This window comes from Plecotus auritus, assembly GCF_963455305.1.
Source record: "Plecotus auritus genome assembly, chromosome: 3".
Taxonomy (NCBI): Eukaryota; Metazoa; Chordata; class Mammalia; order Chiroptera; family Vespertilionidae; genus Plecotus; species Plecotus auritus.
Window position 1 is genome coordinate 209287978 of NC_137772.1, and position 72089 is coordinate 209360066.

Sequence of the window (72089 nt, forward strand, 5' to 3'; positions counted from 1 at the left end):
ATTATTATGATTTTTGTTCTCATTTTATAGATGTGGTTTTTAATTTCTAAGTTTTTTTTTAAATCACAATCATAATTGTGTAAGGTATGCTTTTGCCTACACAGCTTTGCCATTCCACCTTGAGCAAAGAAAAAAAATACTCTCTAACTCCACAGAACATATTTTTTACTTTTGCACATGTCCTTCCAGTCGAGGTCCAAGGATACTCAGCAGTTAATATATGTACAATTCTGTATTCTGATTTTTTTCATTCAGTATAGTCATAAGAAGTTGGTTTCTCAGTTACCTTCATTATCACATAATGACTGTATACGAGTAATTTCTATAATTTCTTTAATAATTTCCCTCACAAGGGACATTGGGTTGCTTCCATTTTCTCTTCTAGATGCTACTGCAATGAAAAAATTTGTGTACATAATTTATTTTATTCTCTTCGCATTTCCTAGGAGAAAGCCCCTTGTTCAGTCAAAGAGTAAAGACCTGTTTGACTCATTCTCTAACTTTCGGAGTTAGAATTATTTTCATGGGAGCAAATAGTGAGCATTATTGATATACTTATTTTGTAACCTTAAAGGAAACGTCTATTTTGAACCATTTTTAGTAATTACCTGTTTTTTAGTATTTTAATTGTATAATAAGAATGAATATATGCTAATTAATATATAGTAACCAACATAGGCCAAATGAGTGATGTTTTTGCATTATTTAATTTTATAAGTAGGTGAATTGGGCTTGGAGGAGGACGGTGTGTACAACGAAAGTATTCAATCATCAACAATATTTTTTGAGAAACTACTATGAGCCAGGCCCCATGATTGTCACCAAGTTGATGATGGTGAGTGTGAGGGCACAGCTCATTTCCCTACAGAGCATTACTAAACACTCACATCTAAGATGGTTTTGTCCTTGACCTTGTGCCACAGCACACTCTTGTCCTTGTAGCATTTCTGACTGCTTTCTTCTTTTGCTTTTATGGACTCTGACTCATTTCTTAATAGCAGTGCAAGACACAAAGTGTAAAGAATATCTTACTTCCAGATGTGTATATATATATGATATAAAATTTATATAAAATATATATAAAATTTCTAAGAATTCCTGAAACCATATTTTTCCCCTCCCATCTCTGTGTTGGTGGGATTTAAGAAACCTTTTTATTTTTCTAAGATGAAAGTATTTTGCTCTGTAGTTTGGGAATCCCTAAATTATCTTAACCCCATTGCGTATATCTTATATTGCATCTAAAACATTGATCTTTTTAGCCTTTTAGGCTAAATAAACCAAGTACAGGGACTTTGGACCCTTCATTACAGGAATATCCTCATGTGAAAATAAAATGTAAATTTAGGGTATGTACCATGGCTTACTAATACATTGCATTATAACTGCAAGTTTCACAAATAGCGATAACCATTTTGGTCCCTTTAGGGAGTCAAATATATAGAACTCCTATGTAAAATGCACTTTAGAATTGCATTTTAACTTTCCACCAAATTCTTCCATCCCAGAAAGACCTACTAATTTGCTGATGACTATAACTTTGTCATGCTGTATATTACTCCTTTTTTCAACTCTGCAGTGCACAATTTTTACTTTACTGGTGCTTAAAATTTCAATGGGGAAAAATATCCTTTAGTAGATATGATGTTGGTTTAATGGCTCACTATGCAGATTAAGCTTTCTCCTGATCAATTGAATGTTTCACTACCAGAAATGTTGTTATATCATTTTATAGGAATGTTATGCATGTTACCTAATATGCATTTAAATTTCAGTAAATTCATTATATGCATTTGGGTGTATAACTGCCTATTGATCTATTGATTGATAGAATTACACTTCTATATGATTCCAGTGGACTGACATTTTTCGAGGGAAAATTTATATTAGAGCGTAAAGATAAATGTCTACCTTTCAATCCAAAGTTGTATAAGTGATTCTTAGCTGAGATGCCCGAATTAATTTCTCACATTATTCTATATAAACATGACTTGAATTTATATGTGAGGATATGTTCCAGAAACTGAAATGTATAGAGTCCTGTTCTTGACGGAAAAGGGACAGGTGGAGGCAATAATGTCAGAATACCACTTGCATGGGTTGAAGTAAGGCTACTTAGCTATGAAGCTGGCTCCTCTGGGTAACCATCGATATTAGCAAGGTAGCACAGAGGTGGGAAAGAAAATACAAAGGCATCTGGAAAACGAACTCTGATAAATTTCTATAAAATTTTCCTTAAATTTCTAATATCCCATATCCTTAACACTGGGATTGAAGTCCTCCCTATTGTAACTTTGCACATACTGTTTGAACTTGATCCCTTGGAACTACATGTCTGAGAGCTGAATGTGTTCTTGGTCCCAAATCACTCTTGTCACTGCTTGGAAAGCAATGCAAGACAATAAGTAGTATTCACCTGATTGCTTTCCTGCTCCAAGACAGCTGGTGACACGTGTCTCCCTGATAACCAGGAGCTTCAGATCTAAGGCAGGGATAAGGGGAAGCTAGGAGCTCGAAGAATCTAAATTTGACAGCCGATGGCTGAGGAGAGGGTCAGCAGGGAAAGAATCTGTGACACGTCTGAGAAAGGAACAAAATTTATCTGCTCCGGTTGCAATGATTAGATGTCTCTTTGTCTGGCTTTCTTACAGCGGTTGACTGATTGTACCCACCAGCTGGCTAATATCATAATTAACAAAGTTGCTACTACGTTGGCAAAGTGTAATTGAAAAATTTGCCAGTGATATGATGGCATTGTCACAAAGATCACAAGGGACACGGAGCCGACTTCTGCTCAAGGTGGAACGGCAAAGCTGTGTACGCAAGCAGAGAAATCGCAAACTTGTTCAGCCAAAGGTCGGTTTCTTTCCTAATTCCACATCCTGGGAATTCTTATTAAGATTTTTTTTGTGTGATGGTTGGTGGGTTCTATATGCTTGCATGACCAAAATGATTTATAGAAAAGATCCATATGCTTCTTGAGTATGTAAAGCATATTTTCTGAGAGCTTTGGTGGTGTATTTGTCCCCAAATCTGGAAATTCAGAAATATAATGAAATAGCTTTTCGATGCTGAGAGTTTTGCTTGTTGTTGTATCTGGCTAATCTTTATCAGGTTTCAGAATGATTATTTGGTGACAAATGTCAATTGAACATTTATATTGCATAGCGTTGGATTTATTTTGTTCAACAATGTAAAAACCCTGCTCTGCTTCATTATATCGTGTCAACCTAGTTACAGGAGCAAAAAGAAAAGCAAGCATAGTTACGGAAGATGTAGAGTTTCTATTTTAGTTTCAAGAAATGCTCAGAGTGGGGGATGGAAGGGCTGCAATCTTGATTTTAATTAAACGAAGTAATTGGGGCTTTTTACATTTAGAGAGACCGGTATTTTTTGAAATGATGTGCTATTCCCCCAATGCCAGTCTGGCCATTGACTGTTTTACCTGTATTTTCTTTTTACTGTGATTTGCTCTGCTTGATTGAATATTCAAGCTCTGGGGAGTTTCCCAAATTATAGCCATCACATATTGCTGATGGATGAACATGAATACCGGTGAAGGGGGACATGTGCCTCTGTGTATATGCCTGCGCGCTGCTTCCGAGTACGGAGGCAGGAACGCATCTCAAAAAATATGCAGAAGGCAAAGTTTGCCTTATTTATGCTGTGTCACACCACTGCTGTAATACCAAGGCAACCCATTTGCTATATAACTGAAGGCATACATTAAGGTTCTTTTATTTTCCCTATGTGGTCATCCAGGCCACTATATAATGTCAAAACACACACACACACACACACACACACACAACAGTTCGGTTTTTGCCTGTTATTCTTTGTCTTTCGTGTTAATAGCAGTGTTCAAACATCATGAAATAACATTTTGGAAACAAATTAATTTATAGCATGTATGTTTTTAATCAGCCCAATTAAACTTACTCATGGTTTGATTCCTAATCATGGGAGACTAGAAGTTTGTGTATGGTTATTTTAAAATTGGACAATAAAATTTTATATTCTCAAATTTAAAAAGTGAATCATGTTATGATTATGAATTTGAGTTTTAAGCGTCCAGATATCTTCATAAAAGCCACTTAATGAAATTTTGCTGAACATTTGACTTATATTTTTAATCTTTTCTGAAACTGAATGACGTTAATAAAAAAAAAAAACTAAAAGTGAAGCTTTCAAGAAATATTTGATTATTTTCCAGACATCATTTTCAGAAGAGAATGTTATTCTCATAACAGAAACCCTCTTTTATTTTTCTTTGACTTTGCATCTCCCTCCTCCTAGTATTTGGTACATAATAGGCACACAATTTGTTTTTATTGAGTGAGTGAATTAATGAATTTAAGTCTTTCCGCTGCTATTCAAATATGGTTAACATTTGCTTCCTCCAAATCAATAATAACTTTTGTATGTGGTAAACATTGTAAACAGAAACAAGTAGATGAATGGTATAATCACAGACAATAAGGAGGATTAAGTTCCTAAAATAATATAATGTTGTTTTAACCTAAACCTCTATAGTGTTTTGGGTAATTGAGAATTGCTATTGTATCAACTCAGTTGGAGTAGCAGAGGTCTATGAGGATTAGAAAGGTCTAGGAAAGTGGTTCAGAGCTAATGCACCCGTTCCTTTAAACAGGATTATCTCCTGAGATGTGTAGAAATGAACTCTTGTCAGAGTTTCAAAGGAATTAATATTTTTGGTAAAATGTGCTAATGTAAAGAGTTAGAAGATTAGTGGTGCATAATGAAAGCAATGCATTCTTTCGCATGGAAATAGCAATGTAATAAATGTCCTGCAGGTGATTGGAGCTGCAGCAATTTTATTGAAGATTAAAGTTTGATTGACCTTTGTTAGGGTGATTAACCCTTCTGAAATTAAAAGCCAGCACTGAATTATTCTGGCCAATTTAAATGCAAACATTGAGCAGGTCGTATGTCATTCAAATAATAATAATAAAAAACCCTCCTATTTTAATTTTCAATTTTGCACGTCTCAATGGGATGCTGTTTGGAAGGGTCATAGCTCTGGCAAGAGCATCTGTGTGGTAGAGAATATAGAATAACGTATAGATAATTAGGAGCATATGGGAAGAGTCCCAGGCATCACTCCCTCCATTCAAAATATCAAAACCACCATCCCAACAAAAACAGGCAATCTGAAAGCAGACTGCACACACTGAAAATGCATGATCTCATTAGAAAACAATCTAAGAATATCCTGAAAAGGTTAGAAATAAATAACATTCTAATCCAATGCCAACCAACCCAAGCTGCATATTATATCCATGCTTAATCTATATGCTGTCTCCTAAAAGTGGGGGCTGTCTGATACGGTTGCTTATGAAGCTGTTCATAAGAGGGGATTGCTTCTGATGTCTGGAATTTCATTGCCCATGATCTCTGGTAGTCTATGGATATATTCAGTATTTCCATTAAGTCAAAAAATGTCATAGGAGGAGCAAATGCTAGTTATTTACAGAGCCATTTAATGGTTTGGTTTTATTTTTCTTCATTAAATTTTCTTGAAGCCTTTGAAAAGTTGCATATTCACATTGCTTCAAAAGACTGTTTCCATTTTTCATAACATATTGAATTTTCTTTATTGCTAAGTCAGTGAATATTTTTAGGTTTAGGTTCCCTTTTATGTGTCTGTGAACTATTAAAATGATAATAAAGGCTCTCTCTTCATTCATATGTAATTTATTTCTCTCTCTTTTCATCAAAGAATTCACTCTGAATGTGTTGAGGTAGAAAAGTCCAAGGTATTATAATATAAAAATTAAGAAGCCCCAGGTGCTACAGTTTATTTTGCACAAGCTTTTCATGTACTCTTTTAACATGCTTTTCAAAGACAGGTTTCTACTCCGGGCCTATGAAGAAAGTCAAAGATGAAAAACTTGTGATAGACTGATCTTATTCAGCCAGCCCAGTGAGTGGCATCCTCCAGAGAGCTGGATAATACCTTGCAGTACAGATTAATAATATGTTTAACTAATATCTGTTTGCTATAAGGATAATGTCCTCATTCTTAATCGTGGGGCTAGAATTTAACCTCAAATTGTCAACAGATACATCGTTCTGTACTTGCCTGATAAAAAGTATAGATTTTTCAGCTTTATCTTTGGTACATTGAATTGTCAAACTTAAAAAAAAAAATCCAGTTGTTCCATGATGATACTAGTTTTCTTATTAAAGATAATCTTCACTAAAAAGTAAACATGACTGCTAAATTAAATCTCTAAAATAAGCACTATTAATTCTTCAGATATAATTCAATAATCGTCTCTGATTTGATTATTCTTATTTTACCACTTACCAGAACTAAATGAAAATCATTTTGGGCATTAAACCATGTTTCAAACACAACATTCTCTACGCACAAAAAGCTAATGTGTTGAACTACTGACAACCGACATCCTTTCCTGGGTTTCTGTTAATTATCAGCAATCTTTTCCATAGGAGAAAATCATGGCTCGAGAAGGGGAAATTCATATTGTCTTAGTGTAGAAAAATGAATTGGTGAAAGAGCAAAGACAAATAAGATTATATTTTGTTAAATCCCAAATCCAATCATTTGTTTTGTTTTAGTGTGCTTGGAAGACATTTTTATTTCTTTATTGCCTTTGTTTCTGGCTATCTGTTCCCTCTGGTCCATGCAGTTCCAGATCTGATGTTTTCCCTTATAGCTGTGAAGTGACATTCTCTGGCATTAACAAGCCAAAATTAATCTGTTTGATATTTTTATGACCACATATTTTGGTTGGAGTCCTTCTGTTTAAAAAGCAGGCTGCTTTAAAAAAAAATGACTAGTAGTGTCATTTTAGTCATTGCATATTGTTTGTGAGTCAACAATTGAATTCCACTAAAACTTTAGAGTAAGCTGACCATAAGCAATTTTATTGTGTGGGGCTAAAGAGAGCTAATTGAGAAATTCAAAGATTTTCAGAGTTTCTCAAATCATTAACAGTCAGAAAGTAATCACGTGAACTTTTCAAGATAATATTTTCTTTAATTCTAGAATAAAATGGGTTGAGTAATTTTGGCTGAATAAATTATTTATTGTGATTTGTTTGCTAGAATAATAAAAGTACTCTAGAGACGATAAGTGTTCTGTTGTTATATTTCCAGCTAATTATTAAGGTTAGTTCCCTAGAATTAGTTTTCAAGTGAATTAGAAGCCTACCAAAGGTAGTGTAGTGATGCATGGCCTATTGGTGCATTCATGATATTTGTGTGAAAATGATCACATCACCTCTACATATTATTTTAGAACCCAGAGAACTGCTTAATAAGATAACTTTGACTAAAATGCCTTTAGCATGAGTATTTCTAAAGCCATCACTGACTGACCTTTATTCAGTTTCAACAGGTATTTATTGAGCACCTCCTATGTTCCAGGTATTCCCTCCAACCCAGTGAGGTGGGTGTCTGAGCCAAGTTTTATGGACCAGAAACTGAGACTCAGGACAGAGAGTGATCTGCCAGAAGTGAGACAGCCAGTCAGTGGCACAGCCTAGGCAGGAAGCTGGTCCTGTATTTCAAGACCTTCTTCACCAGGGCTATCATTGTGAGATTTATGGCATTCCACTGTGCTAAAACTTGGGGACTATGCGCACAGGATTCTTAGATGAATTAAAACACTTTCTCTAGATGAATAAATTTACTGAAATTAAGGAAATAAAATGAATTACCTCTCTCCTGATTGATGTCTGAGGAAGAAGGAGAGAAGTGGTTTAGAATGGGAAAGATTATTCACTGGCAGCTTCATCCAGTGAACTTTACTTAGATGGCTTATTTCATGGAGACCAGAAATTGTCCTCCCCAAATATTTATCATTTAGTTCATTAAAAAACAGTCATTAGAATCTTTTAAGATGTATGTGGTTATCTACCTTTCACTTAAGATTTATTGAATAATTTTGCTTAACAGCATCAAAGTCAGAGGTACCTTTGTCCCACCCCATATACTTCCATTGGCTGAGTAGTTTGACAATCCATTGATAAATGTGCCTCCACGTTTATAAGTCTGTTAGATTTCTGTCTTATAGGGAATTCTTTATAACAAATGTGTTTAACAGAATATGTGGGGAAAATGTTTTTAATTAATATAAATAATAAACATACAAGTTGTACAGGATTACAGCAATATGCAAAATAGATATCGTGCTAATTGGCAAAATAATTTTGGTTCTCATTTCTTGATTTTTATGAGAACAAAATAGTTAACCAGTGGACCAAAAAGTAAACCTCTACAAAATTAGCCTAGGGGGTCCCAAAAGTTTGGAATTGATAGATAAATTTTCACTTGGACACAAGGTCCACCTTTTGAAAGTTGATTTATTTAGTCTGTAAACTCTCTGAGCTTGGACCAGAGAAGTGTGATAGATCTAAATCCATCTCTGTATTTCTGTATTTACCCATAGAGCCTAGAAGAGTGTCTGATACATGGTGGGTACTGAAGCAATGTTTGTCAAGTTGTATTGAAAGGGACTATTACCATTAAAATAAAGTTAGAGAAACTGGACTCTACATTATAAAGGTCTGGTATTTGCATTAAGAAATAAATCTAAGCTTCAAAGTCGGAAAAGCTAAAGAAGTTGAGAAATACACATATACAGAAAAGTAGGTAGATGTAGTTATGGATATGGATATAGCTATAGATAATATTCCTATACATTCTTCAGAATGCTTTTTAAAATGGTCCCATTTTTTCTTTTACTCCAGGCCGGTCAGTCTCACCCAGAACTATTCATTAGTCACTAGTTAATCACAACTTACTAACAGTTAAACTAGTTTTTATGACTTGATTAGAATATTTAATCAAAATAATCTGATTGGTTTTTGTTTGGAGAAATACAGGGAAAATAATTCATAGTATTCATTTTGAAATGAATAAAAATGTAATTAAAAGTGTAGAATCAGGGAAGTTTAGAAGTATTTGCAGAAAAATAAGAAATTACTATTATGAGTATTATCTGAAAACAAGAGTCCTTTGCAGCAGAGAAAATTAGTATCTAATTAAAAAAAAAAAAAAAAAAAAAACAAGACACACCAAGAACATCTTCCCTAAGACTTGCTGAGCAAGATGGAAGAGCAAGTTTGACCATCTCTTCCCATGATATACATACTTTGGAATTCATTAATTGTTTGAGTCTTGCTTGATAATGATTAAATCCTTAGGCAGATGTGAATCAACTTTAGTATATGGAAACACTGAGGAAAACATTTATGAAAAAATACGATCCAATTCTGAAAATATAAACCAATTAAAGTTTGAAATTTAATTTAGGAATTTTCACTCAGTCTGCAGGATGTATATATTAATGATAATTTCTCTCCCCTCGTTCTTCTTCTTTATAAGCAAAAGGAGATTTTTACTTATTGGCATATTACTGAAAAATCTAGCTTTTCTCCAAAATTACACATTTTTTGGCATAAATGGGCCTAATTACCTGAATTCAGTTTTGATTAGCAGTGTTAATTGATGCAGCTGTGGATGGTATCTGTTTACCTAAATTACCATGTGCAAACAGCAATATGTCTGGAAGTGAATATGCTGAACTGAAAATACTAATTAGCTAAGACGGATTGTTATTCAAGTCACACTGTGGAGCTTTTTAATGAAAGTCCGGATGTGTCAGGGTTTTATGATATTCAGACAGAAATGTCTATATTACATATGATTTCTAAATTTAATTCATAAGAACAGATGGGATGTCAGCCAGGGTTCTTCTGCCTTATTCCAGTATAATGTGAATATTTTACTCAACTGGAGATATATTCATATGTGTTTTGTTTTTTTTGTAAGAAGGTTGTCACGCGCTTTGACAACATGCCAGCCCTGCACATTCAGACTCATCTATTTCTTGACCAATATATATCCCAGGTTATAGCCACCTCCTGTCCCAAAGATGAAGATAAACCACCCTGCCAGCTTAATCACATCAACTAGCTAATTTAATCAAATCCAATAGCAGGAAGGTTAGTTAAACAGACAGCTTACACTGAGTAGTATTTTATGGGTGTTTTCTTTTTGCATCCCAAATTAATAACAAAGTTTGATCATACAATTCTTAAGAATCAATGAACAACTCACAGGGCTGAAAGATTGCCTTCAGATCGTCTCATCTTTAACCATTTAAAAATAGATAGCAATGCAGTGCTTATTTTAAAGTACCCAGTTTTAAAGCTGTATAGTCTTTTTCTGTGTCTTTGGTTCCCATTAACTTTGTCCCGAAGCATGGCCTGCTTTGCTTAAGGTTTCTCTCCAAAGAAAGCATTAATCTTTTACCATCTGCTCTGGCACTCAGCACTCATTAACAGCAAAGTGACTTAGAGGCACCCAAAGATTATAGTAAAGATCTTTCACATCATATAGAAAAGAAATAATGGACCTATCTTCCCTTTCTCAAGAGGCTGAATAACTATGCTTAATGCATAATAAGTCTCTTCTTCCCAAAGGCTGTGAAAATAAGGCCTCTTGACTCAAACTTAAGAGTTTAAGATTCCTTATTGGATATTTTAAGATGCCATGAGCAAAATGGGGATAATTTCCATGATGCAAATTTTAACATAATTATAGTTTGGCATATTTAATTTAGGTTTAAGTGAGAATTATAATTACCAAAAATTGGATTATATCAATTATGCTAATTTCTATCCCCAAAGTTTCGTGTAATTTGGGATCCCTAAGATAGGTATAAATCCAGCAAAACTACAATAGAATCTAATACTAAAATTAAGAAATTTGATGAAAATGACTCTACATCTTGGCTGCAGAAATGCTCAACTACTGTTAACTCACCAGGAAAACATGAAGTGCTTGAGATAGCTTAAATCAAAATGTGTAAAAGGGACATTAAATCCTGCTTGGACCATTTGTGTTCTATTTTCTATATCTATACCAATTGTAGCATATTATTGCTATTTTCTGTCTATTCAATGAAGCTAGTCCCAGTTTTTTAAAATAAATTTTATGTTATAGTGCTGATTATTTAATAATATGATTTGAAAAGTCACCTTCAGAATTGTCTTTCCTTGATTATCATTTTAGCATTAGTCCTTTCAAATATGCTTACTGTAAAATTCCTTTATTCTTGTAATTTCTTTATTCTTGAAAACTTGAAAGGTTTTCTTTCCCAGTGGTAGTTTGCTGAATGCTCTGTGGACAGTCTAAGAGAGTTCACTGTTATAGAAATAAAATGTATGTGTGTGTGTGTGTGTGTTTGTGTGTACACATACATTCATAAAATCACCTAAGCAAGGATTTGAATTTAATTACTAGAGTCGGCCAATCAGTTTGATTGTTGACTGTGTTTACGTTCTGTGCTGCTGGATCCACTAAAACAACTGCTAAATAAATGTCAGTCTGTTTTCAGAGCATAGATAAAAGAAGACAAATCTCCACCATGAAGTTCAGCTATCTATTCCATTCAGAGTGACATCCGGGGCCCTCTTTTCTCATCACGAGATTCTCTAAATATTTTAGAGATTCTTTTATCTTCATGTGTAGATGTGAAATTGTTTTGTGTCACAATTTTTTTAATAATCTTTCTTGACACATGATCATTTCTACACAGTAAACCTTCAAATGGGAAAAGAGGTCAGTGATGTGAAATGTGAAATGGAGTTAAGGATTTTTATCAGACATTCCAATGAATTGTCTTCAGGCAAATCACTTAACTTTAGTGTGCAAATTAGTTAATTTTAAGAATAAATATAGCTATCTTTCTGATTTATAGAGGATTTATCGCTGTGCCCAAGGTTCATTGGATCTGTAAATGAAGTGTATGAATCTTTTCTTTGAACTCTAATTGGCATGTGAGCGAAGCGGGTCAGATTGAGTTAAAGGCTGAAGGACATAATCCTTTGAAAAATTTTTGATTTAGTTTTATTACTTCTAAGTACTGCTAATGTATTCTAAAATTAATTTGACTGTTTGACTTCTTCCTATATGCTGATTTCTTTCAAAAAGGTAGACTGTAGGCTCCCTGAGGGATATCTTTTATTTCTTTGTCAAATCTTCCCCTCTGCCTTCACCTAGATTCCTCTATGAGAAGTGGTGTGCACACAGTAGGAGCTCTCAAGATGATTCTTGATAAATAATCATGGCCATTAATGCCATTTATAACTCAGTAACCTACATTACAGGATACTGTGTGTTACCTGATCCAGGGGCTGTAAACCCTCTGAAGACATTTTTTAAAAATATAAAGCTCCTGGTTATGTTTAAAAAAGTTGTATATTTTTAATTACTTTATGTTCTGGTCAAAGGAACCCTAACATTTCACAAAGGATAGGATTCATTTGAACTTGCTTCCTAAACTGTGTAACATATGCTACTCGTGAATTAGTGCAAATTTCAAACAAACGTGATTTGAATTGGTAAGCAAAGCTTTGTAGACAGGCAGATGTAAATGCATATTTTGCCTCTGTTATTTGCAAGCAGTGTGACCTTAGGCATTTTCTTAATTCTTTTGGGCCTTAGTTTACCCATCTGCAAAAGAGAGTTAATAGTACCTACGTAGAGTGTTATTATGGTAATAAACTACGTAATGTATATAAACACCTTAACCGAATGCCTACTATCAAGTTGACACTTAATATACAGTATAATTGATATAATTACTGTATAAAATACAGTGGCTCTGCATAAAAAACCAATATAGGCAATTGGAGAATTTTTGAATATAGCATTTAACTTAAAATTTTATATAGTAAAGTGATTTGAATTTCCCACCAGTAAATAAATATAAGTCCATTTTCACCAAGCAACTATGTGTGTATGTGTGTACATGCATGTAAACATATCGTTTACATAAGAATGAAATTAAACACCTGCCTTCTCAAGATGTCTGTAGACATCTGGCTTTTTCTTTTCTAATAATTTATTACAGCTATGTAACATTCATAGCTCAAAAATAATTCTTTACACGTTATCATATGTAATCCTCGCAGTAACAAGATAGGGCAGGTGACATTCCATTTTTCTTTGCACTGAGGTTTGCAGAAATGTTAAGTGACTTACCTAATGTTTTACTACAGTGAGGGACAGGGAAGAAATGAAAGTAGGAGAATATACTCTGAATCTTTTTCTAGACTGTTTAGGAAAAAGAAGCTGATAGTGTTTCTCCATGCAATACAGGCAAAAAGTAACATCCTCGGTGACTAATACTGCATTTAAGTATAGAGCCCAGCAATGAGTATATTATGCGATCCAGGACATTATTCAGGTTTTCACAGGAGGAGTGGAATTTGTTTCTCCACAAAAAACATTTACGAGGATATTCTGACTCATTGCATTATTCTCAATAGTTACACATTGTCATTTTTACTATTATTACTAGAGCTTAGGTGGAAATGGGGTAGTCCATATTTGGAAAAGCTGGGACCAGGAACTTGGGTCTCTTTTAGGACTAGACAAAGGCTCAGAAGTCTAAACATGGGCACAAGTCTAGGGATTTCTTAAGAAATTAGCACCTAAAGCCAGATTTCAGAAACATCTAGTCTTTCAAATAAGGAGATAATCACAGGAGAGGGAAAATGACCCAAGGAAGCCATTGCATCCATTTATAATTTATTGAGTAAAAATATTGCACTGATTCATGCAGTATTATGAAAATTACTGTAGGTATATAGAAAGTATAAGATGTAATGCCTACAAGGATTTTAAATAACTATCCTTTTATAACAACAACACTATAGTTTAATTGGCAAATTATTCATCACTTAATTTTAAGGACATTAAGTATTGCATTTATTCATTTGTGTATTTATTCAACAAACCTTTCTTCTGCTCTGCACTGGGTAGTGGAATTCAAATGTGGTCTTTGAAATCAGATGATCTGGGTATAGGTCAGTGGTTGTCTACTAATTAAAGGCAGGACAAAGTATTTGAATCTTCAGCTTGCTTATCTAAAAAAGTATGTTTGATCATGATAAGAATGATATGGGGATTCACAATATTTGTAAGGCACTACAAGTGCTATTATTTCATGGAAATGAACACTCCTCCACTGAAGGGACATAAAAATAGACTGGAGACCCTAACCGGTTTGGCTCAGTGGCTAGAGCGTCGGCCTTGGGACTGAGGGGACCCAGGTTCGATTCTGGTCAAGGGCATGTACCTTGGTTGCGGGCACATCCTCAGTTAGGGGTGTGCAGGAGGCAGCTCATCGATGTTTCTCTCTCATCGATGTTTCTAACTCTCTATCCTTCTCCCTTCCTCTCTGTGAAAAATCAATAAAATGTATTTTAAAAAAAATAGACTGGAGATCCACATACCTAGAGCAACTAGGGAATTCTAGTATGGCATAAATAAGTACAATCTAAACTGTTTAGACTCCATAGGTGATGACAAAAATTAGATATAGGAAAAGTCTTAGAGAAAGGGAAAACAGTAGCAAAAATACTTTCCAAGCAGTGTGGTGTCTACATTCCAGCCATGCCTTTGTTCAGTATACGAAGCCTGATGAGCATCTCCGTGGAGACCACTGTTAATTTGGGAACCTACATCTGTGCAATTTAAATAGGACCAGTGCCCAAACCCAAAAACACACGGAACACGATTTTCTTATTCAGTATGATTGAATAGGGTAACATCCATCCCTGGGCTGTGATTCATGAACTACATGGACCTAATTGATGCAGGGTTATTGCTTTTTCAGATAGCACGCATGGAAGAGTTTCGGTGTATTTGGACTTGTTCAGGGTTCTTATGTCCAGAAATTCCAAATTAGATTTTTGTCATTAGCTTGTCAAGCTTGTCTTAAGCCCACTTAATGAGGTCTGCCGGTGGAATGCCTTTTATGTTTCGTGGCCTTTATGTTTAGTCTCAGCTACTCTCAACTGTGGCTGAGAAGTTAATGAAGTTACCACAGTGCTTTCTTGTCTGCAGCTTTTGAAACACACCTCGTATGTGTTTGGGTATTTAAATTCTGTTTTCCAGCTTTTAGGGTTTATATCCTCGTGGTGCATTCAAGTGCTATGGAAATAAGACCAGATGGATGTGACAACCAGCCATTCGGGAAATTACATACACATTACATTTCAGAAAACCAGAGTACATATGTCTATCTGGATGCACTCATATGCCGGATTATTTTTGCTGCATCCAAATGGTTGGGATTTCAGTGAAACCGTTACCTAGAATGTCAGCTAGAGAATTCCTTCCAGCGGAAAAGCATGGCCTGCAGTGAGCTGTTTTGTCAAATGCACTGAATATGGGGACAGAGAAAAGGTCACTGCTTTTCTCAACCTCCTTTAGTTTTCTCCATCATACTCATCACTACAGACATTACATTATACATTTGTTCAGTGTATCATTCCTCTAGAATGTAAACTCTATAAGGACAGGTGTTTTTGTTGCCTTATTTAATACTGCATAGTGCTTAGCACATAATAAGCATGCTGTGTGTGATAATGAATAAGCTGGATATGACTAGGTAAGGAAATGGTATTTAATTCCTCTTTGTGCTAAAAAAAAGCACAACATGGAGATTTTCTTTCATCTTTTAAATAATGAACACTTAATTGTTCATGATGATGATCATGCCTAATGTTTACTATGTGTCAGGCACTGTTCTGAGTATGCTCAAAAACCTTTGGTGTGGGGGTTATTATTCTCCCTATTTTATGGTTGGGAAATCCGAAGCACAATACTTGAACATAAGGGATCCAAAATTCAAAGCCACAAGCCTACGCTTCTACATCTCCCCTGTTATTATATAATGTGGCTTCCAGGGTTTGGAAATAGATAATCTCAGGGTTGTATCTACCTTTTCAATTAGCAAAAGTCATCACATAGCAATGATCCATGAATTCCATGCCATATTTTTAAATATGCTATTCAGTTCAACCTGGTGGTGCAAGGGCAGTTACTCCCATTTCACTCTGATAAGTAGGAATCTGAAGAGGCAATCACTTTTCCTATTTTCTGTTACTCTCTTCATTGATTAGTCTACCTACTTGCTCTTCTGTGGAAAAGGAAAAAGAAGACAGGCTATATGATAATAGCTAGCTAAAATGTTGTGTGAATACTACCCAAAGCATATTGTCAAGCTGGATGGAAAAATTGGTATTAGAGACTCTACCTTGGCTTTACTCATAGTTCCTCAGGTTTCATTCTTACTAACACACAGAGTGATAGAAGGTTTAAATTTAGATTTGAAGTAAAAACATATTATAGAACTTTGAGCCACAAATGTGCCTGCCCAATAGGGTCTGATTAAGCCCATATCAAAAATCAGTTTCTATACCTCAGAAGAGGCCTCTGTAGCAGTGTAGGCTTTGCCCCAGGTGAGTGCCAGAAGAAATAGAGAAGCCAAAATAAAACTGCAAATTGGTGAGAATCACCTCCAGATACACAGGTGTTCAGGGAGTAGACATACACAGAACGTAATGGATGGCTGATACATCTTCAGAAGAGTGGCACAGTTTCCAGGGACTCGTTTGTGTCCTGGGGAATGGTGTTCCATAGCCAGAGGTCCCATGTTATCACTAGAATTGGGAATTAGTTCATCACCTGAATGTTTTCCTGAAATCTTTCCTATTATTCATCCACACAACAGTATTATTTTACCAATTCATTTCTGTGATGTTTCCTCCTATCAGTTCAGGTGCCCAAATCAATCTTTCTGCATCCTTTCTTCTCCTGAATTTATCAGTTCCATAAAATCCCATTTTGAAATGAAATAGCTTTATTTTGGGCTCACATAATCCTATTGAATTCTTTTATATAATATGTATTTATATACAATGCACTCTTGATATTACTTAATACAGTAGGATATCAATTCTTTCACCTACTAACTGAATGAGATAACTCATGCAAAATGCTTAACGATACTAGTACATGGTAAACACACACTCTCACACACAAATCTCAATAAATGGCATCTATTATTAAGCATTGGTTACCTGTAAACATATTCAAATACATTGGGATAAAATTGGAGAAACCAATTTTTTACAAGACCTTTTAGATAAGACCATGATTATTCCCATTTGGGGTCAGATAAACAAAATTATATGTTTATATTAAATTATTCTTTTGGACTTTGTAATCATACTATCTCTAGTCTGTTTACCCATAACTTTCCTTTCATATATTATGAAATCAACTGGTTTACATCTAACAATCATTATCATCATCATTATGATAAGAGTATCTCCCAAAACCACTATCGATATTTACGGAGTACTTTATAGCTTATAAGGCATTTCCCTTACATTTTCTTCTTTCTCCAACCCTTCATAGTAGACATTGCAAGGAGAGAGGACACAAATCATGTTAATATAGGATGGATCTAAGATTAAGAGTCTGATTTTAGGTGGTACGTCTTAATGATAAATGTGCAATTATTAGTTCAGCAGAGTATTTTCAATAACACCTGCAGGTATGTCCCACCTTCAGAGAACAAATTTTGGAAAGGGCTTTCTTAAACTAATGTTATTAACCTGACCTGAATGAATGGAGACATTCTCTCCTGTGTCTGTTCCCCTTTTCCCCCTTAGTGACTTTGGAAAGGGTTCTCAGACATTGGCTTCCAGGTGCCCCAATTCTTCTAGCAGATGGAAAGGCAAGTAGGTAAACCAGAGTATGGGGCCAGGAATAACTGCTTTTTCATCAGGATTTTAATATTGCAAGGCCAGAGTATAGCTGATTATGAGAATTTTTTGGAGCAGCTTTTGAGATATCCCATGTACTCCCTGCCCTCACACATGCATAGCCTCTCCTGTTATCAACATCGCTCACCAGAATGGTACATTTATTACAAAGGATGAGCCTACATTGACACATCATAATCACCCATAGCTCATAATTTAGAAATTTGCAATAGAGTTCACTCTTGATATTGTACACTCTATAGGTTTGGACAAATATATAATGACATATATCCATCATTATAATTATACCATGCAGAACATTTTACTGCCCTAAAAATTATTGTGTTCTACCTATTCATCGCTCCCTGCCTCCCATCCCTAGTAACCACTGATTTTGTGTGCGTGTGTCCATAGTTTTGCATTTTCCAGAATGTCTTATAGTCAGAATCAAACAGTATGTAGACTTTTAAGATTAGCTTCTTTCACTTAGTAATATCTATTTGAGGTTCCTCTGTGGCTTTTCATGGTTTGATAGTGTATTTCTTTTCAGCACTGAATAATATTCTGTTGTCTGGATGTACCACAGTTTATTTATTCATTAACCTACTGACCTTGGTTGCTCAGGTCATGGAATTCGATGAGGAAAAAAAATCTAAGTATGAACAATCTGCTCATTAATGTTTCTAATACAGCAACGTTATTAGGATTCCACATAAATATGTTTCAACAATTTCAAGGCTGAAGAAGAGATAGATGGTGCATGGTTTTTACAAATTATTTGTGTCATTGGATAGGATGAGAAATGGGAATATACCTGTTTCTTATTTAAACAACAGTTCACCAGGTGACAAAACATTCCAGATACAGGAAAGGCTTATCTGTAAGTACCATGCTGAGGGCTTAGTCATTGCAGACACAAAAGGAAGTGGGAAATGGAAGAGGATGATTTATGTAAAACTGAAAGAGATGCCCCTCAATCATTATTATCAGTTAACTATTGTTATTTTTCCATCTGTGGGAGTCAAAAAAATAACTTTCTTCCCACCTCCTTAAGTTCTTCTGGCTGGGCTAATAATCATGTTAACATGATACAGATTAACAAGTGAAAATATCCAAAATTTATTGGGGATATACTTGTAGGGGTTCCATAAAATGTGAGACTGGAAGACACATTGGGCCGTTGAGGTTTCTATACCATTCAGGACAAAGAAGAGGGAGACAAGGGATTTCAAAGGCAAAGCAGGCAATTCACAGGTAGATGAGAAAAAGCAAACATGTGGACAACAAATTTTTGCTGGTACACCCAGAAACAATGCGACACAGAGGGGAATCCAGCAAGTAGCTTTGCTAGATTTTGCCCCATTTTTCACATTTAGTTTACATTTTGGTGATGTTCCCTTTCTTTAAAGTAGGTTTTTCTTCCTGAATTCCTCTAGGCAGGTAAGGGAAGTTGGGTCAAATGTTCTTTCTGAGTCTTTTGGTTCTTAATAACCAGTTTAAAATCAATATCCCAAAGGGCAAACTTGGGGGTAGCAAAACTTTGGTCCATATCACATCATATATACTGAATTTGGATGTCATCTTCCTCCTTGAAGAACTTTTATCTTAGGTAGATGAACATTGTTGTTTTTGTTGGCTTATTTTCTTAATCATTGAGAATATCTGAAAACTACTAATGTGTGTGCGTAGAGGAGATTTAATCTTTTACATCGATGTTTTTAGTCAAGGTAATGTTAGTGTCAAAGTAAATTTTTCTGACTTTGACTATTTTGTGGCAGTAGAAGTAAAGAATAATATATTTTGACCAGGTATAAAACAAATGTAAATTCTACCAACTGAATTTTAAAAATAACCAATGGAGGTTGACCTGAAAGGTTTATTTTTATCAAGTTCTAATAGACTTTAAGATCTGAAAGCAAAAACTTTGGGGAAATGATTTGGGAACATCGATGAAACAAAAATAAGATTTCAGAGTTTGTCCAGTGCCTGGCTACTCACCTTGAACAATTTTAACCTCTGAAAACATCTGGCCATCTTTAGCATTAGGAGACCTGTAAGAAGTCAGAATATTTTTACGGGAACAAATTAATAGGGCCTTAAATACTTTTTGGATTGTAGAAGAGAACCTGTTTTACCTTACCAGATGACCCATAGAGATTTGAGAATACCTGTTGTGTATATATATGTATTTATTTGTTTGTGAAACTAGTTCTTTCCCTCAAAGCCAGAAGGAGTCATTCTCAGATGGCATGCAGGCAATCAAAATATTTTTAAATCCCAGAAGCCAAAGAAACACTAGCTTTGGGTTTATTTACTGGTATGTGTCTTTGTAAACATTAAAAAACAAACAAAAATACACTGGTCTTAAAGGGCAATAAACTAGGCCTCTGTTAGGCCTAGCAGATAAAAGAGATGAGGATTAAAGTGCTTTCAGCAGGAATAACCTGCAAATAATGTCTATCTCAGAATGTATGGTCACTGAGTTAATTTTAAACAGAAAAGGTGAAACACAGGATAAATATTTTGTGTTCATGCAAAGCAGCCAGAACTTTCTCAGGAACAGGCTGATTACATACTTAAGTAGGTAGCATATTTGTCCAAAAACTTATATGTGAGGGTTTTTCTTTCTTAGTGCCCCCCACCCCGCCCCATCCCCAGTCTCATAACTCCGTGTCAGCAGTATGCTAAGTATTGATGAGATAATATAAACAGTCTAGAAATTGATGGGTATTATTTGCTGGACATGTAATTATTGACATAAAAGCAGGTATTAGGTACTAAAGAGTAGGTTCAAGACCTGTGTTTCACAGAAAGAGAATGAAGTGACATAAACCAAGTTGGAGTTTCAAATCTCTACAGAATTCAGTGTTTTGTAATGAATGTGTTCTTCCCCATTTTACGTGCCAAAAGACCAAAACACACAATGTTTGTGAAGTAACTAAGTGGCACCAAACAAAAGCTTGAAGTTGAAAACAACTTAAGAAAATCAAATGGTATTATTGACAAAGGACCTGTTCTTATTTGTTCCAAATGCTGTATTGATAGACATTAAAAATAACTAAATATTAAAAGAACCAAAGTAATGTGTATGGTGTCCAGATATTAGGACATTGATTGTGTTTTGACATTCCAAAATTGGTTCATTCAAGGAATTTACCTTTGTCAGATACTTTAAGCATGTCTGATAATCCCTACTTTCTTTGAATCATGTAAAATATTCACAGGTTTCTGTCAGTTGCCACAAAGTTAAAATTAAACCCCTGCTCTTGGCTTCATAAGACAAATATTTCCATAAGGATATTTATTTTCTTGACCTTATTATTTCCAGTGCAATTTATATTACCATCTTCATAATCCCATTCCACCAGGGATCCAGAACGAAACATCATGTTTTGTGCTATCTCTCCTTAATAAATGTCTTTGGGCCATATACTCATCCATGTACATGCAATGTAGAGGTAGAAAGTAGGCTTGCCAAATCCTAAAATCTCCAAATTATGGCATTTTCACTAACACCATTGAGGAATGTGAATTGATCTGCTTTTATTGAGCACCTACTAAATTTTAGGTAGTTTATATACAGGGTGGGGTAAAAATAGGTTTACACTTGTAAGTATGCAAAACACAGAGTTTATTCTTGTATTATTATTTATCATATTATTTTCCATACAAACAACACTAAACCTGCTTTTGCCCCACCCTGTATATAACTTCTAATTGTCACAACCCAGAAAAATAGAAACACTATCACTATTTTGTAGAAAAGAAAATTGAAATTAATTATGTTTAATGAACTTTTCCAGGGTTATACAGATCATATTTTTAAATGAGGGTTGACTCCAAAGACCATATTCTTCCAATCACACCACAGCATGCCAACTTACTACCTTGAGAGACTGTACCAATTTGAAATATAAAATGAATCAATCTTATTCATGGTCCATTTTTAACAAGCGCTAAGCCCACTTTTCAACTGAGACTCCTCAGTCCTCTCGGTAGTTGAATTACCAAGCCATCTAGGGAAAGATAGAAAGTTAGCTGAGGGAAGAAAAAGAGAATATTAGATCTGTTTACTTGGTGGTGGCTCTTAGAAGAAAAGAAAGGAAGATACTTGTTTTCCTGCTGATTTTTCTGTTTAATAGAGAACAGGGGTGTGTTGGGAGTGGGGAGGAGGTAAAGGGCATATAGAGAATGTTGATATGGTGGTAATGAGCAATGAAGAGTTGGTTTGGGGGGAGGGAGTAGTTCTCCATCTCCCTGGTCATTCCACCTTTCACTGAATGAGAATATTCTGTTTGGCTTTCAGGCTAGGGTTGTCATGCAAGAAGTGTACATTAATTTTATATTTTCTCATAACTTTCTTTTGGGGATAAGCATTTTGGTTTTCGGCTGTTTATTATTTCAGAGGCATCTATATGCTAATATGTTTATGCTAATTATTTTCATGTTTCCCCTCAGGTTATGCTTCATATCACCCATCAGGGAGGATCATCTCTCATGAAAACTTTTAAATTTGATTTTGAAAATTATTCAGAAAAATTTAAGCGATGCTTTCTTCCAATGTAGGAAAGAATATGCTCTGGAGATTCTTATAATTCAAAGAAAATGGATTGGTAGAGCATTTGGGTTCTCATGCTGCCAAAATCCTCTTGAGCAGGTACACAAAGCATTTACTAGTAACATTGTGACATCGAAATGTTGGAAGAATAATTAAAATAATAATCTAATAATAGGTTTTCAGAAATTGCTCAATTTCAATGTTTGATCCAGAGAGAAGAAAGGAAAGGCTATTTTCATTCTCCACAGCTTCTGAGGTGTGTTAATTGCTTCTATTGCTATGAATACTATGTATTAATTGTAAGTCATTGTTCCTTAGTGCCATTTCTAGAAAGTTAATTCCAATAATATTAATATCTGAATCTGATTTTTTGCTTACAGGATAAATGAGGTAAAAGAAGAACTTCATAATAAGCTAGCTTGATGCTTTCTTCCAGCTTTTTTATTACAGGGACATTTTTTATGAGATTGTAATTTGTTTTGAGAGTAGGTTGCAATAAAAAAAAAAACACACATAGAAGTTAGCTAATTACCCTGTCTTAAAACTATTTTTTCCAGGCATCTTCTTTGGAAGATAAGAAGATTAAAAAGCTGATTTTGCAACATGAGATATTAAAACTTAGATCACTTTGGGGGGGTTACATTTCTCCCTTTTGTTCCCAAGCATTTCAGGGGTGCAAAGAAAAGGCCCCATTTCATGCTCACCCCTATTATTCTTTGTCCTGCTTGGTGCTTAAGAAAATCAAGGAATCAGAAGGACTGGGGGATTCATACTCCAGACTTAAGTTCATCATGGGTTCTGGCCTCCTCCTTACCTCTTCCTCTCTCCACCTTTCAGTAGCTGAACCTAATCTCATTTCTATTTTTTAAATGCTCCCACTTTTCAAACTCAACAGTGCTTTACTCAGCAAGAAGTGCAGCCCAGATGATGCTATTTCCCCTCTCAGCTCATTGTAATGCCCCTTGAGTGCCAAGGCAGCTTTGACAGTTAGGAGAGTTAACATTCGGGGCTGGAAGAAAGGTCTTCTGAAAGAGTGCCTGACAAGGAAACAGGCTCTTCTAGCATAGACAGGTTCCTGGACAACACGTGCTGGAACTGGCAACCAGCACCTCAGCATTTACAGTCATCACCTCTCTCCAAACAGGAAGCATCATCGCTGTGGGTCCATTTGATAAGTTGGCTAGAATACACCATTGTCAATTAAAGGTAAAATAACATTTTGTTGAAACCTGGCTAGGTTTGGTACATTCTCTTCAAATAGTTGATGTGTTGAACTTTTGTGACCCAACATTATTTCCTTTCCATTCTACTTATTTGCCTGTGGCAATAACAAAATAGCTACACATTTTCCCTTTTAACATTGTGTTTGGAGAAGGATTCATTGAACATTGAACAGTTGATCTTAAGGCAATCCCAGCTAAGAAGAAACTTGCTCTTCTCTCAACATAATTTAAACATAATTCAAAAAGCAATTTGTGTACAATTACATCCAAATTTATTAGGTGTAGGTGAACCATGCAATCTGATTAATGAGGCTGCTATGACTATATTATTTTCTTCATGAACTAAATTCCATGAACACAGGAAATACATCCATAATCCACTGTTAGCTCAGAGCTCTAGAAGGGGCTATGTTTTGTGGATATTCAACAAACTTTTGGCATGCCTGACTCAATCCATATGAGTAGGGAAATTTGATTCAACACAACTCCAGAAATGCTGCATGATCTGAGAGAAGTAACACTCCTGGGTCTGGCAATGATCATGAACTTTGTTAAAGGTACATGGCTTTGAAATAATAGGAACTAGATTCAGAGGAGTTTGGATTTTGTCTCACATAACTTGTTTTCTGACCTAGATGAGTTTCGTGGCCTCCTTGAGCCTCAATCTCCTTGTGGAAAATATGAAAGAAAAAAAATCACATTTATTTTATTTAAATTGGCTGTGAGAATTAAATGAGATTATATAATTGTATGGTGCCTACACCAAGTAAATGCTGGACTAATGTCACTTCTATTATCATTATTATTTTTACTCATAATACTTTTAGGATTGTTATTATTGATATTAATGGTGTGTGAAAGGTTCAAAATATTTTTCTATGGAGAGCTTAGGTTGTGGAAATCAAAAGTTGACACATAAGATTCTTTTTCTGCTAGTAACAAAGGGCCTATGAAATGAAAATGTGGAAAAGCTTGAATTTTAAGTGTAATTCACTGAACCCTATACCATCATATTCATTAAACACCTTTTTTTTTTGTTATTGTTGAATCTAATATTCTACACAAGAAAGATAACAGTTTTAAATCCCACCAAATTTTTTGCTTGTATCTAACCAATGCCAAATATTCAAGATAGAAAAAGTCATTTACAAGTCAGATATTTTTACCTTCACTTTCAAGAATTCAAATGTCTATCTAATGAACTGGTTTTTTCACTTGTCTTGTGGGTAACTGATATTAGCAAAGCTATTTTGTAATTTGCTTCTTGTGTCGCTGGTAGTGGTGGCCTTGTTGATTACAGGGTATAATTTGAAATTCCCGAATTTTATGAAATGTGGGATTGCTTAGCAATTAGGCTTTCTATAGAAAAAGCCATCTTGTTTGAAAAGCCCTAGGAAACTGCCAGGCCATCTTTACGGAGCCAGAGCATCATATGAGAGCATACAGTTGGGTCCAAGGCCATTAACAAGTTTCAGTCTTGCTGCTAAACAAGGGAAGAATAAATAGGCTTGTGTTTGCCTCCAAAACTCATGGCTCCTCACAGACAGAAAAGTCAGGTGTTACTTAAACTTTTGCAGAGTTAGAATGGATCCTGCCATTCCATATTAAAGAGTCAGCTTTGACTTTTAATTGCATGCCAAAACAAAGACCCACAGATGCATTTGTCAACACAAAGGTTTTTATTACAGACAAGTCCTAGTAAAAAGATAATTTTTATTTGTATTTGGAATGGTTTTAATCACAATAGAGGCTTCATTAAGACACTATTTTGAGTATATAGTTATGTTTTAATTAATTTTTACTCTTTCTTATGTATTTCCCTCTACTATGAAGCCATCCCTCAAAGGAAATGCCAACAATAAATTAATATCCACACCCTGGTATTTCATTTTAAATATTCGCACTTAGGTGAAAGGGTAGCATCCTTTACCTTTCACAATGCCTAGCACATAGTAGAGGCTAAATAAATAGTAATTAAGAGAAAATGGCATTGTTAGAATTAGAGCAATACTTCCCTATATTTCATTTCTATTCTGCCATTCTTCAGTGAAGTTGGTGTAATTTCTTCTCCAATGGGCAAGATTTGGGACTTTTCACAGTCACAAGTGAAAGAGAGAACAAAATAAGAGAGATTTTCATTTATAAGATTGCCTTTCTCTTATCTATTGGTCTTGCTTCCCAGACTGTCTGTCTGTCTCTGGAAAGCAAAGTCAATAAAAAATGATTCGAGTTGGCGTATCACAAATGTACACCCTTAAACCATGAAGCAGTAATGCTGTGCAGGAAATATTTTTCTGACCTTTTCAAATTGCATCCAACTGTCTCGGGAATTTCTCAGTGACTAGAGGTAATAAGGTTCAATACGTTTTACTGGCTGGCTTCAAATTTAGTTCCTCCAAATCTCAAACTTATCTATTCTTGCATCTTGGCCCTGGCATCCATTCAGCACAGAAATCCATGCAACTAATCTTCTTTTCTCCTTCTCAGGCTTTGCTAAAGATTCATACTGTGCAATCTACAATCACTAACTGTCCCTTCCGAAACAAAATATTAGCATGGGAAGGTTAGTGGGTGTGATTTCTTTTGAGAGCCCTTACTGAATTTAATTAGCTTTTAGATTTCATCTCCGTCTGACGTCTCAGTTTTTACCTATATGATTTATGCCTCACTAATCTTCATTAGATAAAACTTTATCAACTTAATCTCCATGGGCACTCTGGAGAACGTTAAAGAGGCAAAAATATGTGAATTTCCTTCGTGTTAAATTGATTTTGGCTTTTCTTCTGTGAGTCCAAATGCGATGGACACACTCCCTGGGCAAGGACGGGAGTCAGCCAAGTGTGGCGTGCTAACAGGCAGCTGGGCGGCCCCATTCTTCACCGTGTTCTCTGAAGGGGAACAGAAAACAGAAGCTGGGGACACATTTCTTGACCTCACGAAAGTGCTGGATGTCTGGAAGCCTTGGCAAGGAGTTAAAAAGCTTGTCTTACTTTTCATATTTAGAGTGTCTCCATGCTCAATGTGATTCTGGGGAGATGCCTGTGTTTCCTCATTTGTAGGACACACACCACATTCCACACACACTCTGTTCTGTGGCTTCCATTCATTGTCTTTGTTCTGCCTTCTGCAGAGGTGATTAGATTCTTGGCCAGAAGTTCCTGTGGTCAGTGGAGCTTGGAGCCTCTTTCCAGAGCCTCTCTGTTCATGGGCAAACAGCTACCAGGAGGAGGAAATCTGTTTGAAGTTGCCCTCCTAAGAGTTTGTATGTGCTCAGACAATAATTGTCAAGTTGGATTGGCATAGATATTTGGCTTTATAAAAGTGAGATCATGTCAAACAACATGATTCAGACAATGAGTTTAGAAGGAAGAGGATGAAAAGCAGATATTTTAAAATTTACAGTAGTGTATTTTTTTCTTCAAAGAAACAGTACATTTGGCCCTCCCTATCCATGGTCCCACATCCATGAATTCAATCAAAAGCAGATTGAAAATATTTGGGGGAAGTGGTTAAACTGTTGCTGACCTGTACTATGTAGTTAGGCTTCTGATGGTTGCATCTGTACTGAAGACATACAGACTTTTGTTCCTTGTCATTATTTCCTAAACAATACACTATAACAACTATTTATGTAGTGTTTATATTTTATCAGGTGGTATAAGTGATCTAAAGGTGATTTAAAGTGTACAGGAGGATGTGCACAAGTTATAGGCAAATACTAAATCATTTTATGTAAGGGACTTGAACATCGTGAATTTTGGTATTCATGTGTATGTGTTGGGGGAGGGAGGTCCCAGAACCAATTCTCCATGGATACTGCAGGATGACTATAACCTTATGCCAAAGTTTAGCTTCATGATATAGCTTATCTTTTCCAACTTAAAAAACAAATACATTGGTGTTGATGAAAGTTAGAAGGGTACACAGAAAGTATGTTTAGCATAAAAGGTTTTTGTGAAGTTGCTATTTTGTTATTTAAAATTCGATTCATCTTGACCATAGAGTCACAACCCCAGTCGTTTATGTCTCCTTACAACTGGAATATAGTCAGCTGTTTTGTTGTTGTTGTTGTTTGTTTGTTTGTTTTAGTAGAGATGAGGCATTTTGGCAGTTTTGCATCATCAGATCTAGTCAATATTTGCAATGCGGGATAGTGTTTTTATGACCAGCTGGGGAAGGGTGAAGACTTTCATGTGAGGTAGCTAGAGCAGGCCTTTTCCTCAAATGGAGCTACAGGACACCTGCTAGGTCATTAATGCAAGTGTGTGTATGTTTGCATGAATGTTCTTTATTAGATATAACTGCTACTTACCGGTTTATCACAGGTAGCTCACAGTAACCTGACTTAATCTTCATTGGAACCTGATAAATGGGCTCACCTCTCCTCAATTTATAGTGGCAGAGAGGTTTACAACGGTTAAAACTGAGTTTGCTTGTAAATGGCAGGGGGATGGTGGGAAGAGAACTACTTTCTCGTGGAAAGGAAGAAAATAACTTATTTGCAGCACTCAATGGGTTTTTGACAATTCCTTCTCCTTTTTCTCTTCCTCCATCAACTCTTCTTTTCTTCTTGTGTTGCTTCTCCTCCTTCTTCTACTTTTTCTTTTCTGAAGGAGAAAGTGAATCGAGGCCAAGTCTTTAAAGAACTGTCCCACATGTATTCTTCATTGGGACAGCCACTTCTCTCCATCATCACAGAGCTGCTTTCAGTAGAGTGACTTATTTTATTTCTTTGAAAGTTTAATACGAACTAACAGTTTGAGCTGGAGGCTTATATTACCATTAGCATATAAGGTAATTTCATTGCCTTAAAATAATAATACAAGTGGCAGGAGATTATATGTTCTTTTATCAGCTAATGATTTACCAGGGTACAAGGTGGATTGAGGAAAACAGGTATTCAAAGGTATTTTTGTAGGTAGCCCAGGAAAGCCCATTTCCTTTTCCTTTCTCATTGAATATATTGGAGTGACATTGGTTAATAACATTACATAGGATTATGGTGTACAATTCTATAAGACATCACCTATATATTGTATTGTGTATTCACCACCCCAAGTCAAATCTCTATCACCATTTATCCCCCCTTTACCCTCTCCTACCTCGCCCAACCCCTTTTACCTCTGGTAATCGCCATACTGTTGTCTGTGTCTATGAATTTGTGGGATTTTTTTTTTTTTTTGCTTAATCCCTTCACCTTTTCCACACATTCTGAAATCCCCTTCCCCTCTGACAGCTGTCAGTCTGTTCTCTATAAATCAAAATATCTAGGAAATTCAATGCCTTCAAATATACAACTAAAATCTTCTTCTTCTTCTTCTCTTTGCCTCACATATCAATATTATAAAGATAAACATTCTTGATTGCCAAAACAGGCTTGTTACTGAGGCCTTAGCTCGGTGGAGATATGGATGCATAAGGATTCCACTTTTACTCTCTGGCGATGCCTGCTTCACTGCAATCTGCTCCTCGGCATTACTTATTGCGGGTAACTGGGCTTCTGGTGTTGCCACAACATCACTTGGTATCTGATGCGAGGCCAGCAAACTGATGGGGCCTCATTTGTTCCCAGGCATATCAGAAGACAGGAAATTGATTCAAATCTAAGCAGAGTGGTAGAATCTCAAAAGCTCTGTCACCACCGTTCCCTTCAAACATCTCTCTTCCTGGAGCCAGTGTTCTGAAAACCTGGAAGCATCTGACTTATAATAAATATTCCCCCTTAAACATTTCAAACAGATCCACAGGAAAGGCTTCAGATGGAAATAGAATGTCAAGTATATTCACTCTCTCTCTCTCTCTCTCTCTCTCTCTCTCTCTCTCTCATCCTCCCTTCTCCCCTCTCTTGAATATGCATGTGATCTCAGTACAGAGTTCTTCCTTTATGTTTGCACAAGGCCCCTTCGATTCCCACTATCCCTCTATTGGAAATAAACTTAAAACAATATAAACAAATTAAAAAAATCGCTCTGAAACTATCTGCCACACACAGTTCACCTTCAACACTTTGCTTTCCATTAGGGCTTCGGGAACGGACATGCAGCCTCGGCTTTCCATCTGCAGGTTTAGTAGTGGGCACCTGCCTGTAGCTCTGTGATATACTGGCAAACTCCACTTATAGTCAGAGCTGCAGCAATATTTATGTTTTCTTAATTGGGACCCCACTGATCCCCTGAGGGATTTCCGCCCCTTGACAAGGCGATATATCCATATGGACATAAAGCATAGCCACTGTGGCCTCTTGTAATGGTATGGTCAGAAATATCAACGTTGGTATCAAAATTAAAACAATACCTCAGCTAGTGGAGTTTCTAGGCTAGGCTTTTTGATATTATTAAGATCTCACCATTTTTCTCAGTGTTTATCTTTGGAGTTAAAGCGATGTCAGCAGAAATTCAAATTGAGTACCCTTCCTTCTTCACAGTGTTTCCTCTTCGGTTGTAATTCTTCATGGCGTTGCTTCCGAAAGTGAGGGTGACTGGTAGGAATACCAGCTACCACACATAATGAACAACTAAACAAACACAGAGGTTTGGGCACTCTATATAGAAATGTTATGGTTTTACCATATCCTTTTCAGCTGAATAAATATAAGATCAACTGTATCAAAATGCCTGGAAAACCTTAATTTTATTAAAACTAAATAAACTAATATGAAATTAACAAGTAAATGCCCTTTATATTCACTCTTCATGTCATTACCTCGGACATCCAAGGGCCACTGCCTTGTCTGTATTTATGGTTACAGCGTGTGTATTTGCTTCTCCCTTATGCTATTTTTATTTTTGTTACTGGAATTCATGAAGACTTAATCATCAGCCCTCTAATTTTCCGGAAAGAAAGAAAAATGTTGATTTATTGAGCTGGCTGCAAAAAAAAGAAGAAGAAGATGATCAATCTGACATTATAGGTTAATAGTAGGGAACAAAGCACATTCATAATTAGAAAAGAAAAGGACTTTCCTTGTTCATTCCAGTTTATAATAAAAAGCCTTTCGCCAAAGTGTCTTAGAAAATAATGCATTCAGACTGAGTCGAATTACCGCCTAGCAGATTCTATTTATCTGTAGCTTAAAAAGCAGCTGCGTTTTTGTAAAAGGCAATGAATGTGGCAGTCCTACTTAAAGGTAGAAGAAAAAGAACACCCCTTGTTTTGTAATAAGGGGATTTTCAATTTAAAAGAGAGAGCGAGCCTGTTGTGTGAAGTACGGTTATTACATTCACTGTATTCTATCTCACCCACCAGGAGGCTAATAATGAAGGGGCCAGGGAAGGAGGCCAGTGCTACGAGGGTTATCTCACAGCCTCAGATGCTGGATAAGTCGAACAAGGCAGAATCGCGTTTGGATGACATTCAGAAAGGCCGGAGTGATTATTTGGAAGAGAAAAGCCTGCCTATTCTTTTCCAAGGTAAACAGTTCATTTCATCTGTCAGCTGCATGTTGCAGTATAAAAATATGTTTATAGAAAGATATCTATTAAAGGTTGCATTTTAAAAAATCATTGTAGGTGTGTGAATATTCCCCTGGCCTGCCGGTCCAGCGATGAATTACTAGACAAAGGATGCACCCGGAGCCCCACCACACCTAATGCCATGCTTTGAAGAATCTGCCAAGCTCACGTTTAATCATGAGAAAGAAATTATCCACATGGAGTCAGCAGAAAATGAGAAAGTAGAGCTTGTGCTCTGAGCAATTCCAGCAAGTGCCAAGGGGCTAGTTGAGGAATGACTTCATGAGGTGAATATCTTTAGCTTGTACTTAGGGTTTTGGCTAGCATATAATAATTTTCTCTTTTAGAAACGATGACTTGCTTAAGTGTCTTCGCTAACTAAAGCGTGCTCGGAACATTTGTCAGGATGTTGACAGATTTCGTGTCAGTCTCGTCCTTGTTGTTATGTACTATGACTAATTTTACATTTGCAAATACGCAAAAATCAATCGAGGTGAAGAGGCTCCCGAGCCAATGCCTGTGAATAGCTGTCTGTATCTGTGTGTCTCGCTGTGAGTGCACCTCTCTGTGTACGTGATGTGCCCTTGTTCTTGTCTTCTCTCTGTTGTGCACGTCGGTTGGGAGGACTGGCCAGCCCATGGGTTCTCAGATGTGGTCCCAGGCTTTCATTTGATTTTTGGACCAGGAAGAAAAGAATGTGTCACATCATGATTAATGGTTAATCTGAATTTTCAATTCGTATGAAAGGAGAAGGGGGAGGAGGAGTTCAGCCCAGTGATGAGACTAACCTTTTCCCTTTGGGAAGAGCATGATTCAAATTAAACATCACTTTCAGTGTGAAATTAGTTTGAAGGCCTCTTTTTTGGGGGAGGGGTGGGGTGCCTGGTTTAACTCCTTGATGGCTGCTCTCACAGAGAATCGCTTCCATTCTGCCTCTGTGCCCCAGTCTGTTCCCAGTAGCCCAGAGTTCCCCTTCTTTTATTGTTCCAAAGATCAGGTTCAAGAAACCAATATAAAATATTGAATGTTTTACTATTTTTTAAAGTTTCATTATTCACAAGATTCTTATTTCTTAGTGTCCCAAACTAATGTTGCCTGTAAATGAGAGAGAGAGCGAGAGAGAGAGAGAGAGAGAGAGAGAGAGAGAGAGAGAGAGAGAGAAAGGAAGGAAGGAAGGAAGGAAGGAAGGAAGGAAGGAAGGAAGGAAGGAAGGAAGGAAGGAAGGAAATTCTTATTTTAAGGATAATTTTGAATTTTGCCAGGGAGGAGGGAGAGGAAAGCAAGGTGATCTTTCAAAGGACCTTTTGGGTACCCTCTGCTCTATGCTAGTTCCTGTTGGCAGAGTGAGCCACAGAGGAAGAACAGCAACCAAAACCCAGTTCTCTCAATTCCCTAGTTTCCCACATAACTAAGGCACAGGATTGTCATGCCAACCTGCAGCAACTTTGTCTCCAAGTGAGCATGGGCTGGGACACTTTAAAACTGCCCTTCCGTACTTACAGGACTCAGGCTTATAGAAAGAACCCCTGTCTCTGGAAATGCTAGCCTGTGTGCCTATGTGTGCATGTCCTTGATTCCACAGTTAGGCATCCTCAGGATTTGATGTGCAACTGATTTTCTGGAGTTTAGCAGCTTTGGGGAAAAGGGGAAATATTGAAAAAGCTAAGAGACAGGGTTATTCTCCCAGTGTATTTTCAAAATAAAAACATTAGGGCTTCTTAATTCCTTCCCTAAAGGATGGAGAGGTGTGGTGGGGAGGTGAGCCATCTGGGGTGGGCTGTAGTGGGGGAGGGGAGGCAGCTGGGAGTGGAGGTAGAGGTGGAGGGGGGAGGGGGAATATAGAGGCAGATGAGCAGCTGTGTTTATTTTAATACATATCATTTAACCCTCACCTAAAAACAAATTGGAGAGGTTTGGGAGTGCATTAATCTGGACCCAATTAACATGTCTTTCTCCTTCAAAAGTGCAACCTGAGATTAATGAATATAAACTAGAGTTTCAGAGGCAGTGCTTAAATCATTTGCATGTTTCATGCATGATAATTGAATTTATGTATGCACTTCCTTTCATTTAACTATTTCCAGTCCCCTCCCTGTGATTCACATAAATCAAGATTTCATTATAGTAACCTCTAGGTGGAAATTGCTGGCCTAGACCTTACTCCTAATGAGAAACTCAAGTTCTTGTTTCTTTTATTTGAATCTGCATAATACAATGTTTTTTTAGAAAGCAGAGGGCAACGCTCCATAGTCTGGGACACTGTTTCAGGAGCTGGTAATTAGACACTCCCAGTTTATTTTTGAAAGGCCATAAATCCATGCAACTTAAGGCATTGGGTCTTCAGTGGTCCTGGAGAATTGGATTTTGGTGTGGCCACTTACAAGTGTATTAATAATTCCACAAGCAATATCACTTTAATGCAGCATAAAGAATGTCCTTGGGCTCCAGACCTGAGTTATTTAGATCATGAGGGATTGATTTCATGCACTGTATTGTTTCTGGTAGAGTTAGATATTTCCTTCCATGTACAGGGGTGGGGGATGGTGTCAGCCTCCATGAAGGGCTGTAGGTAAGCAATTAGCACTTGTGGTCCCTTAGCATGCTGTAGAGTTTTTTCTCTCTTTTTTTCTTTTCTTTCTTTTTTGTTACTTAAGTGTAGAAGGCTTAATGCTTAGTGCAAGCAGATGCTCAAGTTTCTCCCTTCCCCACCTGCTCTAAAATGAAAAGGCTGAAAGCTGGCTGTGGGCATGGAAGAACGTTTCCCGGGGAAAAGAAGTTGAAACAAGAGGCTTGATATAAGTCCCCTAGTTTCAGTTTGTATCAGTGATTTGTCTGTCTTCTGTCTTTCCTCATGTGTTTCCAAGTCCAATGTCAAAGTGATGAACTTTTCTCCAGGAATTCTCCCCAGTGTCCTTTGTTTTTGGTGAATTCAATGGTTGTGTGCTGCTGAGTGTCTCCTGGTCTTGTTTCCTGGTCCTTGTAGCTAAGAGTGTTGCTGAAGGATGAAATCCTGTTAATTTGTGATGTCACAATTTAAGTGTGCTTCCTGTCACTTATGTGTAGTTTAAAATGTTCCTTAATGTAGCATGAAATGATTGGTTAGCTTGGAAATGGTTGTGAAGTCATGTGAAGAAAATAAGTTTTGCATCCGACCAAGATAAATTCACTCTAGTGCTTTATGGCTTTTTATTCCTATGTGATAGTAATAAAGTCTCATGTAGGGATGGAAGCCATGAAATACATTGTGAAAAATCATCACCTAAGAAGGGGCCATCAGGATAGAAAACGTTAGCCTGTGTGGCTGTGGACATGATGCAGAAATGATTTAGTGTATAGTTTTGCTACATGCTTGGTGTTTCTTTGAGTTTCTTTATTCTCAGATTTTGACAGCTAAGGAATCTGGGTTATAAGAGTTGATTCATCTTCATAATCACCAATTTACTTACACATTTGGGTTTGCACATTTCTGTTTATCATACATTTTCCCTCCATTTTCTATTAATGAACATGCTCTAGGAAAACTATTGATAGCCCACCAGACTGGTAGGCAGCACTCAGTCCTCCTATGCCTTCTTTCTCCTGGTGTGGTCTTTCTTCTGAAACAAAGAAGACATTGTCAAATCAGACTTACCCTCTTGGAAATGTGGTCCAGATTGCTCTACTCCCAAGCTCCAAAAAAAGGTATACATAGGTTGGGGTAAATAAAGACCTCCTCAGGTTCATAAATCTACTATGAGATGGTTTCCACTTGTGGGTATACTGTAGTCTACAAACACCTGATGTCAGAGGAAAGAAGGAGGGCTTTGGAGTGGAGTTGGGTTGTAATCTCTCTGCCACTCCAACTTTATGCCCTGGGCAAGTCATTTAAACTCTATGAGTCTCTTTATCTTTAAAATGGGGAGAAAATACAGCTTGCAAAATTGTTGTACGGATTAAGTGAAATAATGCATACAGTGTTTAACAATTATTTAGCATGTTTTTTAAAAAAAACAACCTCATGAAATATTGTTTTTTTCCCTTCCTCTCTCTCTTCTCTCTCCCATTACTTTCTCTCTCCTTCTCATGTCCTCTCCTACCTTGAGATGTTAATCTAACAATGAAGAATGTCTAGTTGCAAGTTCTTTCATATGTGCCTTAAATATCTCAGTTGGATTAATAGTTTAATTTTTTTTAATTGAACTGTTTTCATGTTGATGATTGACTGGTGGATACACTTACTATTTTCTGTATATATATATTTTTTTTTCCTTGAACTATTTTAATATTGACTTTTGACCTATACTCATTCTCTGGTTTTCTGTATTGTTTTTCAGTGAGAATTCTAATAAAAATTATTTCTGTTATCTTTTGCCTCTCCATTTCCTCCACACAATGGGATTTTAGCCTGTCTCCTGAAAATGTCTGGGCTTCCCCAGGAAGATAAAGGATGCCTTTTCCTTAGAAACTGCCCATTAAGAGAACTATATTCTCCCTGCCTTTATATAGCAATGTGCTTGTGGAAATTTGTCACTTTGGTTGTAACTTTGCTGCTAGTTTAATTTATAAACATACTAGAGGCCTGGTGCAGGAAATTCGTGCACTGGGTGGGGGCGGGCGGGGCATTCCCTTAGCCCAGCTTGTGCCCTCTCACTCTCCAGGACCCCTCGATCCTCACCGCCCACCTGCTCGCTGCTCCTTAGAGCTGCTGCAGAGGCGGGAGAGGCTCCCACCACCGCCACTGTGCTCACCAGCCATGAGCCCAGCTTCTGGCTGAGCAGTGCTCCCCCTGTGGAGCGTCCTGCATTGAGCATCTGTCCCCTGGTCATCAGTGTGCATCATAGCAACCAGTTGTTCTGGTCGTTCCACCATAATGGTTGCTTAGGCTTTTGTTATATAGAATATATTATCTATATTATAGATAGAGAGTATAATTTGATTTTATCACTGAAGTCCATGGAATAATTGTGGATAAGAAAAAGGATTAGGAAGTAAAAATGCTGAAACTTTTAAAAAGTATGAGATCTATTGCTATAAAAGTAGAATACAGTGAGCACCAGTGACACCATATTTCTATGAGATTCTTTTATTGTAACTGAGTTTGATTTTTAAGCCTCATGCTTACCCCTTTTGACCCAGATCCTAATAATGTCCCTGATACTTAGTAGGTATTTAAATATTTGTGAATAAATGGGGAGGGAAATAAAGAAGTACAAGGCTATATCATCATAAGAAATACTGGTATATGGTTAGGGAAGTAGGGCAAAAACACATACATAGTTAATGGTCTACTGTAAGAGAGAGGAGAGTTTAATTCTGTACTAGGCCATTCAAGATAAAATGTAATGAGTGACATACAGAATTACTATAGGGACTCAGGGATAGGAAAGGTCCTTAGAATCAGGGAAAGATCCATGTCAAGATTTAGACCATCAGCCAAATTTCCATAGGCAAGAGTCAAGGATTAAAAATGTACCCAGGAATTTATTAAAAGCTCAAGTGAGTGGGTGCTTCTTGCAAATTTTTCTTACCAAGTATTCTACACTGGAGAACGTCTTTATTTCTAAATATCTTCACAAATATCATTAGAAGCAGATCGTAGATTTTAATGGACACGCTTACTTAGATTAATTAATTACTGCTGGATCTCAGTGGGCTGCAATGAGCTATTACCTATGTGAGATAGGAGGAGTCTAAGCTGCCAGCATGCCTGTGATTTCAAGGATGGTCATGTGTTTGCCCACTTTGCCCCCTCCTTTATCCTTGTGTGGTTATATTTAAACTCCAATAATTGCTGTAACTATGAGGCAACTTGTGCAAAAGTGGTTGTCTTCAAGAAGGACTCAACCTCTCCTAACAGCTCTGGATATTGAATGTGTCACCAGACACTGGCCTTTCCAGGGTTATTGGTTGGCCATGAATCTCACATTCCTATGTAAAGTGCACACAAATGTGTTGGCCAGAAGAGGAGAATGTTGGAATAAACACTGATCTCACTCAGCAAGTGGATGAGTAAATCTCTATCTGGCCAGTGGTCATGGCATATGCTGGAAACACAGCATCAGAAAAGAGTAGGAGTGTGAATATGGGGCAAAACAGTCCTTCCCACTTTGTTTTCTTCCCATGTTGTTATCAGAGGCTTCACTTCATTAGAGGTCCATCAACAACATTACCTTAATCAGTGGAGGATAACATCATGGGATCTGGGTTCGGGCATTTGAAGAAAAGCCACACATTGTCCTACACGTTCAAACCCCAAATAACACTATGGAATTGTGAGATCTAAAAAGGTGGAATAAAGAGTTGAGAAGTCTTCTCTCATTTTTTAGATGGTCTCTGGCACTCTAAATCATGGCTCAAGTGGCAAAGACTAATCTTTTAGTCACAATTTGGACCTCACCAAGTAGGTATATACTCTGAGTTATCTTTGTCCCAGTGGAGATGGGCTCATGCTGGCCCACACTCTCACTTATGCACTTTTATCACCAAAGTCACTCACATCTGTATGTAAGGTGTGACCGAAGGGGAGGTTCCACCTAGGATCAGAGTGGGGTCTACACAGGACAGCAGAACTCAGAACCTCAGTGAGCCCCAAATAGCCTTCTTGCTCATGAACTTCAGATTTTCCATCTCCAAACTAATTATTGAAGGATCTGTCCCAGACCCTGTTCTTATAGATTAGAATATCCTTGGGCTTGAAATACTGATGATGGCCAAAGGATGAGTGGGATGAGGCTTGAGAAAAAATCTCTCATGATTCTACTAGATGGCTCTTCTCTCTGACCTTCCATAACAGAGGTTTCTAGACATAGGACAATCCAGAGATGGAGGCCACAGATGTCAGGCCTCCTTACCTTTCTTTTCACTGTTTGTCCTTATCAAGAGAAATGTAAAATAAACTAGAGGCCCGGTGCACGAAATTCGTGCACGGGGGGAGGGGGGCTGTCCCTCAGCCCAGCCTGCACCCTCTCCAATCTGGGACCCCTTGAGGGATGTCCACCTGCCCGTTTAATGTGCAGTCGGACATCCCTCTCACAATCCAGGACTGCTGGCTCCCAACCGCTCGCCTGCCTCTGCCCGATTGCACCTAACCGCTTCTGCCTACCAGCCTGATCACTCCCTAACCACTCCCCTGCCAGCCTGATTGATGCCTAACTGTTCTCCGGCCAGCCTGATTGCCCCTAACTGCCCTCCCCTGCTGGCCTGGTCACTCATAACTGCCCTCCCCTGCCAGTCTGGTTGCCCCTAACTGTCCTCCCCTGCAGGCATGGTCACCCCCAACTGCCCTCCCCTGCAGGCCTGGTCCCCTCAACTGCCCTCCCCTGCAGGCCTGGTCCCCTCCAAATGCCCCCCTGCTATCCTGGTTCCCCCAACTGCCCTCCCCTGCAGGCCTGGTCCCCCCCAACTGCCCTCCACTGCTGACCTGGTCTTCCTCAACTGCCCTCCTATGCTGGCCCGGTCACCCCTAACTGCCCTCCCTGCTTGCCTGATCGCCCACAACTGCCCTCCCCTGCAGGCCATCTTGTGGTGGCCATCTTGTGTCCACATGGGTGCAACAATCTTTGACCACATGGGGGTGGCCATCTTGTGTCTTGGAGTGATGGTCAATTTGCATATTACTCTTTTATTAGATAGGATCTTTTATTAGATAGGATCTTTTATTAGATAAGATTAGTTTAAGGTAATAATATTAGTCCTCACAATTCATTCATTCATTCATTCATTTTATTAGCTTTTTTCTCTGTCACAGGTTTAATTAGGCATTAAGAAATAAAAGAATTTCTAGGCAAGAGATAGAAAAATATTCTGGGAGTATGTTTTAGCAAGAAATATATAGCCAGTTATTGGTCACCCAATATTAGGTTACACAGTGAGGACTCAGTAAATATCAATGACTTAATTTCTGGTTTAAGTTCAGAGTCCTTGCATTGACCCTCATGGCCCCACATAGCCTGCATTCCCTCCTGTCCAAACTCATCTCCTGCCCTAGTTCATCCAGTCCAGACTCACTGACTTTGCAGTATTTCATGAATATATCAAGTGTGCTTCTGTTTTAGAGTGTCTGAAATTGTTTTGAAATTTCAGAGCCCTCTATCTAGAATACTCTTTCTGGGTATCTACAGTACATGTCTCATCCTCTGATTGCCTCAGGTCTCTACTCAAAAGACTCCTTATCAGTGAGAACTGCACTGACTATCCTCTATAAAATAATAAGTCCCCTCTTCCAGACTCCCATAACCTTACTCTGATTCATTTTTCTCAAGACATAACACTTTACATCATCTGATACACTACATATCTACCTGCTTTAAAAACAAAACAAAACTGATGATTGATTGATTGATTGCCTATCCTCACTGGAGCATCATAAGCTCCAGGAAGCCAGGAGATGAATCTGTCTCTTATTTACTGCTTTATCCTCAGAGCCTGGAATGGTGTCTTCACATAATAGACACTCAAATATTTACTGAATGAAGTAATACTTCTCTGACACTTCCTGGCACCTATGTGTCAGATACTGAAATTATTTATGATGACAACAAAGAATCACATATTTCTTACCATTTGAATTAACCATGCTTTAAGCATAATCTTTTTTTTTTTTTAATCCAAGTATACACACCCCAACCAGGGATGGAACCCGAACATAGATATGTGCCCTGACCTCCCGGGGATCGAACCCACCACCTTTTTGTGTATGGGACAGCGCTCCAACCAACTGAGCCACCCACCAGGCCAGAGCTAAGCATCATCTTCTTGTAACATACATAGTTTTGCTTTTCCAGTTTCCCCTATTACACAGAATACTGTGATGAGAAACTTTTGTCAGTCAACTTTTATCCAGTTCTTCCTTAGGATGAATTCTTAGTTGTGGAATTACTGAATCAGAAGTTATTGAGCATTTTTTGGCTCCTCATATATATTACCAAATGGCTTTTCCAGGCATGTTGTACCAAGCCATACTCCTATCAGGAAGTAAATGTCAGAAAAGTTTTGCTTGACCTTTTTTAAAAATCAGTATTATGCTGTTTCTACAAAGTTAACCAGAGTCCCTTGTTCCCTTGGTTCTTTTGCTTTATTCATCCTGAGGCTATCAAGTAGTGATATCTTTATTTACTTTGTAAAATTTGATTCTAGGTTTCTAAAATAAAATAGATTACTTTAGAAATGGAAGGAAGTCAGAAATTATATTTTCCAATTTTCCTTGTCTACATATGAGGGATCGAAGTTCTGAGATAATACTACTGGTTTCCAGCCGGGTGGGCCCGAGGGACTCAGGACTGCTGACTCTCAAATCAATACCTGGAAGTATTTAAAAACCATGTGTTAGCTAACAGGAATCAGAGTACATCATGCTAAGTCTTAGCTCGGTGTCTACCTGTTCCCCATTAAAATTAATGTCAAAATGTCCACACGAGTATCTCGATGTTGAGAGGTTAGATGTATTTATGGTGTGGAGGATATAACTTTTAAGTTGAACTACCTGTTCCACTTGCTGTGGTAACTTGTGTTAGAATTTGTTGTTTATCTTAGTCTCTCTTGCACAATCTGGCTCCTTCACATTTATCTTCTCCCTGGATTTTCTAAAATTACAAAACAAAGAAACTAGTAGCATTTGTTGCATTTCTTTAAATAGGAGTAAAGCAATTAGATAGCTGGTCTTTTTACCAAAGAAGAAGGTCTTATGTGTCTCTGGATCTAACACAAACTGTCATTTGGAGACTTTGTGGCAATGACTATTCAAACCAGCACACACATTTATAAAAAGCTATGCACATTATAGGATAGCTATCTTCACAGGTAAACACATAATCTCTCATTTTCTGTAGAGAAATGGACACTAATGAAAAACTTGGAATTATATTTTTCCATTTTCTCTCTCTCACATGTATATTGCTTTCTAAGATTTCTTTTCAGATAAGGTGTTCTTATCTTATTCATTAATTGAATTATTATAAGAATGCCATAGCTGAAATCAAACAGTGGTTAACCTCCATGATAAACAAAAAACAATTAACAGAGCCCTGCTGATTTTCAGATCTTGAGGGATGAATCATTTGATAGCTGAAAAAAGACTCAGGGTCCTCATAAAAACTATTAGTATATGAATACTTGTCATATCCTGGGTGCCTACTCTAAATGCAGGAAGTCTGAAATTCCAAATAAATTATAAAAAAATAAATTGTTATTTTATTAACACTGTTATTTACTGATAGGCATTAATGTCTCTAAAGAAAATGTAAGAGCCCAAGTTAAATAAATAGATAACTCAAATGGACAGGAGACCTCCAAAGGTAACTAGAATGAATGAATTTAAAAGTTGTTCACCATAGCTGTATGGGGTAGATGTGTACATGTAGGTGTATCTGTTACTTTCAGGAACACAAATTTATTTTAAATGCAGGGGCAGAAAATTGTGAAACTTACCTGAAAGAAACCAGGCTTTGCACACACAAATAATATACACATTTCTTGGTTATGGCCCCTTTTTATTTAGAATATAGAAAATAATTTTAGTTAATATTTTCCTCAGTTTTATCAAATCCAAATCTTTAAAGCCAGCTGAATCCCCACCATCTGTCAGCAGCTAAACCATCTCAAGTCTAGAAAATAACCTTCTCTTAAGATATTTATGACCTCATCTCCTCACTCCATTTCGATGGAAGATATCCTATATTATAAAAGTCTAATATGCATATTGTCCCCTCGACCAGGAGTTCGACCAGGAGTTCAACCACTCACTATGATGTGCACTGACCACCTGGGGTTGGCGCAGACTATGGTGGGCATCAGCGACGAGGCACTGGCAGCAGATGGCAGTGGAGGTGCTGCCAGCCCCAATGGGCTTCTGAGACCACAGGGGCTGGTCGGGTTCACGGTGGGTTCACGCAGAAGCTGGTCTGCCGAGGCCGGCTGGGAGAGAGTGCGTTGCCCGCCCGGCTTCCATAAGGTGCCTCTGGGTGACCCAGAAACCCATGCTGCACCCTGGCCCATGGTGTCTAGCCTTGCTTACCACAGTTCAGCATGGGGACTCAGGTGCCGTGACTCAGGCAGAGGGGGGAAAGTGGGGGCCTGGGGGCCCAGTTGCTGCCCATGGCCCAGAGGTCAGCTGGGACCTGCCCTTCCATGCCAGACACTCACGCTTCAATCGCCAGCCAGGACTAGGGACCATACCTGTGCACGAATTTTGTGCATTGGGCCTCTAGTTTATTTTATAACACTAAGAAAACTGTAAGCCACCATCAGCCTATTTCAGGCCATGATTTTTATAAACATCCTGATGGACCCTCTCAACAATCTCACCAGAAAGTTATTGTCCACATTTTTTTTTTTTTTTTTTGCAGATTTGCAAACAGGGCCTGAGGGGCTGTGATTCACCAGGCTGCTTTTCACAGTGTTCTCATTATATGCCCGAGGTCAGTCCTCAACTCCAGCGCATGACTCATGTGAGGTGTGCAGATTATTAAGATTATATCTCTCAGCTCCCAACCCACCTTCTACGTTTTGTATGTGGTTATACAATAGGATCCCTTCACTCTTATCCTCGGATGTCTGAGAACTGAGTGAATGCCCAACATCCCTCCCCCTCCACAAATACCCTTTTTCTTGTTTCCTCTAGTGGTTGAACCTGCCCAGGAAAGGGAGGACTTGTGACCCTCCAATCACTGTTCTCCCCCTACCCTAGCTGCTTCTTTATGGGCATTATTGCCAACTTTTCCCCATAATTCTTGCTAAAGGTCAGAATAATGCTAGAAAATACAGAGATGGACCTATCAGATCAGAAAGTCCTCTGAGTACCTGAGCAGCAAGCTTCCTGGACCCTCTGAGGGAAGCAATATGTCAGGGTCACTGGGCCCCTGTGGGAGACAGTCTCCAGGGGTCCTCAAACTTTTTAAACAGGGGGCCAATTCACTGTCCCTCAGACCGTTGGAGAGCCGGACTATAGTTTTAAAAAAAAAAACTATGAACAAATTCCTATGCGCACTGCAGGCCCGGGACGAGTTGGCTGCTAAGCAGGACAGGCAGCGGCACCCGGCGGGCCGGATAAATGTCCTCGGCGGGCCGCATGTGGCCCGTGGGCTGTAGTCTGAGGACGTCTGGTAGACCTTTTCCACTTCCTTGTGTGGACAGTACAGTTGGGAAGGTCTATATCCTAATTCTACTAGGGCAGGTGACATCAAGAATAAAGGAGAGCCCTGGATGGATAGCTCAGTCAGTTGGTGCCTCATACTGTACACCAAATAGGTTGTGAGTTTGATTCCTGGTCAGGATACAAACCTAGGTGATGGGTTTGATCCCTGGCCAGGCACTTATAGAAGGCAACAGATCTATATTTCTCTCTCACATTGATGTTTCTCTGCGCCCCCCCCACCCAGCCCCCTTTCCACTCTCTCTAAAATCAATAAAAAAAACATATCTTCAGGTGAGAATTTAAAAAAAAAAAGGATAAAGGAGAATGAAGGAGTAGATATTTCAGAGTGACTCAGCCACCCTTTTGCAATCCATGGAAACTTTGATAACAGAATACAGAGCCCATTAGTTGGCTGGTAAACATGGCAGTGGTATTACAGAAAGAGGGCCCAACTCTAAGCTGTATGTGTGACCATGAAGGTCACTTACTCTCTTGAAGCCCAAGTTTCTCATCTGTTATCTTGCATGATTTCCATCCTTCCTTCTCATTTCAGATTCTTTTAAGGCTCAGCTCAAGCAACACTTAGCAGAAATACTTCAATGAACTCTAAAAACTGTAATTTCTTTTGATAGAAGTTTAATGGAGATTTTTAATTCATTCACCCTTCCATGTGCCACGCTCTGTGCCAGAGCTGGGGATGTCGCCAAGAACAAGGCAGTCTCAGTCCTCAGTAGGGATGAATGGAATGGGGGCGGGGGAAGAGAGAGGAGGGTGATGTCACAGACTGAATAAGTGGTCAAAATAGAGTGTGATGAAAAGTGATGCCCAGGGTTCAGAAGATATAGGGAGAGGTTCCTTTGGGAGATCAGGGAAAGCATCGAGAAGTGACATTTAATTCTGGTTTCGGAGGTGGGCAGACACAACATCCTAAATATCATAAAACTAGAGAGCTGGTCCTCTTTCATTCTCTGATTTCCACCCCTTAAGTAAAGATTCAAAGTCATTCTTTCTACTATCACACAGATGTAAAAATAAAATTTAACTGAATTTTTAGGCAAAGGACAGTAACATTTTACACAAAGCATTTTCCATTGTGATCCTCCTTGGCTAGCAGAGCAGGGCTCAGCAGCTACTGAACCATGATTGGGAGATGCAAATCCATTTTTTTTTTCTGATACATATAAAACAGGAGCCATAGCTCCATATTTTTTGAGGGGCTAAAAATATATTTCCTTTTGTTATATAAAAAGGCCAAGGGCTTCTCTCTAAACATTAAGAACAAGTCAACTCTGCCCTAGACGGTTTGGCTCAGTGGATAGAGCATCAGCCTGTGGACTAAAGGTTCTGGGGTGAATTCCAGTCAAGGGCACATACCTAGGTTGGTCAGGGTTCCTGCAGGAGGCAACCAATCAATGTGTTTCCCTCACATCAATATTTCTCTCTGCCTTTCCCTCTCTCTCCACTCTCTTTAAAAATCAAGGGGAAAATATCCTTGGGTAAGTATTAAAAAAAAAAAAGAAGATGAAGAACAAGTCAACCCCTCCAGCAACTTTCCTAAATAAACCTCCTCTCTCCTTCATGTATAAAACTTTTTCAGAAAATGGTCATTGTGTGTGACCTTGGACAAGTTATCTAACCTCTCTGAAGGAAGAGTAAAATGACAGGATGTTCCTTTTATAAGGTTGTCGCAAGGGTTAAACCAGTTATGACTTAAAGTAGTGCCTAGAACACAGTAAATATTTTATAAGGGTAAGCAAATATTATTATAAGTATAACCATCATCTCCTTTTTCTTACCTCCTGTTTATTCTCAGTTCACTCTAATTTGCTTCTAACCCATGACTCATCCCACAAACAGCTCTACCTAAATCTAAGGACTATTTTCATCCTCATTACTGACTTCTCCATAGCAATCCACCATTTCTATCAGTGCCTTTTAAAAATATGTATTCTCTTCTGTTGTCATCTGTGACACAATAATTTCCTTTTCCTTTTGATCTCTCTGGCTACTACTCCATTTCTTTAACTGGCTTTTCCACCTTGGGCCAAACATTTAATATGAGTTACTCAAGACTGGGCCCATGTATTTTCCTCTTCTCTCCCTATGGCTTCAATAACTTCTTCCTGGATCTGAGTTCCAAATCCACATACATAACTGCCTTCTAGGCATCTCCATTAAGATATTTCAAACATATATCACTTGTAACACGTTTAACACAAATTAGTTATTTTCTGCCCTAAATCTGGGCCTCTCCACAGTTTCCTATATCAGCAAATTATGTCCACTGTATAAAATAGAAATCCAGGAAAAATCCTTCATACAGTTTTCACCCCATTTCTAATCTAATTTCAAGTTATATCTCCCTGTGTCTATTGAATACATCCACTTCTCTGTCTCCACTATCACTATGCAAGACCAATGTGCCTGAATGACTGCAATACCTAGAGCTTGGCATTTCTGTTTTTTTGTTTTTTTTTCTGCACCTTCTCTGGGCCTCAGTCTCACAGTGCAGCCAGACATAGCTCTGCAATTCAAGTCAAACATGTCAACTTTCTCACCTTAAAACCTTTTTAGGGTTTTCCAATGCTGTTAGAATAAAAGCCAAAGTCATCACCGTGCCCTCCAAGGTACTAATGGATCTGGACCTTGTCCACCACTCCCAGCTCTCTATCCCCATTGCTCTGTGTATTCCATTCAATTGAGTGCTCCTCAATCCTTCAACATGTTCATTCTTTCCCACCTGTTCCCACTCATGGCTGCCTCTATCTGGAAGGCTCTTCATACCTGCCACTCCACTTCCCTCTTTCTAGGGAGGGACATCTATTCAACCTTCAGATTCTCCTTCTCTGTCTGCCAGCTTTCCAATCTAGATCAAGTTCAACTGTCACATATTCCCACTACAGTGTGTTTCTTTGTTCCAGGAGATTTAACTCAGTTTGTAACTAAGGATTCATTATGTGATAAATTAATGTTCTTATTTCAAAATATAACAGTCTCCATGAAAGAAAGGACTGTTTCAAGTCTTGCCCCTATTTTTCTCCAGCATTTACCAGAGGGTCTGTTTCACAGAAGGAACTCAACATTGGTTAAATAATTGAATGAATAATTTTCCTTAATTATATTTATAACTAGAGGCCCAGTGCACAAAATTCGTGCGTGGATATGGTCCCCAGGCCTGGACTGCAATCAGGGCCATCTTCCCTGGCTGCTGGCAGCTGGCCCTGACCCCTGCCACCACCTCCGCCCCCCACAGTTCCTCCTTTGCCATCAGGAGATTGGAGCCTGCCGATGTCGGGGGAAGGACCAAGAGGTTGGCCATTCCCGCCTGCTCCCTGGCCCCACCCCCACCATGGGTTGCCCTCTATGTGTGGGGTGACCTGCGGGGCAGGGGCCTTGGCCTGGCACCACCTGCATTCCCCGCCACCCACCTCTGGTTCCCCATTCACCATTGGGCAAAGGGAGCCTGCTGGCCAGGGGAAGGGACTGAGAGGTGGTTAGTGTGCCTCATAGTGACTGGTTGAGAGGTCATTCTGGTCATTTTGCAATTAGGGTCAATTTGCATATTACCTTTTTATGATATAGAATTATATTTCCTTAATATAATTACCAGAATATTTCATGTTCTTTATCAAAACCCTCAAATCTCCTCCAAAGCTTGATCTTACCACATTCCAGAAAAGATTTAAAGATTATAATTTAATTTTTGGCTAAAACAGAGCCAGAGTTCCATTTTCATAGATGTAGTTTTCCTATAAAAAAGAGATTTACTAAGGTAGAAGTTGAAAGAATTTCAACATTCTCAAATCAAGTACACAAGATTCAAACAGGAGTGCAGCTGCAATTAATTTGAAACCTAAATTGTATTTCTACATCAACAAAGATAGAAATAGTGACTCATTAAGTAACTGCTATTGTGACATGAATTCATGCTATAGTTGAAGTACTTTGCACAGCTGTAATCTTAAACTAACTTGAGGTTTGTCACATTCTTTAATTTTCTGATTGATTAAATGGATTATTTGACATTTTGGCAGATCACAGAAATTGCTGGATAACAAAGATTCCTTTCATACCTCATTATTCGCTCTCTTTGTGCTTAATGCAAATTCTTTAGAAACAAAGGTGTGATATTTCCTTTTCTACAATTTTATTTTAGTGTTGTATTTTTACTGATGTGGTAGCAGTTCCTACACCAAAATTTCACATTGTTAACAGCATTATCTCTAATTAAAATATAATGCATAATGAGATATGAACACATCACATTCTGACTTTTATATTCTTGTCATTTAGAGGATTATGTACTTTTATAATCTTGTCATTAGAAAAAAAGATTTACCAAAAATAACGATCTCATAGATAATGAAAAATTTCTTCAGTTTTGGTTGTCAGTGCCTGCATCCTTTGGGAGACTAGGTATGTTCAGGTGGCTGGTTAAATGATGGTTTGGAGAGTGTTTACATTGATTAGACTGGCCAGAGGAGAGTGTTTTGGTTCCAAGCTCATGTTTTCTAGTCCATTCAGTTAGTATTGATTATATAAATATTGTCCCTCATCCACTGGCACAGCCATAGACCTTCGTTTACAACCTTCATCCAACTTCTGACCTATGTGAAGTTCCTTAGTGTAGCCTCTCTAATCAGATTCTCACGTCTCCTCAAAGGGAGAGGATATTTGTTGTAGGATGACTACTTAGATAGTCTACCCCGACAACCATTCACTGAGTTTGTTTTAAGTGATAGGACCTGAATGAGGCATTAGAAACAGACACTAAAAAGAAACTGACTTCTCTTTAGTCCAATATTCTCAGACTCAAGTAGGGAAAGTAATTATGATGTAGTATAATAACTGTTATATTGGAGGATTTAATCATCTCATACCCAGACTTAGCAAGCAGGGACAGCTTGTTAAGGAAGTAAAATCTTAGCTGAGTTGAAGAATAAGGAGGAAATCAAATGAAGAGAGGTGGAGGGGGAACTAGAGCATTCAAAATGAATCATTCAACAGGACAAGATTTAAGATAGGTAATCAATTCAGTACATCCCAGGCACAGGCTATAAAAAGGGTAGCTAAAGAGGGGATTCAAGTAGAGAGCTGAAAGGTGTGTCAAACCAGGAGCTCTATTTTATCTTTGTATGCAATAAGTATCCACTTAAGATTCGGAAACAAGGAAGATTATCATCAGCTTTGATTCTCAGGAAGTTCTCTGTTTGTAGGGTTGGAAGGTAAAGATAAGATGAAGGCAGGGAGACTCATTAAGAGGCTGAAGCAATAATCCAAGAGAGAATTTACCAGGATTTGAACTACTGTGGTAGCAATGGGGATGGAGACCACAGGGGACAGATTAGAAGCTATTTAGGGGGAATATTAGGCAGGACTTTGCAACCATTAAATGCAGGCAGGGGAGGAGAAGCTGAGTTGATGGCAATGCTTAGGCTTCCTTGGGCTCCTGGGTAGATCCTCTCATGTTAGAAAACATGTGCTTCCTATTGGCAGTGCTAATTAAAAATAGCTGGACATACTCCTGGATCCTTGGAACTTTATGTAGAAGGGATCCATAACACTCCTTAGCTGGAACCTTTTCCCTCTGTGCAAGAGATTTGAGACTGTGACCTTTTTTAAAAAAATATATATTTTATTGACTTTTTACAGAGAGGAAGGGAGAGGGATAGAGAGTTAGAAACATCAATGAGAGAGAAACATCGATCAGCTGCCTCCTGCACACCCCCCACTGGGGATGTGCCTGCAACCAAGGTACATGCCCTTGACTGGAATCGAACCTAGGACCTTTCAGTCCCCAGGCTGATGCTCCTTCCACTGAGCCAAACCGGTCAGGACTTGAGACTGTGACCTTTTTCCTCTATAGGGAGTCTTCAGTTGGGTGGTCCTGTATGTTCTCATGCCACCCTTCCCCCGGCTTTCTCTCTTTTCTAACACCTATGAGACTGTGCTGCAGTGGCCCCTTTGTGTAACTGTTATCCTCACTGGATGGTGAGCCCCTTTCAGGCAGGAGCTGTGTGTTATGAATCATTACTCAGACATTCCTATGCTCAATGTGCTCAACATTCATAGTGTCTACTATGTGTCAGGCACTAATTCATCGCATGCTCAGAACCTTGCATAGTGCCTGCCTGGCACACAGGAAACTCTCAATAAATGATGAGTTGAATTCAGCATATGATTTAGTTGGCTACCAATCAAAGATTTCCACTTTAATGTAAGGAATTCTCAGAGTGTAACTTTTTTTGCAGATAAATTGTCTAAACTAACCTTTCTACTCAAGTGGTCCAAGGATTAATAGCATTAGCATCACTTGGGAGGTTGTTAGAAATACAAAATCTCAGGCCCCAACCCGACCTAGTGAATGAGAAATTGTGTCATAACAAGAGCCCTGGAGATCTGTGTGCACGGAAAGGTTTGAGAAGTGTGTCTCTGGAGAGCCAGTCTGAATGGCTATACCCATGGGTAAGTAGTATACAAATGGTGACTCCCCTGTATTCCTTGATTACACCTCTGTGTGATCTATTCCAAGCTAAACTTCAGTCTCACGGCCACCACTAAACTCCAGTCCCAGAGGGGCTCATCTTCCTATCTTGTTTTATCAATCTCTTGCCCTCTGGTCAGGCTGCATTGTGGCAATACCCAATGTAGAGAGTAATAACAACTACTATTTTTTCAGGATATTACAGTAAATCTTCGATTTTGTAGACCTCGGTCCATATGTCATATGTGAAAATTAACACTCTATTAATTTTAAAATGCTTTTAACCAAGATTTGCTTATAATTCACTTATTTTTTGTTATAATTCACTGTTATTTTAAACAAATTTTAGTGAATAGGCTATATGTTGGAAAAAAACTGTAGTAAAATAATAAATATTACATACCTACAACCATAGTCTACACACTTAAATCCAAGAGTCACCGCTCATAAATAATTTTTCATGAATGATTAGCACGTGATCACACTGCATCTTGGGGTAATTGGTTTTGTTGTCACGTGACTTGACACTCTGCAGCAGTTTTAATGTGCAGGCCTATGTTCCCACTGGTGCTAAGTCACCACCCAGCCATGTACATTTGTTACTTGAGGTGACTGGTGAATGCACTTATTAGACCTATTCAGTATCAATTTAAAATTATAGTAATAATATAGAAAACTTCTGTGAAATTAAACTTTTCATATACACTTCATTTTAATTACACAAACGTGTCTACTTAAGTAAAAACAGGCAAACTAAGGAATTTGTCAATTTTTTGACATTCACATTCATCAGAAAACTTACTTTATTATATAACAGATTTTCAGCTTTCATGGACACCCCATCAATTAGTCCATTATATTGAGGTTTTACTATAGTGACTCACTGTTGGTGCTTTGCAATCAAATTGTAGTTCAAATCCCAACTCTGTCACTAATTAATTGATGTTACAGCTCCTTTATTTTCATTTGCATAGCATCCATTTCCTCATCACTAAAAGGAGGGTAATAATAGTATCTACATCTTAGGATGATGGTGACAAATAAATGAGGTACTGAGTGCCTAACTCAGTAATGAACACAGAACTCACTAAGTAATCTACAACAATTCCACCTATGGAAATCCTTTTAAACTTTCTAACATATATATATATATGATGACAGAAAAGACTGATGGACCGACCGGATGCTCAACACAGGAGCCCAGTGCGTAGCCCTCCCCCAGTGGCAGCAGCTGCTCAGAGGGTGGGTCCACAGCCGTTGGGCTGACCCCCACAGGCCGCCCCCACCAGTGCACGAATCACAGCACTAAAAGCTGGCAGTTACTAAGCACCGTCCTTGTGGTGGGCAAAGGCCATGTACTCTCCACAGAATCTCAGATGATCCCAGAACCCACCTCACAGGGTTGATGTAAGGGTTTCTATTCATAGCTTTCAGAATGGAATGAGATGATCAGCTTTTAAGTAGTTGAGGGAAAACACACAGTGCTCCTTTTTCATTCTCTTCCTCCCGCCTTCTTGCAAGAAAAGACCAATTGGCTCCCAAGGCCCCGCCTGGAGTGCTGTGGGGAGCTCACCGGCCCTCAGCTCCAAGTGAGTCTGCCTTCCAATGGCCTTTACACCTAACACCACTACCTGCGCATCTTACTCAACCCGTATCACTGACTCAGCACCTGCCCAGGCGATGCCTGGGTGCTCACAGAGCAGCAGGGAGCTAGCCGCCCTGTCCTACAGAATGTGCGTTCAGCCAGGAGAGGACAGGGATGCGAGGAGGAAACATTCTCAGACAGACATGAGGTGCAGCTGTTAGAGGGCACGGGCACCATGAAAACATGGGAATGAAGCCACATAGGGGCTCTGCGAGGGAGGGGCAAAGGGACCTCTAGTTTATTTTGTAACACTACTGAGGGAAACTGGACTGATGGAGGAGAGTCAGGCAGACGCCTGGAGAAGGGCATCGGGCAGAGGACACAGCCTATGGAGAGGCAGCAGGATGAACAAGAGGCCGAATGGAAGGGGGTCAAGGCTGGGTCAGGGGGCATATCCTGTAGGGATCAAGGGGTGAGGAGGCCCCATGCTCCGCTCTGCCCCTGGAAAGGGAGGGTCTCTAGCAGCTGCTGGCAGGGGGCTGTCTGTTTGAGGGTCTGACTATAAAACGCAGACCTTAGTTTGAGCTCCACACGAGGGACGTGGAATGTTCATGACCAGCCTCCCACGCTGAGGTCCAGGAGGAGGATCATTCCCACCAGGCCGCCCTAATCTCTCCACGGCTCCCCCGCCCCCCAAACTCTCTTCAGTGATGACAAGTACTTATTGGAAACAAGCAAATGGTTTTATTTTTGGTAGAAAAAACAACAAAACAGAATGTACACTATTATGGAAAGCAAATGTTGAAAACTAGGAAAATGAAGCCCCCTTTTGGACACACAGATAAGCTGTGCCCGGAACCGGATCACGGATAACACAAAAGGTCTCAGGGTCCAATGCAAAGGGCTTCCCCAGGTGGTCTGACTTCAATCCCCAACTCCAGTTTCCAGGACAGAGAGGATCCCATACCACAGAACAGAACTGTGGAGACCTGCCCCAAGTCCTGCAGCCTAAGGCAATGCTTTCAGTGCTTCTGGAGAAAGAAATGCTCCTGAGATGCTGAGACAGGGCAGTCAGCATCCAGATCACTGCCTCTAACTCCCACCCTGAGTCGGTAGTGCTCCCAGCTCTGCCCCTCCCTCCCCCTCCTACTCCCCTCCCAGGTGAATCACAGATGGCCCTTCCCATCCTCCACCTTCCTAAGCTCAGATGGCAGGTAGGGAAGGTGGGTGGTCATGAGAGGAATCTAAGGGCCTCGAGGAAGTGCCGCTTAAAGAGCCAGAGACAGTGTCTCATGAGTGCGTGTTTAGAACCGGCCCCCCTCCCTCCCTCCAAACTCTGTCACTGCAAAACTTTGCTGTTTTGGGCAAGTCGACCTCTGGAGTGTTAATTCTCTCTCCTTTAAAATAAGAACAAGAGCCCAGTGGGCATGGCTAAGTGGTTGAATATAGACCTATGACTCAGGAGGTCAAGGTTTGACTCCCAGTCAGGGCACATGCCCAGGTTGTGGTCCTGATCCCCAGTGTGGGGCGTGCAGGAGGCAGCCAATCCATGATTCTCTCTCATCATTGATGTTTCTCTCTCTCTCTCTCTCTCTCTCTCTCTCTCTCTCTCTCTCCCTCTCCCTTCCTCTCTGAAATCAATGGAAGATATCCTATATTATAAAAGCCTAATATGCATATTGTCCCCTCAACCAGAAGTTCGACCACTCGGTATGATGTGCACTGACCACCTGGGGTTGGCGCAGACTATGGTGGGCATCAGCAACAAGGCACTGGCAGCAGATGGCAGTGGAGGTGCTGCTGGCCCCAATGGGCTTCTGAGACCACAGGGGCCAGTAGGGCTCATGGTGGGTTCACGCAGGAGCTGGTCTGCCGAGGCCGGCTGGGAGAGAGTGCGTTGCCCACCCGGCTTCCATAAGGTGCCTCTGGGTGACCCAGAAGCCCATGCTGCACCATGGCCCATGGTGTCTAGTCTCGCTTACCACAGCTCAGCATGGGGACTCAGGCGCCGTGACTCAGGCAGAGGTGGGCAAGTGGGGGCTGGGGGCCCAGGTGCTGCCCTTGGCCCAGAGGTCATCTGGGACCTGCCCTTCCATGCCAGACACTCACGCTTCAATCGCCAGCCAGGCCTAGGGACCATACCTGTGCACGAATTTTGTGCATTGGGCCTCTAGTTTATTTTATAACACTACTGAAGATTTGTGATGTAGAAAGCTCTGTAGCATGGAGGATGCAAAGATGCAAACCTCAAGTCTAGCAAAGGAGATGAAATAACAGTAGACAAATTCTCATATTAAAAGGGAGCATTCCCTAAGTGACACACCTGTGGTCAGTGGTTCTCAGTGTGGCTTTTATAAAATATTGATGTCAGCCCCTACACTCATATATTTTAATTCAATTGGCCTGGGCATCTGGTATTTTTTAAGTGCAGCAGGTTTCAGACAGACATAAGGAATCCAATGAGGAAGAAACTATTTACACATGAGATTCATGAAAAAAGCTCCATAAAAAGGGTAATATTGAAGAAGAAATATAATAGTCTCTAAACTTAATGAGGCATTTTACTTTTTATTATAAAAAATTTAAATGGTAAAGACTATATTGAAAAAAAAATAAGCAAACCCACCCCAAATCCTATAATTCCTTTATTTCTGTACAGTTGTCTCCCCCTTTTTTCAATATGCATATATATTGTCATATTGAAGCAAAGCTAGTCAATAGACATATAATCTGAGCCACACATGCAAGCCATACATGTAATTTAAAATTTCCCAAGATCCATATTATAAAAATTAAATGATACAGGTAGAGATAATTATAGTAACATATTTTATGTAATCTAATACATACAACATGTAAGTCAATGTGAAGTCAATGAGATATAATACATTCTTTTTACATACAAAGTCTTCAAAAGCCAGTGTGTATTTTACAGTCAATGCAAATCCTAATTCAGACTAACCTCATTTCAAGTGCTCCATAGCCACATGTGGCTGGTGGCTACAATGTTGGACAGCGTAATTCTAGCAGGTATAATCTATATAAGACATAGAAGGGGTTCAGAACTATCAGAACTAGCAAATATATTTTAGCTGTTATTATTATTGTCTTTGTTTTTGTTGATTTAGAGATCTGGTACAAAACAAATCCCATTGAGTTACAGACCACAGTGTAGATTACATCAAATACTGACTTAAGGAATTTGAATTTTATTTAACAGCCACAAGAAAGCACTGGTGATTTTGAGTAAGAATATTAATTTAGGTGGGAGATGTGAGTTGAAATGAAAGAAAGGGCAACTGGAGGTGAGAAAACCAATTAGAAGTCCAATGGAGAGGTAATTATGGTGTGGACTCCAGCCAAGGCAGGGGAAATGGAAAGAAAGGAATAAATGGGATAAGGTTCACAAAGACATGATGATTGATTTCATTTGGGATTGAAGTAAAGAGACAATAATTGTCAAAGATGACTCCTTGGCAGATGGGAGAGTCAGCCAGGGGGAAGGGTTTGTCTAGGCAGATGGGAGTGATTCTGTTTAGGTTTAGTCATATTGAATATGAGGTCCAAGTAAGATGACTTCCTGATCCAAATGTCTAGCCAGCGATGGTGATTAGAATGTGGACTTGGAGCTTAGCTAGAGTGAGAGCTGAAACAGAACAAGAGAGTAGATAACACAATAGAGGAGAATGGTAGGGGACTATGATAGCTGTCTTTAAATACAGACTAATTACCATTTGGGAAAATGGACACAATTTACCAGTGCGGCTCTGCAAAGCAAAAGTAGCATGCCTCAGGAAAGTTAGAGAGAGGCAGAGTTTAGCTTCTTATGTAAATAAATTATCTAACACTTAGATAATTGTCCATACATAGAATAGGTGGCCTCAAAAGATAGTAGTAAATTCCTCAGACCTTTATTGAGCAAACGTTTAGAAATAAAAGCACATGTAAACACAAATCAGACAACTTCCTTCCTTTCAAGTAGACTGCATCATTCCTATAAGAGCTTATTTAAGCTCCAATTTTAAATACACAACCTCAGTAGAAGGTTAACCTCTATTAAACTTTTAGCACAAGTTTCTGGGCTTATGCCATACCCACTCATAGTTTAACCATTGGCAGACAGGTGTGATTAGCCTTGGATCGATCTGTCCCTGCTCTCTGAGTCCTTCCAACAGAATATTCTCTGAACTCAGTGGTTCCTCTGTTCTCCAGCCAGGTTAGATCTTCTCTTGGTAACTATTAAGAGGCCATTCTATGGAGAGTTGATTACTCCCTTTACTCCTCCTCCCTCTTCTAAGATTGAATTGTAATCAATAAAAAGAACATTTAGTCAGTTATAGTATTAAGTTGTGATATAATGTTGGTGTGAAGTGAAAGGAAGTAAAATCTGAACCTGCAAGAGGCTGCATTCTCTCTCTCTCTTTCTCTCTCTCTTTCTCCTCCACCCCCTCTTCCATCTTCTCCTCCCTTCTATTATCCCTCCCTTCTTTCCCTCTTCCTCCTTTCTCTTGAATATTTTGCTTATTTTGGGTTGACATTGGAAATACTAGTTGTTAGCAAGAAACCTCAGTCTTTCTCCCACTGAGGATAAGGAGATTTTCTATTCCACCCACATTGGTTTAGAAAACAAGCAGGATTCTGTGAAGATTTGGGACATGCCAAGTGGCACCCTGTGTTTTCTCTTTTTGTTTTAGGCCCAAATCCTCAAAGCAAAAAATGTTTTGTGGATTCACATGGCCCAGGCCATTAACTACATCTTCCTCTGTTAGAGAGAGGTGCAGTGTAGTAGATAAGAGCATGGGCTCTGCAGTCAGGCTGTCAGGCTCATTCCCTGCTCTGCACACACTAGCTGTGTCCTGGGTCAGCTGGTTTAACCTCTGGGTCTCTCCCAGTTTCTAACCTGTAAAACGGGGATGCATTATTTCTATAGTTATGTAGTTGGCACTGAGGAGAAAGCAATAACAAAATAGGTAATGATCCTGCTGTGATAGAGCTTACATTCTAGCAAAGAAGATAAAAAAAAAACACAACACAGTAAATATGTGATTTGTTTAGTGGGAAGAGCAAAGACAAGCAATACAAGATAAAGGGGTAGAGAATGATGGAAGGGATACTTATTCTTATGGGACATCATTAAAAAGAGTAATGTTTCAGCAAAGACTTGGTACATATCTGGGTGAAGCATATCTAGACTATGGAAACAGCAGGTGTAAGGCTCTTATGAGGGAAACCTCTTTAAGTGTTCAAGGAACAGCTGCATTCTCTCTCTGCTAGAGACTGCATTCTCTCTTTCTCTCTCTCTCTCTTTCTCTCTTTCTCCCCCACCCCTTCTTCCATTTTCTCATCCTTTCTATTATCCCTCTCTTCTTTCCCTCTTCCTCCTTTCTCTTGAATATTTTGCATAGGCGGGGGCTTCCAGTTCCCTCCAGCTAGAGAAGGCCAGCGGCACACTTAGCAGTAGGCGGGGCCTACTTTTCCCTCAATCCTGCTTTTCCCTCAATCTTCCCTCACCTAGTAAGAGCCTGGGGACCCAGGCTCTTACGGGGGAATCTGGACTGTCAGGTGGAAACTCAGGGGAGCTGCGAAAGGCAGAGGTCTGGAGGCACGCGCACAAGTGATCTGTTCAGTGTGCCTCTGGCCTTTTCTAGCTGGAGGGACCTAGAAGCCCCCACCTACACTGAGTGTGAACATAAGTGATCGGACAGATCACTTGTGGCCAATAAGCCATGGTACAGAGGTTGGATGGCATTGTGAGTGAAATGTAAAGACATTGGAGGCCATGGGTGGGTAGCTCAGTTGATTAGAATATACTCTTGATTCACCAAGGTTAGGGGTTTGATCCCTGGCCAGGTCACATATAAGAATTAACCAACGAATGCATCAATAAATGGAATAACAAAACACAGTCTCTCTCTCTCTCTCTCTCTCTCTCTCTCTCTCTCTCTCTCTCTCTCTCTCTCTCCTCTCCTCTTCTTCTTCTTCTTTTTCCTCTCTAAAAGCAATAAATAAACATTTAAAAAAAGAAAAGACATTGAAGTCAGAGATGACTGCAAAGTACTTTGCCAGCGCAATTAGAATTTTGTATGAAGTTCTCATTTACTAGGTGAGGGAAGATTGAGGGAAAGGCAGAATGGCAGACCAAGAGTTTGTAACCAGATACATTACACTGAAGAAGCTTATTACATTTTTAATTGGAAAAGTCAAGTAGGAATTTTAGTGCAGTCTATGCATTTGGAGTGCAAATGCTGCTGTGAGTTTATATGAGATGAGAACTGAGAATTGACCATTGAATTTGATAACAAAGAGGTCATTAGTGACCTGGACGGAGATATTTCAACATTTTAATATTTCAATAAGAGAATGAAAGCCTGACAGCAGGGAGTTAGAAAGGGACTGGGAAGATTCTGCTTCTGGCTCTGATGATTGAGCTGTATCAAACCAACTTCCTGCTGAAATAATAAGTAAAGCTGGATTTAAAAATCTTTTTGAAGATATCTGAGATATACTAAGACTGAAGATACTTGAAAAGCCACGTTACAGAAAGGATGTATGTAGAGAGAAGCTCAATATTTGATGCAGAATTTTTTCCCACTTAAGGCATTTGCTTATTCATAAGTGGTACCAGATATAAAGGCTGGGAGACTAAGCAGAATGTGATAGCCAAAGAATTAAAAAGCTGAGCAGACCTGTGCACAGTCTAATAGAGCTGTAAAGACAAACATTTAGAAGTAGGAGGGCTGGTACATAACAGCATTTCTTTTGGAAACTCTGAAGGGATTCACTCAGTTGAAATGGCCTATATCTTTCCCTTCTAATAAGGTAGCCACTATCCACATATGGCAATTGAGCATTTGAAACGTGACTAGCATGACTGAGAAAATAATTTAAAAGTTAATTTAATTTTAAATTATTTGATTTTAAGTAACCACATGTGCCTAGTTACTATTATACTGGACAGAAAAGCTCTGGAGGAATATACGATCTTACAGAGGCTCAAATTATCCTTATAATTTTTTAACATCTTGTCTACTTTCAATAAAAAAATTACCAGGCATGTCAGAATAGAATGGCAAATGACCAAAAGGCAAGAAAAAAAATATTAAAAAAGAGAATCAGAGAGAAACCAAGATGGCATCATAGGTAAGCACCTAAACTGCTGCCTTGCACAACAATTTCAAAACTACAACTAAAAGATAGAATGGACATCATCCAGAACCACAGGAAAGCTGGCTGAGTGGCAATTCTACAACTAGAAGGAAAGAGAAAAGCTCACAGAGAATCAGAGGAGCTAAAAAGGGCTGAGGTACGGAGACACGTGCACAGACAGGAAGGGCAGCTGAGTGCCTGGCTGGCTTTCTCTGGCAGGAGATAGAAGGAGGCTCCTGATTGCACTGAACCCCAGTTCCGACTGCACTGAACCCCAGTTCCAGGTGAGACCCTGTGGACCCAGGCTCTTACGGGGGGAATCTGGACTGTCAGGCAGAAACTCAGGGGAGCCGCGGAAGGTAGAGGTCTGGAGGCACATGCACAAGTGCGCACAGGGAGGACTGACTGCTAAGTATGCCACTGGCCTTCTCTAGATGGAGGGAACCGGAAGCCCCCACCTACGCTGAACTCCAGTTCCTGGCGAGAATCTGGGAATCCAGATTCATTGGGAGAGAAACTGGACTGTCTGGCAGCGGGCGAAACTCAAGGGCGGCTTTCTCTCAGAGGTGCTTGCAGCGATTACCGAGGGACACTGAGACCCAGGGGCCTCATAGGGCAGGGCTGACGGGAAGCCAAGGCTGTCTGCTCCACCCTGAGACTCCGCCCCATCCAAGCTGAGCACAGAGGCTTTTGCAATTTTGCAAGTCTTGTATCATAAGGCTGTCTCCAGCACCGAACTTCTCCTGATGTAGACACAGCTGATCCTCACAGCCAACTGGCCTGGAGGTCAATTTCTCCCAGTGATACCAACAACAATCAAGACTTAACTACAACAAGGCTGTACACACAGTCCACAAAGTGGTGCATCAAGAGTGTCCACCTCAGGTAACTGGGGAGGCTGACCCACTGGGCTATATAGGAAACCTAGCACACAAAGCTACCCTACCAACTCAGGGAAGCAGCGAGAAAGTGGAGACAAAGAAACAGATCACAAATGAAAAAAATGGAGGAAAACAAACGACTGGATATAGAGTTCAAAACCATAGTTATAAGGTTTTTCAAGAATTTCCTAGAAAAGGCCAATAAATTTAATGAGACCCTCGAGGATATGAAAAAGGACCAACTAGAAATTAAACATACACTGACTGAAATAAAAAATATTATACAGAGACCCAACAGCAGACTAGAGGAACGCAAGAATCAAGTCAAAGATTTGAAATACAAAGAAGCAAAAACACTCAACCAGAAAAGCAAAAAGAAAAAAGAATCCAAAAATTTGAAGATAGTGTAAGAAGCCTCTGGGACAACTTCAAGCATACCAACATCAGAATTATGGGGGTGCCAGAAGAAGAGAGAGCGCAAGATACTGAAAACCTATTTGAAGAAATAATGACTGAAAACTTCCCCCACCTGGTGAAAGAAATAGACTTACAAGTCCAGGAAGCGCACAGAACCCCAAACAAAAGGAATCCAAAGAGGACCACACCAAGACACATCATAATTAAAATGCCAAGAGCAAAAGACAAAGAGAGAATATTAAAAGCAGCAAGAGAAAAACAGTTAATTACCTACAAGGGAACACCCATACAATTTTCAGCTGAATTCTCAACAGAAACTATGCAGGCCAGACGGAAGTGGCAAGAAATATTCAAAATGATGAATAGCAAGAACCTACAACCAAGATTACTCTACCCAGCAAAGTTATCATTCAAAATTGAAGGTCAGGTAAAGAGCTTCACAGATAGAAAAAGCTAAAGGAGTTCATCACCACCAAACCAGTATTATATGAAATGCTGAAAGGTATTCTTTAAGAAGAGGAAGAAGAAGAAAAAAGTAAAGATAAAAATTATGAACAACAAATACATATCTATCAACAAGTGAATCTAAAAATCAAGTGAATTAAAAATCTGATGAACAGAATAAACTGGTGAATATAATAGAATCAGGGGCATAGAAAGGGAGTGGACTGATAATTCTCAGGGGGAAAGGGGTTTGGGGGGTGCGGGAAGAGACTGGACAAAAATCGTACACCTATGGATGAGGACAGTGAAGGGAGGTAAGGGCAGAGGGTGGGGTGGGAACCGGGTGGAGGGGAGCTATGGGGGGAAAAAGGAGAAACAATTGTAATAGTCTGAACAATAAAGATTTATTAAATTAAAAAAATAAAAAGTAAAAAAATAAATAAAAAAGAAAGAGAATCATAGATGATGCAAAGGCATTAACTATGATTAATGTATATTTTTAAAATTTAATGAAAAGATGGGGAATTTCAGAAGAACACTGCTACTAGAAAAATAGATATAAATGGAAATTCTAGAAGAAGATCTATAAAAACTCAGATAAGTTTAATCATAGGTTAGAAGCAACTGATGAGAAGATTAGTGAACTGAAACATGGGTTAGTAGAAAATGTCTGGCTTGAAGTACAGAGAAAGAACGGAAAATATTGAAAAGCACCTACAAGACATATGAAATAGAGTGAAAAGGTCTATCATACATGCAGTTAAAATACCAGAAATAGAAGAAAGAGAAAGGGGTGTACACAATCATTCAAGACTTAAGAATTTTCAAAACTGATGAAAGGCTTTACTACACTTAGGAGGGTTGAGCTGTGACGGTATACATTTCAGGGTCCTGGACTCAGACCTGTCCCATAAATCCCTTTCATATATCTGTATAAGTTTCTGGCCTAAATGAATCAAAGCACTGTACCAATAGAAGCTGGCATAAATCTATGTACAATGCTGGATTGATTATCAGGTTACCCACATAAACCCAAATAGTTGACCTTATTAGAACAACCATGGTTTGAAAAATTAAACACAACAGAACAATGCATCAAAGAAAACATAAATGAAAGCAAATAATTATTTTGTGTTGAACACCTGCCTGCCCTCCTTACCAGACTGCAAACTGCTGGCATAAAAAGGATGTGCTGATTCTGAATGATTTATTCACCTCCATTTTGTTTAAGACAATAGACCATGGACCATAAACTTCAAAGAAATCTGCTCTTCTCCATATTAATCAGAACTACTCCATTTCTTTGAACTTTTGTTTTAGGGGATGGGTATAGAGAATGGAAACACTGACAATAACCTGGACACATGAAATGGCAAGTTTGCACAGAAGTAAAATAAAGGAACTAGAAAGAACTTAAAAGTATATATAAGTCTGGAGATTTGGAAGAGAGATGGTCTAGATTGGGGGCGGGGGAGGGGGGCACCAAAAGGTCAACAGGGGCTCTTCTGATTTCCTCCTTTAGCCAGAACTGTCCTGAGTGTTCAATTATGATTTTCTTGGAAGGAATGTTTCCACTGATTATATAAAGGGGAAAAGACACTTTGCAAATGAAATGGTAGGTCACTAGTCTAAGATAAGAACACAGCAAAGTTTTAATTTATAATTTTGTGGAACTTCAAAGCCAGGATTTTTTGTTTTGTTTTGGGTTTTTGTTGTTGTTGTCGTCGTCGCAAATAAATAAATAAATAAATAAATAAATAAATAAATAAATAAAATCCCCCAAACTTTATCCAGTAACAGTGCTCACGTGTGAAGCCTTATATTAGTCTGGTTAAGAAAATTACCTGGTTAATTTTACTGGTGAAGAAATCAGTAATCTGAAATGACTTAGCATGGGACTAATGACACTTTATATAATTTTAAGAACAGTAAAAGTTCTTAATTACAGACACTCTAGAGCAGTGGTCGGCAAACTGCGGCTTGCGAGCCACATGCAGCTCTTTGGCCCCTTGAGTGTGGCTCTTCCACAAAATACCACAGCCTGGGCGAGTCTATTTTGAAGAAATGGTGTTAAAAGCAGTTTAAGTTTAAAAAATTTGGCTCTCAAAAGAAATTTCAATCGTTGCACTGTTGATATTTGGCTCTGTTGACTAATGAGTTTGCTGACCACTGCTCTAGAGACTTGGAAAAAATGGCTAATAGCACATCATTAATTCTAAGGAAACACACCCGCTAGATCCATGCGATTGCCAGGTTAATATGGACCATTAGAAATGAATAGTTTCCTTATTCTTAAGCCACAGTGAACTGAAATCTCTACCTGGCTGCACTGGTGTCCACAGTGATTCATTTGAATATTTTATGCTCCCACTTCACAACCTTCAGAGGTTAAGAAAATTCAGTACGCATTTTGAGAGTTGGACATAGACTAAGTAGAAGCTGAGTCCTCAAAGCTGCACATTCTAAAAATAAATCTTTTAAGAGAAGTAATGTGTATTCAGTGCAAAATTATAGGAAAGAAAATAAAATATGGCACTTCTTATATTACTTTTACTTTCAACTAGAAAAGTTGAGCAAACAGTAATGCACTTCTTTTTATGACTTTATATGTGTCTGATGGGCTGAGAAACACATTTATGTTTATTTTCTTTAGCCTTGATCAAATTATCCTTTAGCGTTAGCTATGAAAGCCTTCGGGTCTTCTGGTTCTTAGAATTCAGGCAGAATTTTGCCTTTACTAGCCACACGTACCACACAACTGTGAGAAGGAAATTGCAGCCACCCAACGCATCCATGCTCTTTAATATCAGGATGGTTTCAATAACACTTATTGAGCACCAACGGCATGCTTGGTCATGTGCTTTACATTATTATACCAGTATCATCCAGCCAACAACCCTAAGAACACAGTAATTATATATGTTTTATAAAGTCAGACACTTAAGTTCAGGAAAAGAAATTGTCCAATGTTACTGAGTTCATAGGATCTTAGTTGGGCCTAGAACTCCCCTTCTTACTTCAAATGTAGTCATGCCTGAATGACTACAGTATTTAACTCTGCTCACAATACTGTGGCCAGGAAAAATATTATATCATATCTGAACAATAATGCTTTGTATTTACAAGTCCTTTGTATCACTTTTCATATTTGATCCACCAAACTTTCTAGTGAGGCAGGATGATGGGGAACCTAAGACAAAAATATAGATTACCTTCATCTTCAATCTGTGAAGCTAAAATTATATATCCTACCAAATTATCCTACAAGAATAAAAGTGAAGTATGTACCTGTCCAGGAAATGATAGTTAAATGAATTCACAGTTGCCCCAGAAAAACCAAGAATCTACAAATGTATTTTTTACCTTTAAGGAATTTATACACTGCTAGAGAAGATGATGTGTCCATTTTCTCAATTATTTTCACTAACTTATTATTTTATACTATGTTTATTAGTACAAATCCTTCTCCACATTGTTCTCTGATTAACTACATAAAATCAACCTTGATCATACTCTTTTATTAAAAAATTTTCAGAGATTGGCTATCTAATATTATCTAAATCAGAAGTCAGCAAACTATTTTTGTAAATATTCTGTAAATGTTTTAGGCATGTAGATCACATATAGTCTTCTCTATTGTTTTCTAAATCTCTTTTAAAATATCACAACCATCTTTATCTCATGTGCTGTACAAAAACAGGCTCTGGACAGACTTGCCTGGGTTGGATTTGCTGACCCCCTATCTAACTCTCAACTTGTTATTCAATGACGTCTACTCTCTCTGCAGGTTTTCTTCTTAATGCTAACCAGCAGAGACACTCTGATGTATTTAACAGAATAAAATATATTTACTATAAGCAATAGCAAAGGATCATATATTGTCATTCTGCTATAGGTTGACCTGGTCAAGGGACTGTGTTGGCCAGTGATATTCAAAAATGTTCTTCTTTAAGAAGGTTATGATTTAAAAGCGAAGCTGTCAACTGGAGGCTTTATCAGTTCATACTTATCTTTGGAATTATGTTAGATATACTAGACTACAAAAAATAATTGGGGTCTCATCTGAAATGTGAATGATTCAGTTTAACCTTTGCATTTTATGAATGCCCTGAGCAGATCAAGCACTGGCCTAATTGCTGGGTCACAAAGATGCATTTAACAGTTATTTCTTTGGAGGACCTTTGAATGTACAAAGAAGAGAATTTAAGTGAACTAGTCAAAGAATAACAGTTTAGTTCATGATCATCAGTTTCAAACTATTGTCTATGAAGAGGACATTGCTGGCAAAGTCTAGAGATTAATCTTAAACACTTACCTAAGTCACTTAAAAAACAACAACGAAAAGGAAGCTTCGGCCAGACAGAAAAAAATGCCTGGTTATATCATGATTGTTTTTTTTTTGTCTATAATTTACACATTTAAAATATATCTGTTATTTCCTCAGTTTCTTATTTGTTCAGATATATCCTTGTACTCTCTGTATCATCACTGAATTCAGGGAGGGCATCGATTAAAGACTGTTCTAATCAGTCATGCTTTCTATTCAAAAGGTGGCTGTTGTATGTGGGGTGTGTGTGTATGTGTGTGTGTGTGTGTGTGTGTTTCAGGTGTCGGGGGAATGTATACTGTTGTTGGTAATGAATAGGAAGGTCTCCCTTAACCAACAGGGAAACTGCTTTGCTTTCTTGGTTTCTTAAACAGCTGAAAAACCCCTGTGAATTCTGTTCTGCTCCCAGTCATCAATTACATCACTCATTCAAAACCCCAGAGCAATCACCTCCAGCTCCCCACATAGCTAATTCTCCACAGCATAACCCCAGCCGTCTCAGTGCTGAAGCCACAGCATTAACGGAATGTATCAAGTTGTTTGTGATGCTTCATTCACAGTAATCAGAAAAAGAAGTCAAGCGGGCACATTTATCACGGTGACCGTGGAGTTGGTAGGTGAGACGCTTGGAAGGGAGAAGATACCTTTGATTAAGTTAAGACAAACTATAATGGATGAGGGTTCTGCTCAAGTCCAATAAATCACTGGAGCCTTTCTGGGCTAGCAGGAATAGGAATCATTGGTAAATTAAAGCTTGCTGCATTGGCTATGCTGATGCTTTTAGTGTGGATTCTGCTCAGACACCTCTGCAGAGAAAGGCTGAGCAGAGGAACTTTCAATAGTATTGAGAGAATATTTGTGACTCAAGACCATGAAATGTATTGGCCATTGGACTTATTCAGGGCTATGCTTTAATAAACCTTGGTTCCTTTTAACTGTGGGGGATGTGGTGAAAGGTCACTGGGCTCAATCTCAGCAATCAAATTGGCAGGCTGAAATAGCAATGATGTTGGGACCACTGTGTACGTGGGTCAGTGTCTCCTCTGAGCAACGGAGAGTCAAAAGGTGTCATTTGAAATTAGAAAGTGTGAGCCTTTTTGTTTTTGGTTTCTCTGTGTCTATAAATTTTTGAATTTTTTTTTTCCTGGGATCCTGAGACCATGAATAAAATATGAGTATGTCCTATTTCTTTTTCCTTAATGAGGGATTGCCTTGGATGGTAAGCCATTCCCCGACAAAGAAAGCCACACGCTGGATTTATTAACTCTTAGCAAATGCTTGTTCGATGCTGAGTAATGAGAAGGTTTGCCAGTGTGGCAAGATAAAAGGCTTCCCCACTTTGTGTTTATCCTCTGGGTAATGAAAAAACAAATTGGCGATTTTGTATTTTTCCTGATGGAAATTCATAAGGTCACCGGGGGAAAGCAGAGAAGGTTAACTGCCATGAACACTTGCCTGTAAGCATGATGTCAGGCGAGAAAGGTCACAAATGGATGAAATACCCCAAACCAAAGCAGCACCACTGCAAATGCAAGGCCCAAAGAAAAGGAAATTACCTTCAATGAAAGCAGAGCCTTGGGAATTGCACTGGCTGGCATGCAACCAATCCTGTGTTTTCAGCATGCGTATGTAAAAAAAACACCCTTTGTAAAGCCAATAGAATAATATTTCCCTTTTAAAGTCCTTCACTTTTTGCCACCTTCCATTATTTCCCACTCTGTCAGCGTTTTTTTCCCCATTTTCTGCTTTTATATTCTGTTCCTCTACTCTTTTTCCCTTTTCATCTATCATTGAGGAGAAATGCTACTTGCTAAGGGTCAAAGGGAGGCAGGAGGAGAGAGTTGAGGTCATTGATACCTACACAGAGTTCAGAGCATTCAGACCAGCCTTAAGTTTCAGTTGATAACTTTTCTTAACATGGAGAAAAACTGGCTCTTTCTTTTCTTTGTTAGATACCGACTTATGAGAAACCAGAGAAATAGGATTTCCTGCAAGTTTGCAGAGTATTTCAGTGAGATATTTCACTGCAAAGTTACACCAGTTGATCGTTCCCTCTGGATGAATAAAACTGTTTGGTTAAGGATTCTATTAAGTTAGAGGGCAAAGGCCTTGGTCATTACCTGCCAGCAATCTTATTTCTCAAGCCTGGAAAAAATTTTGCCTTTTTCCATCCTTTTATGAACCCCTGTTCTGCTCCAAACAATCTAGATTGAGTTAAACTTGGAAGAAACCTCTTCTGATCAATGGCTTTCCCAGACTGCAAATTAGTCCCCATCCCCAGTGGGGAGGCAGGTGATGCTTGTTAACAGGACAAGAAAACTGAAAGAAGGAAGAGGGAAAGAAGTGAGGAGGTGGAAGGAGAAGAGGGGGGAAATGGAAAGAGAAATGGAAGGATGGAAGCAGGAAAGAGCAAACTGTGGAAAAGGAGAAAAATGTAGAAAGAGCAAGAGATTGGAAAAACCAAACTGGCAAGTAAAGTCAATAAAAGCTATAGGGTATGAGGGTAGCTGGAAAGAAGTTCATTTAGAGCAGTGGTTCTCAACCTTTCTAATCCCGCGACCCTTTAATACAGTTCCTCATGTGGTGGTGACCCCCAACCATAAAATTATTTTTGTTGCTACTTCATAACTGTAATTTTGCTACTGTTATGAATCGTAATGTAAATATCTGTGTTTTCCGATGGTCTTAGGTGACCCTGCTAGCGGTTCTCAACCTGTGGGTCATGATGTACAACCTGTGGGTAGTGGTGTATGAAATTCATGCACTTGGGGGGGAGGTCCCTCAGCCTGGCCTGCACCCTCTCCCAGTCCAGAAGCCCATGGGCAGCGGGCCTAATCCGTCAGTTGGACATCCTTAGCACTGCCACAGAGGCGGGAGAGGCTCCCACCACCGCCACTGCGCTTGTCAGTATTATCCAAGGTAATGTGAGAAACATCAAAGTCCACATTGTTGGAGGGGCTTAACCAAAACTGAGAGTTTGTTGCAGTGATGCAGTTGGGAATTGGACCCAGATTTTCTGCCTCTTTGTCATGTGACTCCAAGTCTGCTGCTAGAGCTGACCATTTATTTCTCATTGCAGACGCCTGGTTCCTGACAGAGCACTGGCCCCTCACAGCCTGACACTAGAAACAATAGGGGGCTATGAAAGGTTCCCAAGCTGGGAGTGATGTACTTACACTGGGTTGGCAGAGGATCATTCTAGTAGCTGAGTGTGGTAGGCAGAGGGAGGATAAGGAAATCACAATGCCATAAAGCACTGATGAAGTACCTGCATGACCTTGACCATACTGTTAATCCCTGAACTCAATCTCCTCCATCTCAAATGATGACATTGGATGGTCCCATGCATTCTAAGTTTTAGGATTCTGAACTGCCCCTCTCTGTGGTTGTGACAGTTCATGTTACTTAATTGCAGCATCTGACAGGCTATGACATGGGTGTCATTTATTTTCCTCAGTGTTGGCCACATAAGCCCTGAGGTAAATTGGCCCCAAACAAATCCCTGAAAAATGGCAACTCAAGTATCTTGCCCGAGGCTGGACCATGGGATCCAAATGTGGAAAAGACAGGAGTACACAAATGTTTAACTTTTCTCATTTGATTAATGAGTATTATCCAAGGCAATAGCCATAAAATACCAAGAATTTACACAGCAAGAGACTCTACACTAGCTTCCCCAACCCCAACCAGCTAATAGGAATAGAGTCCCAGGGGTTCTGGCTGAAACAGCTGAGAAATAATTGAAGGCAAAGAAATAGCAGTCAGCTAATTCTGTCACTGATAACATTGTCATTATAAAGAAAACCCAACTCCTTAATTGTTTCAAAATAATTGCTCTCTTAGTTTTAAAAGGTGTCATTTAAAAGAAAACTCTGTCTCTTGGCAGAACTTACCCTTTAGAATATAGTTGATAATAGTCCATTATATGGAGAAGGGTCAATAATGAGAATCTGGAAAAATAGTTAGCTCTTGTCACATATGAAGATAGAAGAATCCTCCAAAAGAGAAAAATGTTATGGAGAGAGTATTATTTCTCCAAAAGAGAAACACGTTACGGAGTGAATATTTTCCCAATATTTTCAGAAATGTTGTTTGGGTTGTTCATAAAGCAGTCTCTGAGGTTGCAAATGCTAAATTAACAAACAGTTTTGGGGTATTTATTACCAACTAGAGGTCCAGTATACGAAATTCATGCACTTGGCGGTGGGGGGGGGGGTGGCGGTTCCTCAGCCTGGCCTGCACCCTCTCGAAGTCCAGAGCCCATGGGGAGCGGGCCTAATCCATCAGTTGGACATCCTTAGTACTGCTACAGAGGCGGGAGAGGCTCCCGCCACCGCCACTGCGCTTGCCAGCTGTGAGCTGGGCTTCTGGCTGAGCAGCGCTCCCCCTGTGGGAGCTCACTGACCACCAGGGGGCAGCTCCTGCATTGAGTGTCTGCCCCTGGTGGTCAGTGCATGTCATAGTGACTGGTCATTTGGCTGGTCGGTCAATTTGCATTTTAGCCTTTTATTATATAGGATGGTTATATGTTTGATGATGTTCTTCTTAGCCTTTTGTAGTTTATCTTTTTCCTCCTCTTTGCTAACTTTTGAGCTCTCTTTATCATGGGTGTTAGGAAATTTTAGAAATTATACATTTCTTGTAGATTTTTTTTTTTTTTTTGCCCTTGAAGAACTCTCTTAAAGTAAACTTTCATCGTCTTTCAATGCTGGGCATTTTGTTCATGTTTCTTCATTTTGTTTTATTTATATGCAATCTACTTAGATAAAAATGAACAAGTCATATGAGTACACTTAATATTTTTTCACAAGCTGAAAATATCTTTGTAACCAGCACTAAAAACAAGAAATGGAATGATTCCAGCACCCCAGAAACCTTCCTTCTGCTCTCATCTAATCCCTCTGCTAATGTAGCCACTATCCTGATGCCTAGCAGAAAGATTCATTTTGTCTGGTTTTGTCTTTTATATAAATGAAATCAATATGTCATTTCTTCACTAATTTCCTTTTATGCATATTTTCACCCTTTCTCTGGAACCCTTGGTAGTCAGATGTTGAAGCTTCTGGATTGATATTTTGTATCTATGATCTGTTCTCTTGTATTTTCCACCTTTTCCTACTCTATGTACTAGGACCTATCCTCAATTTATCTTCTAACATTTTGATATTTGCCTTAGGCAAAGATTTCTTAGATATGACACCAAAAACATGATCCCCCAAAGAGGAAAATGCATATGATATCACCAAGATTAAGAACTTCTTTTCAGAAGACATTCATAAGAGAATGAAAAGACAAGCCACTAAGAAATAATATTTGCAAGTTATATACCAGATACAAGTCTTGTATCCAGAATATACAAAGAATACTCAAAACTCAATAATAAGAAACAACCACCCACTTTCAAAATAGGCCAAAGATTTAAATATACTTACCTAGGAAGATATATGGTTGACAAATAAGCCCATGAAAATATGTTCAACATAAACAGTCATTAGGGAAATGCAAATTAAAATCAGTGTGATACCACTGCACACTTACTAGAATGGCTAAAGTTAAAAAGAATAATCCTACCAAGTATTGGCAAAGATGTGGACCAACTGGAAATCTTAGATGTTGTTGATGGGAATCTAAATAGTGTATTCACTTTGGAGAACAGTTTAGCAGCTTCTTAAAAAGTTAAACATACACCATATGACCCAGCTATTGAACTCCTATGTTCTTAGTTAAGAGAAATGTAAGCCTATGTTCATACAAAAATTTATATTCAAATATTTATAGCAGGTTTTTAGGAAGCAGCAGGATTTGGAAATTCAAATGTCCATTAATAGGTGAATGCATAGACTTATTATAATACAGGCAAGCCATGGAATAATAATAAATGAACTATTGATGTACACAACAAATTAGATGATTATCAAGGTAATTATGGAGAATGGAAGAAACAAGACCAAAAATGAATATGTACTGTATAATTCCACTTATATTCTACAATTCCAGAAATTGCAAACTAATCTATACTGGTAGAAAGCAAATCTATGTATGCCTGGAAATTAGGTGTGGGGAGGATGAAAAAAAAGAATTACACAGGAGCACAAGGGAACATTGGGCGTAATAGTTATGTTCATGGTTTTAATTGTCGTAGTAGTTTATGGATGTATGCACATGTTAAAACTTATTGATATTGTACATCTGAATTTTTTAAAAACCTTACTCTCTTTCCCTCAGTATTTTGACATCCTTTTGCCTTCACTTTCATCATTCCATCGATCTTTGGAAAACTATTATTTTTAGGAAAATCTTTTTGCTGCCAGAGGTCTAAGGATACATATTTTGGCTCTTACCTTCCTTTTATATATATATTTCACAAGAAATGCCAGGTATGCTTTAAGATTTTTTCCTTTGGGGTCAGGTTCTTTTCAGATTTGAATAAGACTTTCCCCCTTTTATTTGTGCTATTGCTGCTTTTAATAAAAGAGAGAAAGTACAGTAAAGTGACCATACACTACATATACCCATCACCTTTAAGCTTTTTTCCCCGGAAGGTAAAAGACATTCTTATGCCTTTAGAAATGATGGGATTAATACTGAACCCACTCGGTTGGAATTATCACATAAAAAATAACTTAGATCTGCCCAACAATAGAGCAGCTGAGATGAAGGTATGTTCTTCTCATATGTAATTAAAAATGAAAGAAAAAAACAATTATCACCCTAGGATTTTGAAATCTGGATTTTGTTTTCTGCTTAGATGACAAAAGTTCAAGAGAAAAACCTGAACTGCTTGGTTAATCATAAATTTAGCAAGGATCACAACTGGCCACAAACTTGATATGAATCAGCAATGTTGTGCTTTGCTAAAAAACTACCATTATTCTGGGTCACGTTAAATAAGTATGAGGCAGCAGAAATCAGAAATGATTCTTCCTCTAGCAATTTTTTCTATACTTTAAAAATAGCTTCAAGTTTTGTTCATAAATGTTTATTATGCATCTTCTATCTACCCCAGGCTCTGTTCTAGGTACTGATAATATAATGAAGAAAAATTTTATCCCCACCCCCCCTCCGCAATTGTCATGTTTTAAAGTGCTAAGTTCCCCTGTGTTGCCTGTACTTTCTGAGTCCCAGTCACCAGAAACACTTCAAACCAGCAGCTGGGGTCTCTCAGATGCCACAAATAGTTCTTGGACTTAGGCCAATGAGGTCATCCTGGGAGATAGGCCTGATAAGCAAGTTTTTCCTGCTGACCAAGGTGACATTTTCTTCCAGGATCACATGAGCTTCCAGGATGGTGCTGACTCATACTGATTATGCAGACAGAAATCCTGGAGAATTTGCCTGGGAACCAGCCTACATTCAAGGCAAACCTGGGGTAAGGAACACACTTCCTGTTAGTGGAAGAGAATGCTCAGAGGCAAAGTTCAAGAGAGCACAAAGGGACTAATACAGGTCATTCTGAAGCTGGGCAATGAGATGCCTTTTATCCCACAGAAAGAAGGTTAGACATTATAGTAAGGTCAGTGGGGAGTCCATGAAGGGATTTAAGTGGGGAAGTTACCTGATCACATATGTGTCACCATACTTCAGAAAAACTAACAAAAACAATATCTAAGACAGTAGGACAAAGAGAAACAAAATGACCAGAGGAAAGAAGTCAGTCCTTAACTGAAAGGTTAGAGAGATAACTTATCTTCGCTCTATGATGATTTAGGGGAGCAGGGAATGGGATTTCTCTATGGCTTTCTGAGAGGAAATGAATTTAATTTATATCAGGAGAAAAATTGTCTGAACATTAAAAGGACATTCTTTCCCATGAGAGGGACATATAAGAATTACCCACCCACAG

General features: G+C 38.7%; 1 long non-coding RNA gene across 2 annotated transcripts; it reads left to right on the forward strand.

Moving 5' to 3' along the window:
* Positions 1-2651: 2651 nt before the first annotated feature.
* Positions 2652-32054, forward strand: LOC308243669. 2 transcript variants are annotated; one of them, XR_013960088.1, is made up of 3 exons: positions 2652-2856; positions 30648-30811; positions 30911-32054. It is a non-coding gene; the product is annotated as an uncharacterized lncRNA (long non-coding RNA). The 2 variants fall into 2 exon arrangements; XR_013960089.1 differs by lacking the exon at positions 2652-2856 and adding an exon at positions 22150-22278.
* The last annotated feature ends 40035 nt before the right edge of the window (positions 32055-72089 follow it).